This window comes from Myotis myotis, unplaced genomic scaffold (assembly GCF_014108235.1).
Source record: "Myotis myotis isolate mMyoMyo1 unplaced genomic scaffold, mMyoMyo1.p scaffold_m19_p_8, whole genome shotgun sequence".
In the NCBI taxonomy this organism is placed as follows: domain Eukaryota; kingdom Metazoa; phylum Chordata; class Mammalia; order Chiroptera; family Vespertilionidae; genus Myotis; species Myotis myotis.
The window spans coordinates 2,939,606-2,995,391 of record NW_023416390.1 but is presented as its reverse complement, the minus strand read 5'-3'; the positions used below and the strand labels follow the sequence as shown (position 1 = coordinate 2,995,391).

The 55,786-nt window shown below is 55.2% G+C and overlaps 2 protein-coding genes across 8 annotated transcripts in view; both read right to left on the bottom strand.

Moving 5' to 3' along the window:
* Window positions 1-4,812: 4,812 nt before the first annotated feature.
* Window positions 4,813-43,091, bottom strand: MFSD6 (major facilitator superfamily domain containing 6). Of its 4 annotated transcripts, XM_036318882.1 has the most exons (9): window positions 42,743-43,091; window positions 30,237-31,844; window positions 19,692-19,789; window positions 13,449-13,562; window positions 11,459-11,620; window positions 10,347-10,445; window positions 8,543-8,823; window positions 6,615-6,639; window positions 6,339-6,471 (listed from the first exon to the last, which is right to left on the bottom strand). In XM_036318882.1, the coding sequence occupies exons 2-8, from the start codon at window positions 31,793-31,795 to the stop codon at window positions 6,616-6,618; spliced, it is 2,337 nt and encodes a 778-aa protein (XP_036174775.1). In that variant the 5' UTR covers window positions 31,796-31,844; window positions 42,743-43,091; the 3' UTR covers window positions 6,339-6,471; window position 6,615. The 4 variants fall into 4 exon arrangements, with proteins under 4 accessions (XP_036174772.1, XP_036174773.1, XP_036174774.1 ...); XM_036318879.1 differs by lacking the exon at window positions 6,615-6,639 and having other exon boundaries at window positions 4,813-6,471; XM_036318880.1 differs by lacking the exons at window positions 6,615-6,639; window positions 42,743-43,091 and adding an exon at window positions 32,798-32,943 and having other exon boundaries at window positions 4,813-6,471.
* Window positions 43,092-51,179: 8,088 nt separating this feature from the next.
* INPP1 (inositol polyphosphate-1-phosphatase) overlaps window positions 51,180-55,786 on the bottom strand; it is a 19,095-nt gene continuing 14,488 nt past the window's right edge. For 3 of the 4 annotated variants that reach the window (XM_036319559.1, XM_036319557.1, XM_036319558.1), the window contains one exon: window positions 54,290-55,040. In XM_036319559.1, coding sequence (XP_036175452.1) covers window positions 54,467-55,040 — 574 coding nt within the window. In that variant the 3' untranslated portion in view covers window positions 54,290-54,466. Of the gene's footprint in view, window positions 51,323-52,015; window positions 52,291-54,289; window positions 55,041-55,786 lie in introns of those variants that run through there. The other variant, XM_036319560.1, reaches the window with a different exon arrangement.

The following is a 55,786-nucleotide window of genomic DNA, read 5'->3' as shown; positions in this document are numbered from 1 at the left end:
TTTATAGGTAGAGTCAGATTAGCATCACTTTTGTGTTTCCGTGTGTTGAAGCTGGAGGCATTTGCCCTCTCGTGACATTTTGCATCGACGGTTCATTTCTAAAACCGCCGAGCTCTCTATTCGGTAACAGTTCCCTGCAGGACAGATCTGTGATCTTCCTCACGGAGAGCAGGCCTTGTCCTGGACGCCTCCTGTTAAGACTCCAGGGGAAGGAGGGACTGACTGTGAGTGCCGCGTGGACCGAGCCCAGGAGGCCCACGCGGAGGACTAAGACGTGGATCCGACGTGGCACAGCGGCCCGGGGGCGACGGTGTCGCCGAGTGGGTTCTGAGACCCTGAGGCATCGAGCGAGCGGCCTTCCACTGGAGAGGAGAGGTCGTGGGGGTGGGGGGTGGGGGGGGTGGGGGCGCGTGCGAGAGCTGAGGACGCTCTCCCGAGCCAGGTCTCGTGGCCTCGTTCTCACTTGTTGCGTAGCCTGGCTACCCGTGTGGGACTTTCTAGATTGATCTTCCAATGCTCTTGCCCCTCCAGGCAGCATTTACAGGCCTGCGGTGTTGCCAGACACCAGTTCATGTGAGGAGCTCTGTTCTTTCTGTAAAATGCACTAAATTCAATCTGTGCTTTCACACAGCCTCTGATTTTACTTATTTTTAATGTTTTTATTGATTTTTTTAGAGAGAGAGGTAGGGAGAGAAACAGAGAGATAGAAACATGGACGAGAAAGAGAATCATTGATCAGCTGCCTCCTGCACGTCCCACACTGGGGATCAAGCCCTAAACCCAGGCATGTTCACCGGGCATCAAACCGTGACCTATTGGCTAATGGGTCTCCGCTCGACCACTGAGCCACACCAGCCGGGCAGTAGCCTCTGATTTTAAAAATCAAAGTGTCTCCCGTTCAGATTTATGATGAGGTTTCATAGGTGGTGTTACAGTTCAGGCTGATGTTTTGTAATTGTATTTGCTGGTGACACGTGACACATGCACACGTCAGATGCGTCAGTATTTGTCTCCCTGCACTCCTCTCCCCAGAGGCAGCTGGTGTCCCACCACACGCGTGTGACTAAGGGGGCCCCAGGCCTTGCCTGTGCCGGGCACGGAGGTGCTGACCAGCCGGGGTAACCGTCACCATAGAAACAGCTGGCGTTGGCTTCAGTTATGCCGTAGAGGACGCCGTGGATTGTCCGTGTCTGTTATGAGGACTGTGGAAGGCTGAGCCATTAAAGCGTCACTTGTGATGTGGGGTGCCTTTCCCTGGGGTTCGTTTGATTTGGGGTTCGTTGTGGTGCTGCTCACAGTTCTGATCCCCATCAAGTACTATGTGGCTAGCTCCCCTGAGATTCTCTCCCCCTTCCTTCCTCCTTCCCCATCTCCCTCTCCCTCCCCCGCCTTCCTTCCTTTGCCTAAAGGCCTGTACCGGGTAGATGAGCACTCTGTGAAGCAGCTCTGTCCCTCAGGAGGTGAGCTTCGTGCCTCCGGCCGCCAGAGGTGCAGCCGGGGCCGGCCAAGAGGCCTCCCCGAGCCCTTGGCCGGCCGCTGCTTGCGCCGGTGCCTCACCAAGCTCACTGTCCTTAGCAGGTGGGAGGGGCTCTGACACCAGCAGTGCCGGTGAGACTCCCGGAGGTGGCCAGGCCTGCACAGTCGTGCCATTCAAACGCCGTGTTTAAAAGGTTTTAGGGCACATTTTACACATCTCAGGAAACGCGTTGTGAATTGGGTGTGTCGTTTGCCAGTACTACTGAGGGGTGGACTAGAGGGCAGTGCCCATCTGACACTGAGGAGGATGTTTGAATGTGTGACTTTTTAAAAAAATCCAGAAACTGAACAGATTTGAGATTTTAGGAGGTTTAGGATAGATGATGGGTTACATCAACATGTGTAAACATGTGGATGAATTAAACCCCGGAAATGATGTCCAGAAGAGGAGGAGGATCTTATGTGATTCTGCATGTGATTGTCCCCGAGTTAGAGTGCAGGTTGTTAAACCGCTTTCTGGTCCAGTGGGTGGAAGGGGCTGGGCGCTCTGGCCTGATGGGCGTGGGGTCTGGAGAAGCCCGCAGTGAGGTGTTCAGGCGACGCCAGGAGCCAGCTGCCTTCTGAGCCAGCCCACTGGGTATGACACTGATGAGCTAACGGGTGGCTGTGCCCCTGGGCGTTGACCCAGGACCCCCACTTGGCCATCACCCCTAAGAAGACCTTGCTCACAGCAGCCAGCCGTGTGGTCTGCCAGGCACGGTCCACAGCAGCCGTGTAAGGGCGTGAGGACAGACCGTGGAACCCATAGGACCAGCAGATCCCCCTCGGAAGGCAGCCCCACCGGCGTCAGGCGTAGTAAGAGCCCTGCCCGGTGGGCAGAAAGGACAAGGTTGCTGTGTTGCCCACGTCAGTGTCATCAAACCCACACGTGATGCACCCCCCGCCCCCGGGCCTAACCTCACCGAAGTGACAGCATGCCCGGTGTCGGCCACGACCGCCCCTTCCTGGACGCAGGCCCGAGCGCCTTTTCCTCTCGGCGACTCCTTTTCTCATCTTCGGTTCTCGACCGGAAGCCCCTTCGGGAGGGCGTGCTCTGCACTGAGATGTGAGAGGCTGCAGCCTTCCTGTGGCCCAGGAGTCCAGTTGTCTTGAGGTAAATGCGTATTTTTGCTCTGACCCCTGAATGTGCTACCTAACGCGTCACCAGAGATTAGGGATGAGGATGCACTCACCAGGAGAGATCAGGAGGTGCCTTCCATGGGGCAGCTGCTCTTCTTGTTTTAATTGGGGGGGGCGGGGGGAGGGGAGGAGGCTGGCTGGCTGGTGTGGCTCAGTGGATAGAGCGTTGGCCTGCGGACTGAAGGGTCCCTGGTTCGATTCCCGCTCAGGGCACATGTCCGGGTTGCAGGCTCGATCCCCAGTAGGGGGTGTGCAGGAGGCAGCCAATCAATGATTCTCTCTCATCATGGATGTTTCTATCTCTCCCTCTCCCTTCCTCTCTGAAATCAATAAAAATATATTTTTAAAAAAATAATTGGGGGGATGTTTGTTTTGGTTTTGGTCCACTTTCCAGAAAAGCAGTGATGAAGCGGGGAGAGGGGAGTCGGGGTTTACTGGAGGCCCGTCAGGCACTGTACTAGGCACTCGAGGTGCCTCCTCTTGAACCTCGTCGCCGTCTGTCCTGTTTGGTGTTGCATCAAAGAAAGAGTCTGAGGTGCCTAAGCTGCTGAAGACCATTCAGAGCTGAAGGGTCAGCATAGAACTTGAGCCCCAGGGTGTCGATGCCCGCTACTTCCTTTACTGGTTTTATAAACAGCCAAGGAAGCGGCCCCCAGCCCATCCGTTCTGTCAGTGCTGTGCACCCACCATCACATGTGCCTTGTAGGTGCGTGTCCACACGGTGCTTCTAAACTACCTGGGGTGATGGACCGCCCCCCCCCCCCCATCCACCACAAACAATACTTCTGTAAAGTTAGAAAAATTAAATATTTTTTAACAAGGACACACCAAGTACAAGCCCCTCCCGGCTCCGGTGGCACTGGTCTTCAGAGTCCCTCCAGCCTGAGTTTTCTCTGCCAAACCCAGTCCCCACCAAGTGTGCGGGGTCTGCACTCCCCGCCGACAGAGCTGAGCGGGAGGTGCTGGCTCCCTCGGGGTCTGCGAATGTCCGAAATGGAAACACAGCCACACGCACCTGTCCCCGGCCTCGGCGAGGGAGGGTTCAGCCAGGGGCTTTCTGGCTTGTTCTAAACGAAGCCAGTGTGGGCCCCCTGCATCCTGGGGGGAGGGGGTGCTGGGCACCTGCCCGCTGGCATCCGCTTGGAGCTAGAATCCTGGCCTTGACCCCATGTCTGAGCTGTGTTCGCCCCAGAGACCTCCTAGTGAAAGGGGGTGGCGACAAGGATGAGCCGATCATGTCAGCACATCACAAGCATGTGGGGCTACGGGTGTGGGTCCCCTTTTCCTTTAAATTCTCTTTAAAAAAATTTTTCTATTGCTTTCAGAGAGGAAGGGAGAGGGAGAGAGAAACATCAATGATGAGAATCATGGGTCGGCTGCCTCCTGCACACCCCCTCCTGAGCATTGAGCCCCAACCCGGGCATATGCCCTGGCCAGGAATCAAACTGTGACTTCCAAGTTCAGGGGTCAATGTTCAACCCCTGAGCCAGGCTGGCCGGGCTGGTTCCCCTTTCCCGGGAGCCCCTGCTTCACCCCGGATTGGCTGCAGGAGACACTGCTAGGTAACAGCCCGCACCTGCAGCGCCCACCCCAGCAGCGGAAATGCAAATCCGAGGGGAGCCCCAGCCAGCGGCCACTTCGCGTGGCCAGCGAGGGCTCACCGGCGGGTGGAGCTCCGTGCGGGGTAGTCGTCTGTTCTGCTTACGGCTTTGAGGAACGCTCACCTCTGCAGCCACATACGCAGCACCGTGGCTCGTCCCCTTTCCCGCCATCAGAGGAAACCGTCCGAGTCAGTCATGGAGGCGGCGATTACCAGCCGGGGCTGGGAGGCACCTGGGCATGTGCAGGAAACCCCGGGAGGGTTACACAGTCCTCAAGTCAGAGTTCACTGGAATTCACTTCCATCTGCTTTAAATGGCACCTGGGGGGCAGGACGCACAGGGGCCTCCCCGAGGGGCTCCGCTCACGGCTCCCACAGGCGGGGACCTGCTGGGACTCATTCCAGGGGAAGCGCTTCCGTGGGGGTGGCCCCTTCGTTATCATTAGGAAACGGTTGGACATGGTGTTTATTTTTATCTCGGCGTAGCAACTGCATTCCCCAAACGGCGGCTTTTCCAGTGAAGACGTCAGGACTGTAAACACGAGAGACACCGTGAGTCAGTTCACACGTCCACCTGCCGTACGTCACCCTCACGGCGAGGGCCGCCTGCGCGCGTGTCTTTATTTCTGAAGTCACATAAGCACAATAAATACATCGGATTTGGAAAGGTCACTTAAGATGAGTCATGATGATCTACGGTACAGTACGTCTCAGTTCAAGTGCAAAAATAACTGCTTAATTCCACTTCTTTCCCTTATTATTTCTTTTAAAGCTGTGTTTTGTGGAGCCAGATCTCCACGCGTGGGATGTCTCCTCCCCGTGCAGTTTTAGGCGGACGTAGATTCCACGGAGCCGCTCTTACTCGACCACTGACCCGTGGAACGGGGCCAGGGGGTAAGCGAGTGGCTCCTCTTGACCGTCCTTCCCTTTCCTCCTCCTCCGCTCCCCGACAGCGACTATCCACGCGGACTGGCCCTCATTCCCCTGGCGGCTCCCTTTCCCCGGGCTCCCCACTTCCCGGGGACCTCGTCTTCATTGTTAGCAGCGAGCTTTGCACGAGTCACCGGCCGTGGCCCCGACAGTAGTGGTATGTTCACAGCAGCAAGCCCACAGCCACGTCCAGTGTCTGACTGTCCCCACCCAAAGCGAAAACCCACCCCTTACGTAACTTCAAAAGCTGTATCCCTCCCCCAGGCACTTCCATCTTATACTGTTACTTGGGAATAGCACTGCTTCGCTAAAGAAACCCTTAGGAATTCAGCGAGTAAGAAAGACCCGCCAGCAGAGCCGAGCCCGAATCACCAGGAACCGTAAAGCCTGGTCGAGGCGACTCGCAGCATCACCATGGCCAGCGCCCCTCGCCTCTCGCCCGGACACGGAGGCGCGGGCTGCTCTGGAATGTTCCCTGCTCCGGCCCTGCAGCCCGTGGAGAACAAACGGCCGGTGAACGCGCCGCTCGGCTCGCGGGGTCCCCGAGCTCTGCTCAGGGGCGCGGCTGCTTTCCTCGCCTTCCTCGCAGACAAAACGCCCCTGCGGAGCTCGGGACCCCGAGGCCACGCTCCCGAGGACTCTCCTTCCTCTTCTGAAACAAAAGCACAGCCGCTGCTCACTGTCACCCGCCCCCGGGACTCTTTACGCACAACTTCCAAAGGGTTCTCTTCAAGAGAAGCAAAGCGAGAGGCGGCGCCTCCTCCCGTTCGCATGAAGAGCCAGATAACGAATAAATAACGAGAAGGGACCCGCCCTCGGCGCTCACCTCCCTCCACTTAGTGTGACTCTGCACCCCGACCCACCCCAGCCCGCCCGCGAACGGGGGTCCCCGCGAGCCTCCAGCGGGCTGGGGGTGGAACGGCTCCTGCCGCTGTGCACTGTGGCTAGTGTGTGTGTGTCTCCACGCCGACGGGTTCAGATACTCAGAAGCGTGTGGTGCGATGCTCAAGGCGGGCGTGTGCCGGGCGCGGGACGCCTCCCGGTCCGAGGCCCCGTTCCATGCAGGGGTGAGGTGGGCAGGGCCCTCAGGGTCCCCCAGCGGCGGGCAGGGCCTGCGGGTCCCCACGCTTGGCAGGCTGGTTGGAGCTGGGGTGGGCGGAGCTGCTCTGCGTCTGCGATGCTGCTGATGGAGGGGGCGGCTGGCTGCTAGGGCGGGCGGAGGGCTTGTCACTGGGGGTGGGCCGGGCTCCGGCAGCGGGAGAGTCTCCCCGGTTCTCACTGGTCCCCTGGAAGGAGAAGAACGGAAGGAAGGCGGCTGTGGTCCAGCAAAGCACCTTTCCCATAGGCTTCCCCGTGAGATGCAGGCGCGGGAGGGCATCCGGGGACCACTCGGGGGCCAGGAGGAGAGGAGGGGAGGAGAAGGGCTTACCTTACATCTCTTTTCCTGTGTGCAACTGCCAGAGCCGCATGAAAAACACAAACACTGTGAGCAGACAGACCTCGTGGGAAAGGAGCATCCCTGTCCACACGCCTGCCACTACCAGGGCGCCATGGACACCCACAGGTGTCAGAGCCGCCAGCCGCGGCCAGTCCCTGGGCTAACGCGGGACCTGCGGCCTCCTGCTGAGGCCACGTGCTCACCCCTGACCCCTACAACCAGGACACTTGCTTTGAACCAACCACACACGGCTCTCCTCTGAGCCAGTGCAGCCACTTCAAATAGCTGGGCGCCACACAAAACGCTTTATTTCTGCGATTGATTCTAAAATGAAAAAACATCGTAGTAATGGCTTCTTCCTAAGACTGAGCCATACCAGCCAGCTTTTATTAGCATAAAATGTTAACATGCCAGAAAAAAAACTGTGACGGTCCTTAAGCCTCAGAGGCTTTGGTGAAAATGAGGAGTTAAGTACCCAAAGTAATGAAAACTGTCCGCGCAAAAGCCATCCTTTCTAATCCACTCATCTGCTGGTGGGCACTTGGGCTGTTTCCAAATCTTAGCTATGGTGAATCGAGCTGCTATGAACATAGGGGTGCATATATCCTTTCTGATTGGTGTTTCTAGTTTCTGTGGTACATCTACACAATGGAGTACTACGCTACTGTAAAAAGGAAGGAATTCCTACCATCTGCAACAGCATGGAGGGACCTGGAGAGCATTATGCTAAGCAAAATAAGCCAGTCAGAGAAAGATAAATACCACATGATCTCACTCATTTGTGGATTATAATGGACAACATAAACTGATGAACAAAAACAGATCCAGAGACAGAGAAGCATCAGTCAGACCGTCAAACCTCAGAGGGAAGGCAGGGGAGGGTGGGGGTGAGGGGGAGAGATCAACCACAGGACTTGTCTGCATGCACATAAGCATAAGCGATGGACACAGACAACAGGGAGGTGAGGGGGCAAAGGGGGGGGGTAAGGACACATATATAATACCTTAATCAATAAAGAAAAAAATAAATAATGAAGATAAGATGCAGCAAAAAAAAAAAATAATAAAGCCATCCTTTCTTCTGCCTCAAGTCCCGCCCACCGACGTGCTCCTTCCTGACACGCAGGGGACCCGGTGAGCTTGTGACCTTCACAAGGAGGGTCATGCCTAGGCCAGAAGGCATCATGCTTCTCAGTGACGACGAGGCTTGGTTTAAGTTACAGAATGTTATGTTAGTTTACAAGGTCGTGATAAAGACAGTTCCAATCTTCCAAAAAGGAAGTTGCCAAACTGCTCTTTATGTTTCAGTCTTTGCCCTCCTCTTTTCTGATGTGTCCCCTGGGGCTACGCCAGACACGGGGCGGCCGTGACCGACCCACCGAGTGGAAGGCGGTGGGTGAGCCGGCAGGGAGGCGGGCCCATTGCCGTGGCCGGGCTGCCCCCGACGCGCACGCGGCCCCCCCGGCGGCTGGCGCTGTCAGTTACCCAGTTTCCTCCGCCGCAGCGGACTCCGCTCAGGAGAGACCATACCTCTAAGGCAAGAAAATCACACCTTTTCTTTTTCACCTGAGGCCCCAGCAAAACTACACTTCCACCGAGTTAATGTCCTCATCAGCCCGCACAGGCTCAGTGTGACCACTGCCTCACCAGACACCCTCAGGGCCTGTTCCTTAGCCTGTGCCCAGAGAGTCGGAATTACAGACACATCTTACTGCAGCTGCAAGCCATCGATGCTGAGAATTCAACGCAACATCAGATGTATTTCCGCTCCAGCAGGCACAATGCCCTCTCCGGGAGGCTGCGTACACCTCCACTACGCACCTGGCACGGAGCAATGAGACCACCCCACAGACCTCCTGCAAACGGGGCGCACAGCTGATAGAGGGCCTGCCCAGGGCAGGAGGGAGGGAGGGCGCTACCTGCAGAGGCTGGATCTCCGAGGCGTGGCTCTCCCTGGCCAGCAGCAGCATCTCCTTCACCTGGTAGAGGGCGTAGACGAAGGTCACCCAGGGGGAGGCGCTGACGCCCCAGGCGGGCTTGCTGGCGTCCTCCTGCTCCTCCTGGTGCTTGGTCTTCTTGGGTGGGAGGCGCGGCTCGACGCGGGGCAGGACGTCCTCGGGCTGCTGCTGTACCAGGTCGATGGTTGCTATGGGGACAGGGCTGGATGGAACCGGAATCCTCTCCGCCAACATTGTCTTGTCTGGAGAGAAAGTCAGGATCGCATCATTGCTGCTGAGCCGTGGGAGTTCTTTACAGACTTTGGGTGCTGACCCCTCCTGGGCACCCGCATTGCCATTAAGTGGACCGACTAGTACTGGTCTTTCTTTCCGAGTAAGTTTTCATCAAAGAGCAGAGGAGCGTGAGGCTGGTCTTCCAGGGCCCCCTTACGTCTGCTTGCTGATGAAATGCGCTGTTCTCTACCTTGGCTATCACACCTGCGGCACAGGCTGCAGCACGGGTGCCGCGGGCCCACGCACAGGCCGGCCCACGGAAAGACGAGCATCACAGCAGGAAGGCCTCGAGGGAAGGCCTGAGACCAAGGCTGCAGGAGGCGGGAGCCGGTTAAGGGCATGAAAGACCAGCGTGAGAAGAGCAGTATTGTCTCCCTTTCTGAAGGGCTCGTTGACATTAAAATCTGTCCCTGAGTCTCTGCAAGGAGCTGGTTTTCCTAACAAAGCCCCTCAGGTGCCTGAGGCAAAGGCCACCCAAAGGAGAGGACCCCCAAGAAGAGGCTGGATCGGGCCCTGAGGCTGAGCGGGACTGTCTCCCTCTGCTGGGGGCCTTCGTTAAAGAAAAAGGAAAAGAAGTTGGTTTTAAAACGTTGAAAACTGCCTGGCTTGTGTGCTCCGTGGCTGAGCATTGACCCATGAACCAGGAGGTCAGGGTTCGATTCCCAGTCGGGCACATGCCTGGGGTTGCGGGCTCGATCCCCAATGGGGGGCGTGCAGGAGGCAGCCGATCAGTGATTCTCTCATCATTGATGGTTCTCTCCCCTGCTCCCTCTCCCTTCCTCTCTGAAATCAATAAAAACATTTTTTTAAGTTGGAAATTTGTTCTCATCTAAACATTATAGTTGCCGCAACTTTCTGTGTAACAGTTTTAATGAAGCCATACCTAATTGAGGGAAAACTTCGAAGTTAAGGTTTAGACTTTTTTTCAAAGGAAGATAAAATCATAGAGATTAATAGTACGTCTCATCCCTAGTAGGAAAATTGCTGTATATCAGCGATTCTCAACCTGTGGGTCGCGACCCCTTTGGGGGTCGAACGACCCTTTCACAGGGGTCGCCTAAGACCATCGGAAAACACATATAATGACATATATTGTTTTTGTGATTAATCACTATGCTTTAATTATGTTCAATTTGTAACAATGAAATTGGGGGTCACCACAACATGAGGACCTGTATTAAAGGGTCGCGGCATTAGGAAGGTTGAGAACCACTGCTGTAGAGCCTTACATCTACTTGACTTACATTTTACATACCTTTAGAGCACTAGAGAAGTGTAAAACCAATACTTCCAATCAGCAAGGACCCCCCAGGCTACCTGAGTGACCACTATTCTTTTCAGCACCGGAGGTGGCTTCTCCCCCGCAGTCCGCAGGAGCCCCTGGGAGCACCGTCAGCAACCTAGTCCCAGCCGCTCTCCACCCGGGTTCCCGGGCATGTGTGGACTCCCCGTGGCTTCACCCTTCAAACCACAGGAAAGCACGGCCGTCTACCTTCTTCCTCATCCGGCACTGCCAGCCACTGGATCAGGGCGAAGAGCAGGAGGATCACCAGGCAGCCCATGCCGATTCCCCGGAAGGTGGCAGCAGCCCCTGTGGAAACAAGCTGAGCTCTAAGGGAACCCCAGGGGAGGCAGGCAGCCCTCCCCCACACTCAGCGTTTGCAAGTTCAGGGCAAGGTAGCAGAGCGTGGGATGAACAGGTGACAGCAGATGGCCACAGCTTCACAGAGTGGGACACACCGGGGCTGGGCAGGTGTCAGGGGGCCGAGGGGGGTGTCAGGTGGCCCAGAGGGGTGTCAGGGGGCCAAGAGGGGTGTCAGGGGGCCCAGAGGGGTGTCAGGAGGCCCAGGAGGGTGTCAGGAGGCACAGGGGGGTGTCAGGAGGCCCAGGAGGGTGTCAGGAGGCCCAGGAGGGTGTCAGGAGGCACAGGGGGGTGTCAGGAGGCACAAGGGGGTGTCAGGAGGTCCAGGTGCTGGTACTGGGCCTGTCACTGGTCAAATTTTAAAACTGCATTTATGAACGCCTCTGAGAGCCTTTCACCATAAAATTCCATGGTGCTCTCTCCTCCATAGACGCCTCCCTGACTGTACACCGCCCTATTACTCAGTGGCTGGAGCTCAGACAGGCTAAAGCCAGGCACCCTGGGCCCACCGCCCGCAGCGGCCTGAGCGGGTGTGGCCTGGCACAGAGTGGCCTCGTGCTGCCCAGCCCGGCATTCCCGATGGGAGGCCCACAAGGCAGGCACACTGTGCGCACAGCAGGCTTCCTGGCTCAGATGCTCAGGGTGGACAACGATGATGGGTCTCGCCGCTGGGCATTCCCGGCCGCGTTAGGGTCGCTGACTTCAAACCACAGCCTGTGCTCACGCATTCGCTTGGCCCCTCTGGGTGTGTGTGGCCTCTCACTGGCTGTGGCCGGGGGTGTGCCCGGTGATGGCGCTGCCCTCGCCCTCGTGGCAGGCACACGGGTGTGCAGTCAGACCCCACGAGAGCCGGGGAGACTGTGACCGGGGGCTCGCCTCTGCGAGAGTGTCCATGGAGGAGTCGCTGGAAAGTCGTACGTTTTCACCCAAGAAGAAAGGGAGAAAGAGAACGCCGTTCTTACCGAAGTAGTTGACCAGCACGCCTCCGATCATGGCCCCGCAGCCTCGCCCCAGACCCAGGTGCAGGCCCTGCAGGATGCCCTGCGCCGACGTCCGCAGCTCGGGGGGCACCGCGGCGCTCAGGTAGGAGATGCAGGCCGCCCAGATGGCCGCGTGCGTCACGCCTGCGAGGGGGGGGGGGGGGGCACGGTGAGCAGCAGCTCAGGCTCCCTTTCCAGACAGGAGTCCCTCCCTCAAACGCACACACATCTGCCTGTGAGACAGGTTTCATTCGCCTCCGCATAACAGCGTTCCCCATGTTCCCCATTGGTAAGTGCATCGTTCGTGGCATTAGGCACGTTCACACTGTTTGCAGCCCTCACCACCGTCCATCTCCACAACTTCACCCCACCCTGAACCTCTTCCCCATCTAACCGGAGCTTGCCCCAGGCCCTGGGAACCCCATCCTAATTTCTTTTTTAATATTTTTTTAATTGATTTCAGAGAGGAAGAGAGAGGGAGAGAGAGAGAAACATCAATGATGAGAGAGAATCATGGATCGGCTGCCTCCTGCACGCCCCACACTGGGGATGGAGCCCACAACCCATGCATGTGCCCTGACTGGGACTCGAACCATGACCTCCTGGTTCCTAGGTCGACGCTCAACCACTGAGCCACACCGGCCGGGCCCCTATCCAACTTTCCGTCGCTGTGAAGTGAGTGCCTCGGGGCCTCGTGTAAGTGGACCGCACAGTCTGTCCTTCTGTGTTGGGCTCCCTTCCCCTAGCATAATGTCGCCAGAGTCCTCCGCGCTGCAGGGGTCCCGGATTCCTTCCCCCTCAAGGCTAGTACTCCATCGCATGTGGAAAACGCGTTTGTTTGCCCATCTGTCAAGGGACACTGGGTTGTACCCACCTTTTGGCTACTACCGTGAGCAGCGCTGCTCTGAACCAGGGGTGCAGTGTCTGTCTGAGTCCCTGCTGCAGTGCTTGGGGTGTATTCCCACAAGTGGGGTGACTAGGTCCTACGGGTAATAATCTATGTAACCAGCTAACTGCCGCGATATTTTGAATTTAATTGAAAAGGCCCACCGCGTGCGTCTATAGACGCGTATGGCGTACAGATGGTTAAACGTGGAGGCCCTGCCTGCCTGTGTCCACAGCAGCCGCACCCTGTTCCACGCCCAGCAGCGCACAAGAGCTGCGGGTCCTCCTCGCCCTCGCAGCCTTGTTACTGTCCGTGTTTATAACCACAGCAGCCGGGAAGGGGGGGGGGTCTCCCCGGGTTTGGACTTGCATTCCCAGTGGCCTGTGAGCACATTTCCCCTTTCTCCTTTCGGTCACTGGCCACCTGTGTGTCTTCTCTGGAGAAATGACTGCTCAGATCCCCTGCCCGCTCGTTTAAACTGGGTGGTCAGGCTGTTTTCGGGTTTGGGGCTTTTTTGCTGCTGTGTTGTAGGGGCTCTTTATATATTTTGGGTATCGGGCACCTACATTGACATTAAGATTATTTCCAACTTTTTTCCATTATAATTAGCAACGTGATTACCACTGTTGGAGATACAGCTTTTCATGGATCTCAGATTATGTCCGCTGCCTGGCATTCTACAGGTGGGGTTAATCAACAAAGGGCTGTAACAAGTTTTATGCTTTTTCACATATAACTCCCATTTGTTTGCCATTTACAATGCCTCCTCACCAGTTTCATTATATCTTCACCATTTGTTGGGGGGCGGGGGGAATAGAGATAACTGGGGGGGGGTCGTTATTTTACTGTAGAGCAGCTGCACCCTCTTTGGGTTTAAATCTCGAGCAGAGCGCTGCTTTCAATGTAATAAAAAGGTAGTAACACGACAGCCTTCACAATGGAGGGATGAGGAATCGTGCGGGCCTGGGAGGCTAAGTCATGGACTTGCTCCCTGAGAAATAACCCACGTGGAGGCAGTACCATCAGAAGCTCTTAACCTGTGTTTGGAAAACGGAACTAAAGGGTTAATATAAATGTAAGACTTAATCCGACATTCGTCTGCTCCTGGATGGACCCTTCTTCCTGAAACAGCCAAGACCTGGACAAAACACGGGAGTTCATCGTTCCCAGGAGCCTGGACATCAGCAGCAAGGACAGTGCCTGAGAGAAGGGAAACGAGGAGCCCCGCTTACTGCCTGGGGAGGGTCTGAGGGCGTCAGGCAGAGGGGGGGCCCTGGGCTGAGGAGGTGGAGTGGACAGTCTGGGGGACCAAGGTGGCTGGAGGTCCAGAGGTGAGGACCAGGGAGGAGAAAACTGAGGAGAGAGAGGACCAGAAAGGAGATAGAGGACCAGGGGGAGAGAGGACCAGGGAGGAGAGAGAGGACCAGGGAGGAGAAAACTGAGAGGAGAGAGGACCAGAAAGGAGATAGAGGACCAGGGGGAGAGAGGACCAGGGAGGAGAAAACTGAGAGGAGAGAGAGAACTGGGAGGAGAGAGAGCACTGATCAGCAAAGCAGGTGCAGCCACTTGGCAAAGCCAGGAAAGAGCCGCCTGGGAGCCTTTGAGAACCGTGCTCAGACCCAGGCCGGGCCAGGAAGAGGACTGGTCTCACCGGCCAGACCGGAAAAACTCGATTCCTGGGACTGCCGGGTACTCAGAACAGAATCAGCCCTAGTCTAACAGGGCTCCACCTACTGATCTTTAGCAGCGAGACCCTGAGGGTCCCACTGTTTCCAAGTAAGTAGCTGTGTCCCAGAAGGAGGCTCAGGGTAGAAGGACACAGCTTTACCCAGCAGCCAGCAGGGTGACGTTCACAGTGGCCGACGTACGGTCCCTTCCCGGGACCATCCTACTCCCTCGATCCATATGGAGTAAACACCACTCTTCCTGGTCACGTTAGATCACATGCCCCACAGTTAACAGAAAAACAGCACACTAGCTCCCCTTGGGCTTACATGTGTTTCAGGAGTCATTTCAACGAGGTTATTTTTTAACTAGAAATGTGGGCTAGCTGATTAGAGGCCGTATGCACACATTTAATTTCCACAGACGTCAAATAAAATATTTGCTTTGCTTTACCTGGCGGAACAATTTCAGTACCCTAGGTCATGCGGGCTCTCTCAGAACCGAGCAGTGCCTGCCTGGAATCTTAACTATAAAATTTGGCACAGTGGTATTATTAAATACTAGAGGCCTGGTGCACGAATTCGTACATGGGTAGAGTCCGGCTGGCCTGCCCCAAGGGGGGCCCGATTGAGGTAGGGCCGGCAGGTGGGAGGGGCCGCGGGAGGTTGGCCGGTCGGCCCCACCCCCAGTCGTAGTGGTGGGGGCCGGCCAGGGGGCAGGGCCACCCCTTGATTGGGCTGGTTGGCCAGCCGCAGTGCACGACATAGCAACCAGTCATTCCGGCATTCCGTTCGCTGGGCTTTTATATATAGATATTATTAAAGATGCTGTCAATGCCATTTTTTTTCAGATACATGTTTTTATTTTCATTAACAACACTAAGGAAAAAACATGCCAAGAACTAAAATGAATTTATTCAAAATTCATTGAGCTTCAACAGGAACATCCAACATAGGTTTTGGAAATCATTTCTTAAAGATGAATCATTAAAGACCTGAAACCTCACCAAATGGCTGCAAAGAAACTGGGATGGTGCCGCCACCGTGTCCACGTCTGAGCAACCAATCGCAGGGTTTACACTTGAGAAAGATGGGCCCACGCGGTTGCGTGACCCGGAAGTAACGAATACGTGGCTGCTATACTTCAGATCAAATATAATTTTAGCAGCTATTCTCTTACGTGGGAAGGCCTGGGCACACACAGAGTCTCCCAGTAACAGGGTTTCCGTCTTTCTTTTTTAATTCTAAGGGTTTTCCCCAAACTTTGAGTCTTCTGAGGTCACAAGGCCGAGGGATGGCTTCGGTCGGGATGCTCTGAAGCTATTCTCAGGGCTGCTGGCTGGCACTAACTGGCAGCCGTAAAAGGCGTCCATGGTTGGGCTGCTCGGGCTTCCTTATCGCTCTCTGCGGCGGATTAGATAATGGGCACTGTGTCCTGGAAAGCAGCTCGGGGCATTAACTGAAGGGAAGACGGGGAAGCCACAGTAACAGCAGAATGAAAGCCGCTCGGCCTGCCTGCTCCAACACTGTCCGAGGCAGACGTGGGGCGTAGCTTCTCGGAATAGCCCGTTTCACACTGTCATGTAAGTGGGAGAATCCATCATCCCCTTAAAAAGAAACTCGCAACACGGGACAATCCACAGGAGGGGCCTGGCTGGTAACATCCCCTTCGTACACAAAGGACATTGGTAGCCGTGTGGTTCTTGCTCTTAACCTCCTCGTGGTCATGTTAATAATCGGAAACTCTTGCCCATGTTTTTACTCCGGTTCTGTCTGGTCCTCTGATTTTACAAGAATGCAAAAGCCATCCAGAATCTAGAAACCCTCCCCCATTTTCCTATTTGTAAGACAAGCAAGGAAGTCTGGACCATTGTGCTACCTGAAACGACTTTCGTCTAAGACAGCGGTTCTCAACCTGTGGGTCGCGACCCCTTTGGGGTTCGAACGACCCTTTCACAGGGGTCGCCTAAGACCATCGGAAAACACATATATAATTACGTATTTTTTTGTGATTAATCACTATGCTTTAATTATGTTCAATTTGTAACAATGAAAATACATCCTGCAGATCAGATATTTACATGACGATTCATAACAGTAGCAGAATTACAGTTATGAAGTAGCAGCGAAAATAATTTTATGGTTGGGGGTCACCACAACATGAGGAACTGTATTAAAGGGTCGCGGCATTAGGAAGGTTGAGAACCACTGCTCTAAGATCTGGGGGTGAAATAGATCATCAACTTTACTTTTTATGAGAGAACTGGGAAAAGTAGTCGATGATTATTCTTTGATGAAATAAGTGTGCAAATTTAGTCAGTGGCCTGGGTAAATGTGTTTACACCAGAGCTATAATTTTTTAAAAATAAATCCTCAATTGAGGATATTTTTTCCATTGATTTTTAGAAAGAGTGGAAGGGAGGGGGAGAGACAGAGAGAAACACCGATGTGAGAGAGACACAGATTGGTTGCCTTCCACATGCCTCTGACCAGGGCCGGGAGTCTGCAACCGAGGTACATGCCCTTGACAGGAATCGAACCTGGGACCCCTCAGTCCATAGGCCAGTGCTCTATCCACTGAGCCAAAGCAGCTAGGGCAGAGCTACAATTCCTTAAACCCTTTAGTGTGAGATAACTAAGTTGGTGGATAAAACAATAAGAATAAAAAGATGTCACCCCCTCTCCACCCCCCCCCCCCCCACACACACACACTTACAACAGTAGCAAAGGCATCAATCAACTCTCCTTATAATATGTGCCCCCAGCTGTGGGCAAACTACGGCCCGCGGGCTGGATCCGGCCCGTTTGAAATGAATAAAACTAAAAAAAAAAGACCGTACCCTTTTATGTAATGATGTTTACTTTGAATTTATATTAGTTCACACAAACACTCCATCCATGCTTTTGTTCCGGCCCTCCGGTCCAGTTTAAGAGCCCATTGTGGCCCTCGAGTCACAAAGTTTGCCCACCCCTGGGCTAACCCTTCCTTGGCTCCTGTCACAAAGCTACTGACACCTGTGGGTGACCATCCACTACCAACGCATGTAACAGGCGCTTCATAAATAGGTCTGAGTGGCAAGTCAATGAGCGACTCTCAGAGGCCACACAGGCCGCAGAAACTGGACTTCTCAGCCCTGCCTCACCGTCGCTGGGGTCTCCCAGGAGTCTCTTCGACGCCCACGGAAGCAGAGGTGTTTCATGCCACCTGCTGCCAGGACCCTAGCTGTTTGGGGACACACTGGCATCTGAATGACCTGGAACCATTAGAAATAATGATGGTGAACGTTAAGTGTTTTTCACTAATAATATTGCAGCTCTAGCAGGAACCCTGCTGTGCTTTACACAGATTATCCCGTTATTCCTCCCAGTAACAGGGACTATTTTTTCCTTCATTTTCCAACAAGGAAACTAAGGCGAAGAGAGATCAAAGCCAACAGACAGCAGGGTAGTGGAGCAGTATTTCAACCCACAGTGTCCAGGTGTAGGACTCCGGTGCTCAGATCACTGTGACGCTCAGAACAACACTGAAACGGTTCTACAGTAACTGCAGCCTCCGCTCGGAGAGGTTTTGTCGGCGATGTCCAACGTGCCCAACCATCTATTCGTTTGAAAAACTGTATATTCTTATCCCCCCTCTTCCCCTAAGAGCTCACAGCATACATACTATCAAGTTTTCATCTGCACCCAAATAACTTTTCCCAATAGGCAGCCTTGGTATGGACTCCGCCACATGAATTTCAAGAGTGTTCATTCTTGGCCCGCAAACGCGCTCAACTGCAACACAGGGCTCTGCGAGCGAGAGGACGCCCCTTCCCGAGCTGGCAGTGACTCTGTGCGGTTCCGCGTGGCTTGGGCGACGCCACATCACCATGGCTGGGAGGCGCGCACTGCCAGGTGCTGGCGAACGGGAATGTTTTGTTTGGTTGCTGTGTTGGCACTGGCCTGTGCCCCCTGAACAATGTATAACTATCCCTGAGCGCCCCACACGGAGTCCACTGCGACAGACCCTCGCCACCGACGAACCAGACCAACAGCCCAGCTGGCTCGGGGCGCCTGAGAGCTGGGGCAGAGACAGCCTCTGAAGGTCAACCCGGTGAAAACCCTAAAAACAACCAACCACCCACCCACCCACCCAAAAGGCCGCCTGGGCAGGCAGAGAAGGAGTGTGTGTGTGACTCAGGCGACCGCAGCTGCTGGGACAGGCAAACCTTGGGACCCAGCGGTTTCAGGCCTTAGATCAGCGGTTCTCAACCTGTGGGTCGCAACCCCTTTGGGGGTCGAACGACCCTTTCACAGGGGTCGCCTAAGACCATCGGAACACACATATAATGACATATATTGTTTTTGTGATTAATCACTGTGCTTTCATTATGTTCAATTTGAAACAATGAAATTGGGGGTCACCACAACATGAGGAACTGTATTAAAGGGTCGCGGCATTAGGAAGGTTGAGAACCACTGCCTTAGGTATTTCCTTGTATTGCTCAGCATGTCTAAGGGGCAGGGGCCAGGCCGGGGGCAGCTCTGCTCCTACAGCCACTCGGGGGCCAGGCTGCGGACTCACCATTCTCGGCACCTGGTTACCTGGGCACCGATCTCCAGCCGGCTGGGGGAGTGGGGGGGGGGGTGCATGGGGGCTTTCATGGGCCGCAGTTAGAAGCGACACCTCATTTCTGCTCACACTCCATTTCACACAAAGAGCTGAACCTCTTGATCCGCATGGTTTGTGGGGGTTTCTGGGTCAAGTGGATTTTGTGGGGGCTTGAGAGGTCACCTCAGGCCACTCACGGACGAGCTCACGGCGAGTGGTCCATCTTGGACCTCATGACGAGACGTGATGCTGATGGGGCCGCGCTGGCGCCCTCAGGGCCAGTGGCCATGACCACAGCGACCTCCAGCTAAGGAAGCTGCGTAATCGGGGACTGTCAGTACAAGTCCTGGCTCAGGCGCCTGGGCGGCCCCAGAAGACCTCACGCCCACGACCTTGCCCCGAACCTTTCTTCTACGCGTCATGCCAACCACCAAATGGCCTGGCCCAGCTGCTGCCAGAGGTTCTCAGGGTACCGCCTGGGGGCGAGCTAACGGGCAGCGAGCTCAGAGCAGGCGCCTGTGCTCGGTGCTCCAGGCCCACGAGGAAGAGCCTTCGAGGCAGGTTCCAGGGTCTGCTGAGGGAGGAGTGCGTGAGGCTCCGGCAGGGCCAGGCGGCAGGCGGGAGCAGAGGCTGCAGGGAGCCACAGCCCGGCCTGGTGTTAGTCACAGGCCACTGGATGTGGAAAATGACTGAAGCTGTAAAGCGAGTACGACAGCTTTGTCATTACGCGTAGCTGACCCACAAAAACAAAACACCAAAATCTCTACACGACAGACCCATTTAATGTGAAGAACACACCGGATGTCCACGCCCGTCGGTGGTACACGGGAGTTTATTCTCAGCTCCTCTTCCTGTGTTTAATCGCCAGGGTGTGGGCCGCGTCCAGCCCTTTCTGGCTCCACACACACAGGCAGCGTTCGGATAACTGAAGGGCCACGGAGGCCACCTCTTCCTTAGCAACCACCTCAAATCAGACAAAACAGCAGCGCCGCCCTTCCTCTGCGAGGGCCCCCGCCTGCACTCAGGCAGGAAGCAGCCCAATGCGGGGGGGGGGTGGGGGGGGGTGCGACTCACCTTGGAGCACCTCCATGGGCAGCACGGTCCAGGCGTTCTCCAGGTAGGAGATGTAGATGTAGCGCGCCGTGTTGCAGGCCAGGCCGATGTACAGGACCCTGGGGACGCAGAGGAAAGTGAGTCGGGCCCGGGTGTGGGATACAGAACATGCAGGCATCGCTTCTATTTTCCCTGCCCAACCACCCATCACCCAGACAGCCTTCTGGGCTTAGCGGGGGTGGGGGGACGTGGGGGGAAGCGAGGGGTTCTCGGGAGTAAGAGGGTCGCTTCTGACATATCTGCCCTGGCCTCTCCCACGCTGGTCGGTCGGTATAAAGGCGAACATCCCTTCCTGAGCTCCGTCCGTGCAGGAGGAGGGCCCGTAAGCTGGTCCGGGCACCCCGCCGTCTGCAGTGACGGCCGGCTCCCTTCCGGGGCTGGAGGGGGCACCCGCCTGGGAAGAGTGACCAATCCCCCCCCCCCCGCGAGGGGAGGGACAGGATGGGAAGGAGAGCGTGACTGGACGTGGCCTCGCTGGCAATCCCCGAGACACCAAGCCGTCTCACAAGGACACTCTCAAGGTCACCCAAGCCACCAGCCAATGATGGAGAATAACCTTTGGAAACCAAATACTTTTTCCTTTTAGTGCCCTGTTTATGTTTTTAAAGCATGAGGTCATGTGCTGCCTTCCCCCTCGCAATCAGCACCACCAAACCACGACTGCAAACAAAACAGGCAAAGCCACAGCGGTGTGTGTCCAAGCATCTAAGGTCGCGCGCGCTCTGAGCGGGGCGGGCTGCTCTGTACTAACAGCCTGATGGTGGAGATCTCCCTCCTGTTGCTTCCCGGTTCCCGTGGGCTTTCCTAGCCTCAGTGCTCTCCTTGTTTTCTGGGTTCAGGTGGGGAACGCTAGAAGGCAAAAGAAAGAAACCAATCTGGCAGTCAGTGGTACTTTCCTCACCTCTAGCGCTCAACCACACTTTTATGTTGAAATCATTCCTATAAGTACGGCCCTTTTCCAAACGTTGGATCGGGAGGAGATGCTCGGGGCTCCGCTGGTGTTAACTGCAGAGCTAGGACAGGAGGGTGGGAGAAAGAAAACAAAAAAAGAAAGAGAGGTTGAGGGGTGGGGGTGGGATAGGAAGCGGGTGAGGGGCCGAGGAGGTCTCGGTATTGGAAAGGTCTAGGTTACAGTCTGCGGACATGACGTTCTTTGTATGTTTTGAGGGAAAAGTATATGTCTGAGTCCTCTCTGATAGAACATCTGTCCAACACACTTGCTAACGATCCACCAACCGGGGTCCCTCCAGGACATAGACAAGCAAAAAGCCCACGGGAAACTCAATGCAAAATACGCCACACAAGTTACACACGCCCGAGTCTCCTCCTTACGTCCTACGCCAGCCCCGTGCAGGAGCCCGACGTAGCCTGACTCGGACAGCGAACAGTCCCACGCGGGCCACGCGGCCGGCAGGCCAGGGCTCTGGGCCTCCTCGACCACGCGCGCTGCCGGGTGTGAAAGCAGCCACAGACCCTGTCAGCGAACGACCTCGCTGGCTGTGTGTCAACAAAACCTGAGTTATAAACACCGACATGTAAACCTCACCTGACTCTCACGTCACAAAGTATTCTCCTCATGACTTCTTTCAACCCCTTCAAAGTACGGAGACCATTATGGTTCCTGGGCCGGGCCATTCGGAGACAGACCGCAGGCCCGACGTACCCATGGCTGCGGCTTGCCAGCCCCGGCCTGGCTCGTCCCTTCTCCTTGGCTGTCGGTCGGGTTTGCTCAGTAACCGTTAGAGCTACAGGGGTGGAGGCCCAGGCGCCTTCAGCGACGACCTCTGGGCCCCGGGCACCGAGCTTGGGAAAGCTCCGAGACGAGCGGTGCCCAGCGGGGGGACGACCACGGGGTCGCCATCCCAGGCAGCTCGCAGTAATACTTCCCTAGATTCCCAGCATAAAAAAACTGCTAATACACCTTCCCTGTGTCCGCACCGCCTCTCCCCACCGTCCTTCCAGGCCCAATCCTGCGTCAGGGTTACCACGACCACTGCTGTTCAGTCCAGCCCCAAGGCCCCGGCCTGGAGCAGCCGAGTCCGCCAGCCAGGCTAAGGGACAGATTGGGCTTCGCCTCCAGACCCTGCCGCGTGCACTTCAGCCGCTGGGCCTGACTGCTGGGCCCGGGGCCTCCAGGGGCCGCTACCAAGCCCGCGGCTCCGAGTCGATGTGCCCTTCACTCCGTCCCACGTTCTGATCGCGCGGCTGCAGCCCTTCAGGACCCACGCGCCTTAGGGAGCAGACGCCGAGTAAGGAGTATCCGGCTCGTCCCTCCCTCTCTCCCAGCCCCGTTCCTCTGGTCCAGGAGGGACAGCATCTACTCTGCCCACTTGTTCAGATCACTGCTGCCCAGGGAGTTGCCCCAGGTGAGCACTCAGTACATGGCAGCCTCGTCATTGTTGTTCTTATTTTAAAGCAGAGTAACCAAGGACCCTCTTGTTTCCTGGAAACATTTTATTCCAGAATTTCAAAACAGAGAGGAGTCCTCGCATTCCTTCCTCGCCAGCTGTCCTGGGGCAGCCGTGACTCAGGAAGTCGGTCAGATGGGACCATGAGCGGGGAGGGAGGCAGCGTTCTGCCCTGTGACGAGGGAAAGGCGTGGACATGCATTTATTGAGCGGCCACTGAAAAGTATCGCAGCAACCTACGAATCTCTGATATCTGAGCGGAATATTTAAACCGCCATGTTATTCACTGTTCTGGGGTGAATTGTGTGTGCCACCCCCCCCCCCCGCCCCGAATACATTTATATGTTAAAGACCCAAGTCCTAAACCCCAGCACCTGTGAGTACCTGTATCTGGAGAGACGCCTTTAAAGAGGGGTCATGGCAAAATGAGGTCAGGTGGGCAGAGACCCCTGGCTGTCCCTGGAGTGTCCGGGGCACCTCGGATACAAATAACTGGACAACGAGAGGGAAGAGCATGACCGGAGAGGGAACGGACCCAGGTTGACGGTCAAGCCGCAGGGGCGTGAGGGCGGGGTCCTCCCCGGAATGAGGCGAGTCTCCAGCACAGCCACCCCTTCCGGCCATGGCCCTGAAGATGACGCCCTGTGGTTTGCTGCAGAAGGCAGCAGAGTACCTCCCTCCAAGCTCTTTAGAAAGTGATTAAAATATAAGCTTTAAGCCTTTTGAAAGAGTTACATTTTAGTCTAGAAAAGTCCCTCCTTTCTCATACCCACCCCCTCCCCCAACCAGCCCCCACGATGCCATGTGACTGCAAAGGTCCCGCGGGTGTCCCTGCCCCTCCAGCAGAACAGGCTGCAACGCTCCACAGTCGCTTGTCCCACCCCCCTTGTGTCCCCTCGTGGTGGCATCTCCTGCCATCCTGTGCCCCACTCCCAGGCCTGGCTGGTTTAAAAGGAGCATCGCTGCCCGGCCGGCGTGGCTCAGTGGTTGAGCGTTGACCTGTGAACCAAGAGGTCATGGTTCGATTCCCAGTCAAGGCACATGCCCGGGTGGCGGGCTCGATCCCAGGAGGCAGTCGATCCAAGATTCTCCCTCATCACTGATGTTTCTATTTCTCTCTCCCTCTCCCCTGCTCTCTGAAATCAATAAAAAAAAAATATCTTTTTTTTTTTTTTTTTTTAAAGAACACAGCTGGCATTGTCTCAGCTGCCGTCACGGCACCCTCTCCTACCTCAATGGTAGCAAAGCAGCCAGTCGGAGGGAGACGTGGCCACAGGGCCAGCGACCGAGCACCGAGGGGCTGGGACGGCCACGCCTCATGCCCAGAGCGGATGCCTCGCTAGACGTGGCCGAGCCGAGGGCCTACTTCTCCCTTTTCCCAAGACACGCCCTCTGCCCGGCACCTCTCCCTGTGCGAGTCCCCGTGTCAGGAGCCATCCCTCCAGGGGACCTCCCAGGGCTCCCAGCGTCACCGGCTGCCTCCCGTCCCTCTGTCCCCGTTTCCATCGGTGCTGGTCACAGCTGCACTCGCACGCAGGGGCTGAGTGCCCGGGGGACAAGGCTGTGTCGTCTTTATCTCGGCACTTAGAGGAGCCTGCCTTGCTCCAGTACGCCGTGAGAATACAGCAACATCGCGTCACATAATCTCAACCAGGCTGATAAACGATGATGACGGCAAAGAGAAGGACTGTTCTCTTGAAAAGGGCATTTCTCACGTGGCCACCAGGATTTTGGACGGGATGACTCTTTCCCATGGGGGCCCCATTCACTGCAGGGTGTTAGGGTCCCTGACCCCTGCGTGCTGAATGCCAGTCTCTGAAACAACGGGAAATGCCCCCGTCCATTCTGCACACCTGCTGCTGAGAACCTCTGGGTAATCTCTGAAAACAGTGTCTTCCTGGTCGTAGTATCATCGTGTGTGTGTGTGTGTGTGTGTGTGTGTGTGTGTGTGTTTCCATATTCTAGTTACGTTAGCATATAAACAAACCTAGAAGGAGATAGAAACCAAACCATGATCGATGGCTATCTTGGAAATTTCTGATTACAGCGCCCTTCATTGTCTAGAGAATATATTTCTGTAGATTTTGAGTTTGTATAGTGAATTATGTACTTTTTCCCCCATACGTATTTTTATTGATTTCAGGGAGGAAGGGAGAGGGTCAGAGAGATAGAAACATGAATGATGAGAGAGAATAACTGATCGGCTGCCTCCTGCACAGCCCCTACTGGAATGGAGCCCACAACCTGAGCATGACCGGGAATCGAACCGTGACCTCCTGGCTCATAGGTCGACGCTCAGCCACTGAGCCACGCTGTGAGATGGTGAGATGGGTGGTCCACAGCCACAGAAGCCACATCCACTGGGAGTCAGCCCTGTGCTCTTTAATCGGTGAGAGCCTCGGGCCACCGAGCAGAGGAGAAAACCAGCCAGTATGACACTGATCACTGCATTCCCCCGACCTACTCACTTGCAGCTCCTGCCAACAACGGCCTTTTGTTCTAAACTATGAATAGCTCAAGGAACAGTAAGGCTGTATTCTCCACTCAGCCTAGCAGCCATGACATCATACGGAAACACATTTCTCTGCAAAGATGTTCTTTCCAACGGGCTGCAAAAAACAAATCGCACCCTTTCGGCTCTTGATCAGAACATCTATTTTTGAGACTCGGCAGCTTATGGTTTAATAATGAGAATCTACACTTGCAGTAGCTCTAAGCGGCTTTTCCTATACAAAGGAATATCAACGTCACTGCAGGCAAAGTGGGAAAGGCACAGAAAAATAGAAATCTACCCACGTCCAAGTAACGACAGCTGTCATTACCGTCACCTGTGCGCCAACGACTGCAGAGACGGCAGCTCACTGCCACGGAGCCCTCAGCAGCGGCACCATGGAGGACATGAACGATCGACAGCGTCATAAATTATCGGGGAGGAAATCCTAACTGACCAAGGTGTTTTTTGAGGGGGATGTTAGTTACTTTGAAATCCACAAACATCTTAACTCGGCAGCCTTAACTATTATACAGAGTCACTGTATTTTCATCAAATTCCATGGGTCTATAGTCATGATCAACATAATATATCGGAAGACTGACAAAGTAATAGCAAAAAAGAAAAGAAAAAAGGAACTGCACCTACTATACGCCAGGCACTGTTCTGAACAGCTGCTATGCTTTCTCTCACTCGGACCTCATAAAAAACTAGGGGGTAGGCACTGTGACGCTCCCTGTTTACAGATGACAAAACAGGCTGGTGTGACGTGTCCCGGCCTCAGGCTCGCGTGCAGAGCCAGGAGCTGGCCAGGCAGCCTGACGCCACGCCCCGCGGTACCCACTGCGTACACGGCCTTTCAGGACAGCCCTTCCTCTTCCCACGTTTCCTTCTCCCCGTCTGTTCCTCTCCCTCCTCTTCCCTTTGCTTCCCTCTCTCCCTTGCTGTGTCTTCAGCCCACGGACACGCCCAGAGGCCTGGCTAAGTGGCGGCATCAGAGCGAGACGTGGGCCCAGGTACAGGAAACAGCGTGAGCACGATCCCTCGTAACACAGAGTATTCTTCCTAGTACGTCTGAGGGAACGCACTCCAAGCAAGAAAGCACAGGCCACCATTTCACTAAGACCAGGAATGTGAGAAACAACCGTAACCGGCCTTCTTCAGCCCGTTTCTCTTCCTCCGCGGTACCTGCTCGTCATCTTATCCGTGTTCCTCGGGGAGACCCGTGCCCCCAACCCTCACCTCTCCATTAAGCTCCAGGCTTATGACCGTCAACTGTGCTAGACATTCCCGTCTGGACGGACCAACTTCGAGCTAAACAGCCCCAGCGCCGCCTGCAGAGGGCTCCCCAGTTCTGAATCTCCCGAACTTTCTCTTGGATCCAGTGGAGCCCACGCTGAAGGGTGGAGGGCTCTACCTCGCTTTCTGCGTCCAACCCGCCCTGCCAGCTTCACCTCCAAACCCCTCCCTTCCCTCGGCTTCCGCTGCCCCCGCGGCAGCTCAGGCCCTGTCGCCTTCACCCGGCGGGCTCCCACTCACTGCCACTGAGTGCAAACAGTGAGGTCCGTGCCCTCCCCTACTCTGCGCCTTGCTAGGGTCCCTCCTGCCCCAGGATGAAGTGCCTGTTCCTCCTCCCAGCACCCACTTGGCCTCGGGCCCCTGGTTTTCCAACCCCCTCTCCTAGTGCTCATCTCCGCGTCCTATCACTGGGGTCCTCTCAGCCTAAATTCTGCAAGCCTGCCTTGAACAAACAGACAGGGTTTGATTTTTCAGCAGCACGGAGTAACCCTGGCTCCTTGAGAGCACGTGTAACTAATAATTTCAAATTCACTATGAGAACGAAGTCTTTACACTGTTTTATTGTGGTGAGAGTTGTGTGTAAGGAAGAAATCACATTCCCTTAAGAAATGAGGAGGAAAAAGGGCTGGTTCAGGCCACCATCTTTCTGTCTCTTAATCGGGAACGGCGCTCGGCAGCCTGGCCACACAGGGAGCCACTGGGGGTCCTTGAAGTCTGAGCGCCTGGCGCACCCACGGGGGTTGGTGGGAGGGTCCGGGTGCCGGGAGCTGTGAGCTCCTGGTGGGCCCGCTGGGCAGCACCGGCCTGAGGGAGCCCAGGCGGAGGCCCGAGCGGCAGGGTGCTGCCCGGCCCGGCGAGGAGAGGGCCTGAGAGCGGGTGAGTCCGGGAGACAAATGGCACCAAGAGGGGGTAGAAACAGGGCGAGAGGACGAGAAACGAAACAAGAAGACATTCTAACCAGGGCCTCTCAGACCCGTCAGGCAGCGCAAACCCCGCCTTCTCCACGCACCTCCCCCTCCCCGCCCCCCCAGCCCAGCTGCGCTTCCTCCTTTGTGGTCTGACTGCCCTTCCTCGGGGAACACACGTGCACCCCTGTCCGCTATCGGGGCTCCTGCAGGCCCCAGAAAGCCGGCGTGCTCCTCCCTGCCGGATGCATCCTGTGTTTCCTCCTGCCCAGCCGCCGGCTAGCTCACGTGGGTCCGTGGCTCCTCTTAAGTATAACTAACGGCGAGTCATGGTTACCATGTCACCCTCCCGCAGGACCGGGCCTGGCCACGCTGACTGCAGTGCAAGGACCTCCAGGCGAGGTCAGAGCTGACTGAGTAGGTTCGAGTGTGTCCCCTGAGATGCAAACAAAGTTAAATCAGAAACCGCAGGTGGTGGCCTAACACTGGCCGGCAAGGATTGACGAATTTACCAGTGATTCCTTGCCATGTGTCTTGATCACCACTCACAGCTGCTGAGACATCCGGCAAGGTGTTGCGTGTGCCCTTACGATGCGTTTACGTTTCTAGCGAAAGGTGTCCAGTTATCATCTTTACAGGGAGTAGCCCGGAAATATACCTGCTGTAAATCCCAAAGCCTTGTGATTTCAAGTCAAAAGAAGTTACGTCTTTTAGTGGAAATACTAAGCATTTCCTGTTTGCCTGAGAAAGCCACGTCCCAGAGGACAAAATCCAAGGTCAAAATCAAAGAAATAATTTACTCTGTGCGTGTGTGCATGTGTGTGTGTGTGTGTGTGTGTGTGTGTGTGTGTGTTTACACAGATAGACAGGCTACTCCCTGAAAAACTGGGCCCAACAGTAAGAGCTGTTCAAATACTAAGTGGATCAAAAGTGGGCATCATATTTTCAAAAATTATTCTGGTATGAACTGTAATTTGTGGAAATTAGGATAGTTACAATTTTTCTGGTGGTGCTGACCCCTAAACACAAACTCCCAATGAGACCGGCACAGAATGCTGAAAACCATCTGCATCGGTAAGAGCCACAGAGAGCTCCCTCCTTATGCTCCATCCAGGGAAACATAAAGTCCATGAATTCGCAGAAAGATAACTTCTCTTCACCGATTATTTAATGTCGGATGTTTTTCCAAGGAAAAGTTTAAACTGTCACCACCACATTTTCAAACCCCCAAAGTCAACCACCACCAACTGACGGGGCGCCCAAAATTCTCACCAGAAAAAAACACCCATATGCATTCCACCTGAGCACAGGGGCAGAATCTCACTACGCTATCAGAATCCTTCAAAACGTAGTTAAGATAATACATCCTAATGGACGGAATTAAAATGCCAAAGAGGTGAGTGATCACAAATTGATGAATCCCAGCAGGCCCCTGGGAGCAGCAGGTGACCACGGAGCCTTCTCCCCCACATCGCTAAGGAACGGAAGATGCCTGCTGTACATAAAACCAGAAAAGTTAAGGGAGCCGTAGGCTTCTAACTGGTGAGTAACTCCGAATGCTTAGGAAAGAAAAACACGTGGGTAAGCTCACACAATTACCAAAATTACAGTAAACCTGCTAGAGTTTTATCGTGAAGAAAATGGACCTCCGACCACAGGCAAGGGCAGGGACGAAGCTTCTGTTAGCACGGGAGAACCTACACACACACCCTACACTGAGTCAACACGCAGGTAATCCTACTGACGGATGAAATGAGGGCACCTGGGAGCTCCTGTCGCTGCTGAGACCGCGCCGGGTCGCTGTCTGGACATGAACGACTGGTTTTAACAGCGAAAGCAGATGGCACTCAGGCACCCGGGCTGAGGAGAACTGTCTAGTTCATCTCTGCGACTCGGAGAACGTACGCATGACCCGGACGAGGCCAAGGTCATCCCACCTCCTTAATATTACAGCACCGTCTGCAGCTTGGCCCCCCGGAGTGTGCCCGGGGACTCTGGGTCTGGGAACCACCCACACGGGGCCTGGCTTTGTTCAGTGGCCACGAGGGGGTCAAAGGTTTGAGAAAGAAGGGATAGGGCACAGCCTCCCAAAGCGAAACCAAACCAAACATGGGAAAAATGTACAGTTGTTTGGGGAAAAGAATGGCTCTAGGTTGAAACTTTAAATGATAACATATTCTCTTCAGTGAGTAAAAGGGACATGAACAGAAGAGATCAGGGTTTCTCAAGTCTTGTCCGTGTCTGTTTCTCCTTCCTGATTTCTCACAGGAACAGCAGGTGCGGAGACTGCCCTGCACACGCGGACGCACACAGTCGCCTCTTCTGTTACGGCAACTCCCAACGTTAGGAGCAGCCGTGCCAGACTTGCCTGTGAGGTCAGAGCGCCTGGCGTGGGGCTGGCTCCTCCTTGCAGAGCCAGTGACGAAGCAGGACTCAGAAGGCAAGCGCTGCCCCCTCCACTCCAGACCGACACCAGGGGGAGAAACACCACACAGAGGAGAGCCAGGCATTTCGTTTTTTCGGCTAAAAGGGTTCCATAGAGCATTTAGGGAGGAGGAGGATGTGTAAATGCCCCATGTGTTCGTGGCAGATAAAAACACAGAAACTCATGTCATAATCAGGAAGCTCTGATAGAAGCGTTTTCCTCCACGAACTCGCAGGAAGTGGGGGTTCTGGGGGCCACACCACAGCCGACTGAACGGAGCAGACATCTATACCCCAGGTCAGTGGTCGGCAAACTCATTAGTCAACAGAGCCAAATATCAACAGCACAACGATTGAAATTTCTTTTGAGAGCCAAATTGTTTAAACTTAAACTATATAGATAAGTACATTGTTATTCACTTAAGTAGGGTACTCCTAAGGCTTAGGAAGAGCCACACTCAAGGGGCCAAAGAGCCGCATGTGGCTCGCGAGCCACAGTTTGCCGACCACAGCCCCAGGTGGTCGAGGTCTGTGTGTGAGCAAGTGGCCAAGAATCACCGAAGGCTGAGAAAACAGAACCCTCTTCATCCCCTCCCGCCCCCTCCGCTGGTGCCCGCGATGGGTGGGCCCTGGAGGCCCAGGGTGGCACGCTCCTGCAGCTGGTGCTCCCACAGCTGGTGCTCCCACGCCTCAGAGCACTCACTCCCAGGCTCCTTGCTGAGAGCACGCAGCATGTTCTGCTTGTTTGTTTTAGATAATCCAGGGAGGCTCCCTCCTTCCTTCCTTTCGTTTCTCTCTTAAAGAAAAAGCAACAGAAAGCCCTGTTCTCACCCCAACACACATGATCATATCCACCCATGTGACCACAGGAGCTATAAGACCATGAAAAGGGAAGGTCCGATGCCCCAGGAGCTATAGGCCATGGAAAGGGAAGGTCTGATGCCCCAGGAGCTGTAAGACCATGCAGCAAGGTTCCTACCTGATGTGGCCGATCAACTCAATGAGCTTGTGACTGAAAAAATAAGCCGTCAGCTCGGACACGTGACTCAGCACGGAGCACACCCCGAAGAGGGTGGTGGTCCCGTTCAGGTCCTCCAGGTGCCAGTAGAGGAAGGTGAACACGAAGCCGTAGCCAAAGCCCATGAACCAGGCCACGAAGAGCACGGAGCCGTACTGCACGCTGCACAGCAGGCGGATCAGGTCCCAGAAGCTGGCGGCCTGCGCGTGGCTCGCGGCGGGCACCTCCTCGGCGGACTCGGTGGGGCTGCCTCTCTCCACCGGGGCAACCTCCACTTCCTTGCCTCGACCCTCGTCACTTTTGAAGTGGTTGTAGCGGAACCGGAACTGAGTGGCCACGATCAAGGCCATGGTCATGAGGACCCCGAAGACGATGAAGACGATCTGGTAGTTGCGGTACTCGGGGGGCCGGCACCCCTTCCCGTGGACGAGCACCTCGATGTGGGTGTAGTCGATCCCGATGCCCACGGACAGCATGGCCAGGCCCCAGCCCAGGGACCCCCACATGCGCTGCAGCCCATAGCGGTCCCTGTGTTTGCCCAGGTACTGGAGCGTCACCGTGTCCACAATGGTGACAGAGGAGGCACTGAAGAACTCTCCGATGATGACCACCACCAGGATCACCAGGAAGATGGCTTCTACTTCTTGCTGGTCGTAAAGCAGAGTGACCTGGTCAGAAGGTAAAGACCTGGTGGTAGTGACGACGGTAGTGGTGGGCTCTCTGGTGACAATCCCCGGGGGGACAGGGGCTACTGTGCTTGGGATCAAGGTCAGGTCCTTGCTGAGGTCTGTCACGTCCTCGGTCTGCGGCGGCAGCGTGCGCACGCTGGTCCTGTCGGTGGCTGTTGGGAAGGTGAGAGGCTCCGTGACGTTGGGCCCGGGGTCTCCCGCCGCCGTGGGCCCGCTGGCAAGGAGCAGGCCTCTCCTCTCCCGCGGCCTCGGGGGCGGCGTCGCCGAAGAAATGAAGGAGGAATTCGCTGGCAGGAGGGTTAGCAGGTGACTCGCGTTGGCGGGGCGGGCCGTTGGGGGCGTCTTTGGTACACACCTCAAGGTCGCGGGTTTGACAAAGCCGATGCCCAGGTTGAATAAAACCCAGCACAGAAGGGAAAAGAGGAGGACGATTTTGCCCTTCTTAAAGCGATCCGCAACCACGCCCCAAAAGGGGGCGCTGCAGAACTCAATGAAGTAGCGGATGCCCACCAGCAGCCCGCTCTGGCTGGGGGACATGCCCAGCTGCTTATAGTACACGGGCAGCAGGGGGTACAGAGAGCCGTACGCGGCGTAGAAGAAGAAGTAGAAGACCTTGGAGATGAGCAGGTCGTTGTTGATCTTCACGCAGTGTCTCTCGATCCAGTCCACCTCCTCCTCAGGGGCGGCCTCCGTGGCTGTGGACGAGGGGGTCTCGTGAGGCGGCAGCTCCTGCTCCCTGGAAATGCCATTGAAAGGATCGGCGAGCACGTACTTCCGCTTCTGCTCCTCCTCGTCATCCGTGAGGATGGCCACTTTATCATCGGCCGCCATGGCTCGTCACCACCATCGGAAGTGCCACTTCACAGTGTTGGCTGCTGGCCTGTTAGAGTAAAAGGCAAAGGATGGCTTAGTGACGACACCAATAACATGTGAGCACAAAGCTTCATCTTGCAGGACGCAGAGGCGTTTCAAACGACAGCTAAGAATAACTGTGGGAGTGAATCCTCACCACGGGTCACCTGCCGCCATACAACACTGGCTCTGAAAACCTTTCGAAACATCAAATATTCTTTCTGGCCACTGACTGACTCATTGCATCTCCCAGTGACAGGTTGACAGCTCAGGCTCATTCGAATCTTTTCACGGATTCCTACCAAAAACGCCCAAAGGATAGGGATTAGGTCTAAACCACATAGGGAACTGAAAATAAATAGTATTTCTAGTTTCTGGGTTTTTCTGCTCAAACATAGCCACTGAACTAGGAAGTCTAGAATATTTAGGAAATCAAGGTAGCCCAGCCCATTCTGTTTCCAGAGAAAAACAGAAAGCAGCTCCTGATTCCAACCAAATGAACGAGAAACACTGGCCTGACCAGGCCTTGGTGCTGCAGCCATGAGAGGACACAGTGGTGAGGAAGCAGCCTCCGGTGGCTGATGTTACATACGATTCTCCAGGTGTGCTTTCAGGGATTGCAGTTTAAGAAAACGAAAACCAAAGATGAATCATGAAAGCAGCGAAACAGGCATTACAACTTACCAACAGGGGAAAAACAACTCCAAACCCATGGTTTCTAATCAGAAACCACGGGTGCCAGACGGAAGGGGCCAATAGTGTTTAAGTGCTGAAAGAACTGCCCACCCAGAACCCTACATTCAGAAAAAAGTCCAACAACCAGAAAACTACAGAACCGTATTCCTTATGAATATAGGTTCAAAAATCCCTAGCAAAATACTAGAAAAGGAAGTTTAGAAATATATAAAAAAGAATTGTACACGATGACCAAGATGGGTCTATTCAAGGTGCAATATTGGAAAATCAATCGACGTAACCCACCATATCAAGATGCCAAGAAGAAGAAAATAGGGTCCCATCACCCGTCTGACAAAATGAAGAAGTCATTCATGAAAAGTCTCAGAAAAACAGGAACGGAGGCGAGCATCACCGTGGTGGAACCTGCAGAGAGCATGACACCTGATGGTTAAAGGCAGAGAGCGCTTTCTCTCTATGGGAACAAAGCAAGACTGTCTGTTCTCACCACCCTCAGGCAACGTGGAGCTGGAAGCCCTAGCCAGCGCTATGAGGAAAGAGAAGGCAACAGGAGTCACGCAGGTCCAAAGGGAAGACAGAAACTGTCTTTATTGGAAATGACTGTCCAGGGAGGAAATCCCAAGAAATCTCCAAAACCTTCTAGAACCAGGAAGTGAGTTCAACAAGTTCACAGGATACAAGACAAACACACAAAAAAATCCACTTGTGTGTCTGTAGACCAGCAATGGCCCCCAGACACCAACCTTTAAAATATAATCCCACTTACAACTGCTAAAAGATTGAGGTTAGCAAAACCTACAGGGCTGTATGTTGAAAACTGCAAAATGCTGGTGAAAGAAACACAGGTCTAAGTCAATGGAGAGACATGACATGTTCCATTCTCCTCAAATTTGTCTACAGGTTTAACACCATCCCTATCACAATCTCAGACTTTGTCAAAATTTAAACTTTTGCTCTGCAGACGACCCTGCTAAGAGGATGGACCTACAGGTGGGAAACTATTTGAAAGCCGCATATTCCACAAAGAATTATTACCCACAATATATAAAGCGCTCTCAAAACTCGACAATAAAAAAGCCAATTAGAAAACGGACCCAAGACACGAAGAGACATTTCACCAAGAGGACACACAGGATATACAGATGAAAATGTTCAGCATCATTAAGGAAATGTAAACTAAAAATATGACGTGTCGCCGCACACCGGTGCGGACGGCGAAAGTAAAAATCGTGACAATGCCAAATTCCGACACGGATGCCGAGGATCAAGCTCCCTGCTCATTGCTGGTGGGGCTATAAAGTGGGGCCGTTTCTTATAAATCTAAGCCCGTGGCTACCACAGGACCCAGCAATATTTATCCCAGAGAAAGGGTCACTTACTTCATATAAAAACACACACGTTTATAGCACCTGTATTCCTAACATAGCCCCAAAATCAGAGGTCCTCAAACTTTTTAAACAGGGGGCCAGTTCCCTGTCCCTCAGACATTCCACACATGCGCACTGCGGGCCCGGGACGAGTCGGCTGCTAAGCAGGACAGGCAGCGGCGGCAAAAACACCCGGCGGGCCGCATGTGGCCCGCGGGCCGTAGTTTGAGGACCCCTGCCCAAAATGGAAACAACCCAGGTGTCCTCCAATGGATGAATGGTTAAACAAACTGTGGTGCAGCCACACCATGGAATATTCCGCAGCAATAGAAAGGAACCAACGACTGCCCCATACAATGACCCGAATGAATCTCAAAAGAATCATGGACAAAGTCTCAAAGCATCACGTACGGCCTGGTCCCATCACATAGCATTTTGGGGTGACACAGTGACCGAGCTGGAGAGAAGACAGGTGATCGCAGGGAGTGGAGGGGCACCGTCATCGTTGCCCTCGGGGAGGTCCTGCTCAGCACAGCGCCTGGCAGACACTGAAAACGTGTGGGCACCATTTCTTTTTGGCCCAATGGAAGCCACTGAGGAGACTTACACAGCAAAGCGTAAGGGTCACGTTTGTGTTTCACGAAGATGATTCTGACTCAGTGTGGGGACGGATGGGCAGGTTTAGCGGCCGCATCCCCCTAAGGATTCCCGGACATTTGGCCGTTTTCTTGGTGTAGAGTCTTAACACGAACTGTCCACGCTAACGTCCTGTGATAAACCCCGACAGGGCTTTGCTCTTACACAATCCTCCCAACACCTAGCGAGCACGGACTGCGATGTGCCCCTGACTCCTCCCTCTCCTTCCGCAGGTGCCCTCCGCCCGAGCTGTTGTGGGGCTGAAGGGAATTTATTGCTCTTTTTATAGTTACTTCCTGTCTGCCCAGCTGGATCATACGCCCCTTCCGGGAGGATCTAGCACTTAGGATACTGCTCTCTGCTCGTATAAGCTCCCGAGAAATACTGACCAGCACTGATGGCGACATACATGTAAGGAGTCACTCGAGGTTAATGTGCCCAGAGGCGAACTGACTTTCAGAAGCACAGAGAGAAGTTCCCGTTGCTCTCTTGGCTCTGACAAACCAGTGCCTCTCTGAGCCTCTTTTTTTTTTGTAAAACGGGGATAAAACACAAACCCAAGGGGACTGACTCGCAGAGGGGTCCAGGTCTTCTCTAACGCAGGAGTTTGCTCACGGATGAACGTCTGCTGTTGGTGGTGGTCGTGGTCTTAGACTTTTTCATGAACACCCTGGGCCTCCTTCTGCCAGTGTTCTAGGGCGTTCTTCCCTGCCTGTGTCCTGGGGCTCCCTGGCACCCCCCGAGTTTACCCAGTGATGCGCGTGGATTCACGTCCACGTCCACATCCACATCCATGTCCACGTCCATGTCCACAGTGCAGGGCCATGGACTGGAAGGCGCACCTCCAGGCAGGGAATGACTATTCATCCAATACAGTCCCTGCGGGAACACTGTGTGGATTTTACTTGTAACATAATAAACGTGAATAAAAAGGGCTGAGATCCTCTCTAACGCACTTCCCTTCAACCCGCTCAGAGGGCAAAAGGAGCAAGTTACTTTCATCTCTTTGACCCTGAACATGGCTCCCGTAATAAAAGCCAAGTGGCCTTCACTTTCACTTTGTGAAATTAAATGTCAATAAAAAATTGTGCAATTTAGGCCCTGAGCCCTTGGCGACCCACATGGAAATAGGTTCCTAGGTATCCGTGTGGGGCTCCTGATGAAACACTGCCGACAGCTGACGCACACGCGGGAGGCAGCCCGGAACCTCACACGCTTCTCTCTCTCCGACTGATTTCCTGTCGCAGAGCGAGCTCCGGCCAGCGGCCGTGGCAGCTCACAGGGCAGCGCGGAAAGAGGAGTCACAGATTCCATCTCGTGGGGTTTCTCCACAAAATCCAGGAGATGCTCAGAACAGGGAGAGGATGAGCTGGCGGCGCTGCCGGCGCTCTGCGTTTATCTGTGCAGAAGGGACAGGATGGAGGGGCTTAGAGAGGCCGCGGGGGGCTGCCCAGGAGAACCAGGGCCCAGTCCCCGCTCCCAGCGACGGCCAGCAACAGACAGGGCGACGGGACTGCTCAGACACATCCCCTGTGAGTTTACCATTTACGTCAAAATACAGACCTCGGGTTAAAACACACCTTTCCTACAGATCTGTAGCGACGACCGATTGCTTTTACTTATGCCCCGCAAATACACTACAGCTTCCAACAATGTACAGCCTACGCACATGCCAGTATACATAGCCTAGCATTGTTTCCTATCATCTCAGGAGCTCTAATAAACCGAGAGTTACCGTGTGCTATCAATTTCTTTCAGAAAAATATTCATTACCGAGCTCACTGAAGACAAAAGATTTCCTATGAACGCCATCCCAATGAAATGAAAGCAGCAGTGCTGGCTGGTGGGGAAGGCTGACAGGTGCTCTCATTCCCTGAGAGCAGTACCACCTTTCTAGACGGCAGAGACTTAAGTGCAAGGATGTTTATTTCAGGAGTTTTCGTAACAGCCACAACTAAAAGGAAGCAATCAGTAATAGCGGCGCCTAAATCACGTTCTACCTGTATGAGAGAACCTTAACGCATGGGACAGAAAAACCGAGCTGAGCGAATAGAACTTGGGAGCGTAAACGAATTGACAGAATAGGGGGAAGTCCTCATGCTCTTTGTACCCCATTCAGTGAAAACAAGCAGGGCACAGACTTCTAGGCAACGTAAGCGTTTACGTGTGTAAATCTATGTCCTTCATACCAGATACACTTTTTCAAAAGACTTGAAGAAAATAACACCAAAATGTTACTAGGGGTTCTCTCTGAGAAGTAAGTGTAGGAGTTACTTCAATTTTTTCCTGCTACTTTCCTGGATAACTTTTCAGTGAACACTGATCACTGTTAAAATACATACAGGCCTGCCTCCTGTTACTGCGCTTCCATCTCTTGTGCCTATGACACTGCCTTTTTTTTTTTTTACAAATTGAAGGCAAGACCCTCCACCAGCAAACAACCTGAGACGTGCTTTATGGTGATACTCGCCTGGCTGCAGAGGCCTCGGGCCAGCCCGCAGCACCTCCGAGGTCTGCTGTGTAAAGAGCACTGCTGTAGGCACCAGGCATCTGGGTGACCGTCGGGGCGCCCTGGACCCTGAAGTTCCTGAAAGGCCTGGGGTTGCTAAGTTGAAGTCTACCGACCCTGCCCGCCAGTAGAAACAGCTGAAAGAACCTGCTATAAGGGCTTTTCTTTTTTTAATTGTTGACAGTATTACAGATGTCTCCCAATTCCCACCCCCTAGCCGCCTCCTCCCAGCCCCCGCCCACCCAGGCCTTCACCACACCGTTGTCTGTGTCCATGGGCTGTCCATATACGCGTCCAAGCTCTGGTTCACCTCTTCCTGTCTCCCGCCCCTCCCCGCTGAGACCTGTCAGTCTGTGCCATGCCTCCATGCCTCTGGGCCTGTGGTGTTGCTCAGCTTATCATGTTCATTAGAGGCCACATGTGAGTGAGATCATGTGATGCTTGTCTTTCCTGCCTGGCTTATTTCACAATGCTCTCCAGGCCCCTCCATGCTGTCTCAAAGGGTCAGAGAGCCTCCTTTTTCACAGCTGCGTAGTATTCCACGGGTACATGTACCACAGCTTTTTATCCACTCACCATTACACCTTCCAAATACAGGGGAGCCTCATTATATGGGAAAGAAAATTAAAATGTGTCCCTGTCACCCTTTTGAAAGTTTAACAACAAGCTCTTTTATTCCAACTCCCTCCCAAAGGGTTCCACCTGCGCATCAGGGACCAAGTCCACGGACGCTCCCAGCACAGGCAGGAAGGCACCGTAACAGCCCAGGAGCCCGGTCTGCCCCGGGACCGCATTTCTCTAACAGTCGGAGCCGGGGCCACGTCCCTGTGAGCTGCTGCTCTGTGTTCAACGTGGGCTGTGGGCTTTGCTCCGCTGAGAGAGGCCTGTTGATCCCGGGCCCTGGTGTGTCCACCCTCACCTGGTCCCTACACGTCCCCGAGCAGCTGTGAGGGGTGAGTCCTCCACAGACTGGGGGACCTGCCCCCCGCGTGCCGGGCTCGGAGTCCTCCGGGAGCCCCGGCCGCTGGCCTGGGACTGCTCAGCACTGACCGCAGGGAGGTGCTCCGGCCCAGCCCTCGCCGCTTTCCCTCGGCACAGTGACCCACAAATCAGGCCGATGCGGCATCGGTTCCTCTTTCCAGTTCCCCTTTTATTCCCCAGGAGCCACCCTGGGCTCCTCCGGCCACAATGACTCACTCCCCGTCTCCTTCTCACCCTCAGCCCCCCTCGGCCTCAGATCACACGTGTCCTCAGTCACTCCAGGTTGGCCTTCCCTGGGTCCCAGGGGCAGGGTGCTTCCTGACTGTCTCTCTCCTCAGTGCAGCCAGAACGGATGCCACAGAGGAGGCAGCCCCTGTCGCACCTCTGGAGGACAGCTGGTCTTTTCAATGATTTTGGAGAGAGGAAGGGGGAGAGGGAGGCGGAGGGAGAGACGGAGAGCATCGTTGTTCCGCTGGTGTATGCATCACTGGTCGATTCCTGCCTGTGCCCCAACCGGGGACCGAACCTGAAACCTGGATGACACTCTAACCGACCGAGCGGCCAGCCAGGGCTGGGACACGGTTTTCCTGAGAGCCTGGATTTCTTGTCACCCGCGCATGACCTTTCACCCCACCCCACATCCTACACGCAGAAGCACGCCGGGCACCGGGCACACCAGCTTCTCATCCGCATTTCCAAGTCTTAACAGCCCTCAGCCCACCATCAGCACCCCACAGCGCAGAGGGCGATGCTTAGAAGACAACACCGGCAGGTCTGTGGGTGCTGAGCAGGGGGGTGTGTGCTGTTTAGAGCCGAGAACTAACCACCAAAGCTGCAACCTCCACAACTGACCGATGTTCAGACACAGGCTCTAGGTCCATGCGTTTCACATTTGTTTTCTTTTTTGTTTGGGTTTGGCCGGGTTTTGTTTCGGGCTCGGCACCAATAAATCATCGTCTCAGCAAATGCCTCTGATGGCTTCCAAAAGCTGCCTGGCCAACTGACTTAATTTAGACGCTGCCATTCCCCCAACAGTAAACAACAATCTGTCACACGGAGCGCAGAACACAGCTACAGAGCAAACGTCGCCGAAATCCCGGCCAGGCTGTCTCGGACGAGCTGCCATTCGGGGCGCAGGGCCCCACATCAGGCCGACACCGGCCTTCGCACCTCCACGTGCGGGAAAAGGCCACGCGTGGCCCCCGCCCGCTGATGCTGATGACACTGAGAACCACGCCCAGACGGACTGTTCTGGATGCGGGCGTGAGGGTGTGTCCATCGCCGCACACATACTCCCCATCAGAGGCACCTGCCTGCCTTTCCCAGGAACCCAGGTGCTGTGCCCGGGAGATGCCACGCTCGCCCTGCTCTGAACCGGCTCTGTGCCAGGGAGGGCTGTGCCCTTGATCTCGGGGTTTCCGGAGAAGCTGGTGAGCACAGAGCTGCTTCAGTCAAGAGCCTGACACTGCCCTCAGCCCAAACTAGCAGGACCTGACACGTAATGCTGGACGGCACCCAGAACGGTCAGAACCGCTCTTCTGGAGAAAACGCTTACCTTCCCCAGCTCCTCAGGACTCTCCATCAGATTCAAAGGAAACTAAACCAAACCCGCTTCCTTCCGTGCACAAAACACGAGAGTGTCTTCTTGATTCCGAAAGGTCTGACTGTGTTTGGCTCTAGATTTCTAAGTCTCAGCAGGGAATGTATTAACTTTTCAGGATCCTAAGCAATCGTTATTGTTCATCTTATAGAAAACTGAGCAGCACTGCGGGGTTGTAGGTCATAAATAGGGAAGATGTCCCCCCAAAATGCAGACACACTTTTGAATAATTATTCATTCCAATGGGTTAAATCTGAAAGGGAGGAAACACCGATTGAGCCGCCAGGAGAAAAGTGTGTTTACATTTTGGGGGGACACCGTCTGTGCATCAGACGAGATGAGCTCGATGACAGCTTGCTGCTCCTGAATGATGTCACCACATTAATGACACCCGAGTCACGCAAAGGCCAGCATGTCATGAGATGACCGGCAGGTGGATTTCCTCCTCCTCCCCCCGCCTCTGCAGAACGGACACCCTCCATATTTATGCCTCCATGGCGGCCAGCACTCACCCGCGAGACCAGCGGGCAATGCCGACCGCTCAGCCTCGCAGACACACTGTGTGTGCATCAGCGCCTCCTGACTGAGGAGGGAAAGGGGGTGCTGTGGGGAACGGTCACGGGGACTCTCCACCTTTCCTTCCCACCCCCAGATGCCTAGACCACCGCCCCCCGGCTCTCTGATCTGAGCCCCATTTCGCTGTCCCGACATTACGGAGTTCAGGCACATGCGTTTTCCTTCTTATTTTGGATTTCTGTGAAGCGAATCCATTCCACTCTGCATGTTTCTCTTTTCAGTTTAGATAATAAAAGAACACGTGCCTGTTGCAAAGTTTCTAAAAAGCCCGAATATAACTTTGAAAGGTGCGAAGTGAGAGCTCCCTCCGCTCGCCACCCCGCCCGCCCCCTCCAGGCGGCCCCGGGCAGCTGCGGGGACAGTGAGGTGCAGGGGTGCCCTGTGCAGGTGTCAGAGTGGCGTGCACGAGTCTCTCCTGCAGTCTCCTTTCCCAGTGACCGCACCTTGCTTTCGCCCCAGACACTACTCCAGCGGATCGCAGGCACCGGCACATGGCTGCTTCTCCTTCTCCCTACCTGAGGTTGCAAAACAACATGCACTATCAAAACAAGCCTGATTCCACCTCTACCTTTGGTTGCATTAGTTTCCACACTCGCCTTCGACCTAAGAAATGGTGAGATCACACGGGGAAACACCTGTGTGCATGAACAGAGATGCACTTTCAATATGTCGAATCTAACAGAGATAAGTGTCACCTTATGCAACACATGGACGTTGCAGTGAAGTTGATTTTCAAAGACAAGAAGCACAGGGTGGCACCTGAGTAGGTGGCGAGGCTCACGGGCCCTGAGTCGCGAGGGCAGCAGGTGGAACCCTCCTGGGCTCTGGCACCAGAACCGCGGGCTCCAATCAAACCCCACCTCTCACTGATTGTGAGGTTTGTGTAAGTTCCTTCCTGCTGAGCTTCCCGGTCGGCGCCCACAGAACAGAGGCTGAGAAGTCGCGTGTTGAAGAAGGTGCCGCCCACAGAGCAGGGGCTCACACAAGTGCCTGGTGACCATGACTAATCCCTACACTGAGACAGACGGTGACCGTACCCGGACCCGCCAACCTCTCTCTCTTGTTTACCTTCGTGTTTTTATATTCACCTTATTTGTATAGACACATAAAGGGCTTAAAAGTAATTGCTGTAAACATGCTTTACTGCTTTAATTACCGAGCTGCGACCCTCCCACTCCGATTCCCCTCCCACTTGCCACGCAGCCTGCACCTTACAGCGTGTGATGCGCACAAACCGTCTGGTGCCCGAATAGCTGAAAGTATCTCCATGTCCGCTATGACCGGCCGCTGCAGCGTCACAGCTGACCCTCCCCACGAGGAGGCCTCCTGCCCCCTTTCCCTGGCCAGCGGCCTCAGTGATGCCCCCCTAACTGGCCAGCGGCCCTCGGCGATGTGCCCCTCCAGCTGGCCAGGTGCCCTGTCCTGGGAGGGAATGCTCTGCAGACAGGATCTACCAAAGGCGCGTCTGCTCTCGTCACATGTTGTCGGTCAATCGCACGGTCACCCCCCTGGACATTCATCTATCCTGAAGACTAAGATCCGATGGGGTTTGATTTCCACAGCAGCCTAAACTTCCAGAACAGCGAGGGGGGAACTGAGGCAGGCACGGGCCAGGCGGGGCCCTGGGCAGACCACTGTTGACCAACTGGGATCCAACCTCTGCTCTTGAATCCTGGCTTCTCTCCGCCCGCAGACAGGCGAGGCTCACCTGTCCCAGCAGCTCTGTGAGGTTCTAGTGAACATTTTGGGTGAAAGGAAATGCTGTGGTTGCCAGTGTGTGTGGGCGAGGCGGAGCGCACCGAGTGCGGCCCTCGGGCATGGATGCACCTGTGCCCATGAGGGGCCGTAGCTGTGGGGAGCTGCGCTCCGATGCCCCACCACCTGCTTGGGTGCAGGGGCCCGTCACCTTCTCAGGGCTCTGAGGACGCGAGACCAGCTGGAGCACAGGTGGGCACTGCTGCCAGGGCGGCATCCGGCCGGGGAGAGGTATTATTATTGTTATTATTATTATTATCATCATCATCATCATGATCGTTTTGCAGGTATGCACCCGGGAAGCAGACGCTGTCAGGTCCCTCCCCTGACGCACAGGGGGCCCGGATCCCTGGGCCCTGGCTGCCTCCCGCTCCCTCGGGTGTTCACCGGGCAGCGGGCCGCCCGCCCAGGGCCTGGATCCCGGGGCCCAGCTGCTCCACCGCCGCCCTCCCCTCCCGGCCGCCCGCCACCAGGCCCCGCGCTGCGCCTTTGTTTTCCCGGCTCCGGTTACGTTTGCGGAAGTGCCGCCCGCGCCCAGCGCCGGGGGGTGCGGGCCGAGCCCCCCAGCACCCCGCAAAGGTGACAGCCCACCGAGGCCGAGGCCGGGAGGGAGGGAGCGGCGGCCGGGGGCGGTAGAGGAGACGCCCGCCCGCTCCGCGCTGGGCCCCCCTCCCCCGGCAGCAGGTGCGCGCCGCGGGGCGGGGGGGTGGGGAGTCCCGGGGCCGCGCGGCTGGTCCCCGCGGGGAGGCCTGGGTGCGGCGCCCGCGCCCCCCGAGCGCGTCCCTCCCGCGCGGGCCCGGACTCACCTGCTGCGGGCGGAGCGGCGGCGCTCAGCTGCGGGGGGCGCGGGGCGGCGAGGGGCCCCGGGGCGGCGACCGTCGGGGCGGCGCGCACCATCTCCTGCGGTCGCGACTCCGCGGGGGCGACAGGGGCGGGGCGGGCGCGGCGCGGATGCGGGGCGGGAGCGGCGAGCCCTGTGCTGCCCGGCGCCGTCCCCTCCTCCCGGGCCTCCTCCTCCTCCCGCCGCCGCCGCACCGCTCAGGCCCCGCCCGGCCCGCCAGGTGCGCGCTCCGCCTCCTGCGGCGGGTGCGTCGGCGCCGCGCCTCCCGCCTCCCCCCCTGCGCCCGGGACTCGGGACCCGCTGCGGGGATGCGCCGGGGAGCGGCGGGCGGAGGGGCGGTGTCCCGGCCCCGGGGAAGGAGGCGGGCGGGCTCCCGGGGACAGGGGGAGTAGGTGGGGGGACAGGGGGACGGGGGGCGGGGGCCCGGCTGGGAGTCGCAGCCGCGATGACAGCCACGGTCCCGGCGCTGGCGCAGGGCCGGGCGCAGCGCTCACTCCACGGACGCGCTCCCCGCGTCTGTCCCGGCCTCGCGGGCGCCCTCGCCGCCGGGCCCAGGAGAGGGCACCGGGGCGGGGCCGGGGGACGCGGGGCTGGCGGGCTCCCCGGAGGCGGGGCCGGGCCGGCCCCTCTCCAGGGGGAAGGCGCTGCCCGCCGCATCTGCCTGGCGCCTGGCGGGGGCGGCGGCCTGGAGCTGCGCCCAGAACCTAATGAGGTTGTGTTTCTGGTCCGACGCGGAGTGCGGATGGGAAGGTGCCCTCCCTTCAGCAGGCGAGAGAGAGAGAGAGAGAGAGAGAGAGAGAGAGAGAGAGAGAGAGAGAGAGAGAGAGAGAGAGAGGTGGGCTGCGGGCGATGGCCCCGGGCAGGCTGGGCGGGCTGCAGTGACAGCAGCAATAGGCAGAGGCGCAGGAGCAGGTCTGGGTGGGACGCGGTGACGGTGCTCACAGCCCCAAGGGCAGAGGCAGTGGTCTCCTCTGTCCCGGGGAAAGCAGGCTGACCCTTAACGGAACCATCCCGGTGCCTGCGGGCAGAGGGCAGAGCCTTCCCTTATCTCGGGCTGAGCTCCTCGCCTGAGAGCTTCAGGGCTTGGGGTCTCTCTTTAGAAAGGAGGAAAGGAGGAAACGAAGGACAAGGTGGCCCGAGGAGGGCCCCGAAGCCAGCGCTGACCCAGCGAAGCCGGGAAGGGGCGAGGGCCACAGTTCCTCACGGAGGCGCTGGGTGGTTGTGGGACTCGGACTGGCCGGTTGGGGCTGGGCTGGCCTCCGGCGCTTCCAGCTGCATAAGTTGAAGCTGAACAGACCCGGTCAGTAGCCGTCACAATAGAATTATCTTCCTTCTCATCTATCCGGACCTTAGCCAGGCACCTTGTTTAAACGAAAGGCAAAGGGAGGCAAGACTGAGCCCACTGCAGGTCTGGCACGCTCCCTCTGTCCTGCAGGTGGAGGGTGGGGCAGGGAGCTGGAAGGATTGGGAGTGAGGTTTTTTTGGGGGGGTCGTTAAGCTCCCTGCTGGGAAGGGAACCAGACCTGCCCAGCGTGGAGCTGGCGATGGTTTCGAATAGGACAGGAAAGCCTCCAGGCCACACCGTAGGCCTGTTCTAATGGGCCTTGCTGGTTCCCCGCAGGCTCTCCTCCCAGTGAAACTAAGAGAAGACGCAGACAGACAGACAGACAGGCAAGGCAACCTGCCACGCCCCGGGTCTCCCCGCCCACCGTGAGGTCACTGGTGGGTGTGGTGTGGGAATGAGCTTCTAAGTTGCCGGGCTGCTGAAGGTCCCAGAGGTCATCACCCAGAAAGGCTCAAAGGCAAAACTAAGCTGCTGAAAGCACAGGGCAAATTGAGTCCAGTTAAAATGAAGAGGCCAACGCTGGGGGGGAGGGGGGGCGGGAGGAGGAGTAGATGCACACACTTAGGGTAGCTAAGCACCGCAGGTGGGGTAGTTCGTGAAAAATGCAGAGGCCTGTGCCTTTCTCCTTCCCTTCTTCCTCCCTCTCTCCTCTCTCTCTCTCTCCCTCTCTCTCTCCCCCCTGCATCCCCTTCCCTGAGCTGATGGTGTGGCTGCAAGGACCAGAGTTGAGGCTGCACGAGGGGGCTCGGCAGATGAGGGCGCCTGGTGCCACAGCCCACGTGAGCTTTGGTTCTGGGAGACAGGGCGTGGGCTTGCCCACAGTTCTGGGTCCCCAGGTCACCTCGAGTGCTAGGGCCTCCGTCTGCACTTCTCAGCCAAGGACAGCGTGCCGTGTAGGTGTGTGGCCAGGGCGTGTAGGTGTGTGGCCAGGGCGGGTGTGGCCAGGGCGGGCCACTTGGCCGGATGTGCTTCCTGCATCCCTCCTGGGCGGAGACTCTGGTGCCCTTGGACCTGCCAGCCTTCCTGTAGCTCAGGAACCCCTTGCTTCTTTAGCTTCATTTCTCCTCCTAATGTTCGTTATCTTATCTCCTTTGGCAGAATCGATTCTTCTTTTCTTTAATCCTCACCCAAGGACACGCTTAGAGAGAGGAAGGGAGAAAGGGAAGTGCCAGTGAGAGAGAGAAACAGGTCATCGGTAGCTCCTCAACGAGGGATCAAGCCCACAACCCAGGTGTGTGCCCTGACGGGGAATCGAACCGGCAACCCTGCGATGCCCGGGAGGATTCTCAGCTACCTGAGCCCCTCCGGGCTGCCGGCTGAATCGATCCTTGTTAAATACCAAGGCAAACACATTGCCGTCGGCCATGATAACAGCAGCTCACACTTACATAGGACTTCCCTGTGCCAGGTGCTGTCACACACCTTCCAGACAGTTATTCATTGAACCCTTTTAAGAAGTCACATGCAGGCACATACTGTCACCCCCTGTTATGCAGGAGGAACCTGACCTGTGTAAACGTGAAGGGACCACCAGGTTCCTCGGACCTGTCAGTGATGGAGCCGCCTGCGCTCCCGGCTGGCCCCGCCCCCGGGCCCTGGCTCCTGGCCCGCTGGCCACTCCAGGGGAAACCCTAGCCTTGCCCCCTCTGCCCATTCACCCCTCCGACTGGAACAGCCATGGCCCTACATGGATGGGGAGCTGAGCCCGTCCTCAGCCGAGGCTGCGTGCCAGCTGCGTCCTCTCCCCACAGAGGCAGGAGGACGGAGGCGGGAAGCAGTCAGCCCTGTCCACAGGGCAGGACCCGGTGCTCCAACCCGGTTCCCATCGGAGGCTGGGAGGCCCCTGAGGAAGGAGCAGGAGACCCTGAGGCGGGAGCAGAGGCCAGGGAAGGCTCGGGGAGGCCTTCCCACCACAGAGCAGCCCGGGTGGCAGCAAGGGGCCGAGTGAGGAGCTGGCGAAGGGGGAGGCGGGGAGGAGGTTGGAGAGGAGGCAGGAGCAGCCAGACAGATACCTGTGCTCCGTGGCAGCATGGAGTGTGGCCTCGCCCCCGTGCGGCCCGTGGGAGGGTGTGCGGGAGGGCTGTGTGCCTTTGTGGCTGCAGCGTGGAGAGCACGTGGCGAGGGCGCGAGTGGGAGTGGGAGGGGCCGTGTAGGAAGGAGAGAGGTGAGGCTCGGGCTGGGGGGGGCCCTGGAGCAGGGACAGAGGACACAGGATGGAGAGGACGGGGATGGAGAGCGCTGTGGGGAGCGTGCCACACCCCGGGTGGTATCCTGGGTGCCAGGCTGGGAAGGAGGCGGGAGAATGACTCACAAGGTCCTGGCTCCACACGGGTGGATGGGTGGTAGCCTTTGCGAGAGGGAGAGGACCGTGGGAGGAGGCCTGGGGGGAGGAAGGGAGCCCGCGTTTGGCCCAGTGTCTTCGAGGCCTGTGAGACTTGCAGGTGGGGCTGGGAGAGGCTCAGCAGAGAGGGCGGGGCTTGGCAGCCGTCGCCATGAGGCTGTTTCCAACCTGGAGGCGAAGGGCCTCGCCTGGACAGGTGGGGGACCTTTCTCTGCCAAGGCCCGCCTGGCTCTTCACCACATCATCTCAGGCCGCACAGAGTTAGCCACTTAGAAATGAGCCTGCTCTGTGCGGGGAAACAGTCCGTCAGCTCGCCCCCGACGCCTGGGCGGGGCCAGGCCAAGTGAGTTCTTGGGCCTGATGCGGCCCGCAGGCCGGACATTCCCCACCCCTGGCCCAGAGAGAGCTGGGCTGAGGGGCTCTGAGCAAGGCCGCGTTTACCCGCTGGTCTAGGGGCAGGAGCGAGGCAGGACCCGCCACAGAAGCAGGAGGAGACCCGGGAGAAGATCGTCTCAGAGCCTGGAGAGTAGAGGTAGAAAGAGTATAACGTCAGCCCCGGTCGGTGTGGCTCAGTGGATGGAGCGTCGGCTTGCGGACTGAAGGGTTTCGGGTCCGATTCTGGTCAAGGGCACGCACCTCGGCTGCAGGCTCTTCCCCAGCCTGGGCCCTGGTCGGGGCTCGTGCAGGAGGCAACCAATGGATGTGTTTCTCCCACATCGATGTTTCTCTCTGTCTCTCCCTCTCTCTTCCACTCTCCCTAAAAATCAATGGAAGAATATCCTCGGGTGAGGATTACAAAAAAGAAGAGTATGAAATCAGGGCCCTTCCATCGAGAGGCTGGTAATTCACCAGCAAGCACACGGCTCTAAGTAGGTTGACCACATAGAAGGTAGTGTATGCTATCAGGGGAACACAAGTTAACTTTTAAAAAACATCACTTTTCATTATGCTCCTCTCCTCCTAAGAAAAATTCATCTGATCCTTATGGCCTAATGCAGTGGTCGGCCAACCGCGGCTCGCGAGCCACATGCGGCTCTTTGGCCCCTTGAGTGTGGCTCTTCCACAAAATACCACGTGCGGGCGCACGTACAGTGCGATTGAAACTTCGTGGCCCATGCGCAGAAGTCGGTTTTCGGCCTGGGCGAGTCTGTTTTGAAGAAGTGGCGTTAGAAGAAGTGGGGGGTGTGGGTCGGTCGGGCAACAGGAGACGCAGTGCGGGGGAGGCACGCGCGATTCATGCTCGAGGTGAGTGAGCCAGTCGGTCCGCAGTCTCATGTGCAGTGGTTAGTGCTAGTCGCGTCCGCAAATTGAGCGCGGGTGACAAAAGTACCTACTCGAAGCATAAAGTTACCTGTATTTTTCCAACCAGCTGCAAATCCTACAGGTATTTTTGTCATCAAGTTAAGAATTGTAATTCTTTTATGTTGGTGCCTTTATTATTATAAAATGAAACATTTTTTAGGTGCCCTGTTTGAGATGGCTACAAAGAAGAAACAAAGAAAAACGGAAGACGAAAACCATGAATTTAAAGTTGAATTTAAAGTTGAATGTACCTACCTATATAGCTTAAGTTTAAAAAATTTGGCTCGCAAAAGAAATTTCAATCATTGTACTGTTGATATTTGGCTCTGTTGACTAATGAGTTTGCCAACTACTGGCCTAATGCATAGTTTCAGGTCGTTAACCACCTTCCACTGAGCCCTGAAGTCTTGCCAGTGTTAGCTCCTGGGTGTCTCTCTAATGCGCTCCGCCCGGCCCATCCCTCCGCACGCTCCTCTAAGGCCCATGCAGCAGCCTCCATGATGGCTTCCCTCTTTGCACATGCATCCAATACAAACCAAGGCACTGGGGATGGAACCCAGTTACACGATTTTTTAAATACACTTGTTTTCTAATTTATAAAATGTTTATAGAGTATAAATACATTCAGAAAACTGTATAAGTCATAAGGGTAAAATCAATGAGTTATAATAAATACTTAAAAAACTGTATGTATTAAACTCTAATACCAAGAAAATTGAGCATTAGAGCACCCCAAAAAGTCCCTTTGGGACCCTGACAAATTACGGCTCCTCCCCTCTACCCAGAGGTAAATTTCATTCTGACTTCTAACCCCTCAGCATAGTTTTGCCTGTGTTTGAACTTTAATTGGAATCAAACGGTATATTGTGTTTGATTTCTTTTGCTAAAAATGACGTTGCTGTTGTAGTTATTTCATTTCCAATACGTATTTTTTTTAATTCTTCTGTTGATGGGCATTTGGATGATTTATATTCTCTGGCTCACACACGTATGAGTTTCTGTCGCGTGTACTTAGGAGCGAGTGTCATTGCTAAATCACAGGCTATACACGCTTTCACCTTTATTAGTTGATGCCAAACAGTTTTCCAAAGTGGCTGCAAGAATTTATACACTCCTGTCAGTTCTCTTGTTTCATCTCCTTGCCCTCACGTGGTATTGTCAGTCTTCTTTTTTTTTCCAATCCTTTACTTAGAAATAATTTCATACTTAGAGAGAAGTTACAAAGGTAGAACAGAGAGTCCCCACCCCAGCTTCCTCTGATGTTAACGTCCTACGCAGCCATAGTACAATGGTCAAAAGCGAGAAGTTGGCATCGCTGTCAGTACCTCACTGAACCCTCACACAGACCTGACTTAGATCTCACCCGTCTCCCGCCCCCGTCTTTCTATTCCAGGATCTAATCCAGGCCTCCTTGTGACACGTGTCTCCTGAACTCCCGCCAACCTCTGACAGGCCTTCAGCCTTTTCTTGTCTTCATGACCTTAACACTTTTACAGGATGCAAGTCAGGCAGTTGGTAGAATGACCTTCAGTTTAGTATGTTGTTGTTTTTTAATCTAAACTGCCAATAGTGGTCTTTCTCTTAAAAATATGTTTTTATTGATTTCAGAGAGGAAGGGAGAGGGATAGAGAGAAACATCCATGAGAGAGAGAATCATCTATTGGCTGCCTCCGGCACGCCCCCTGCTGGGGATGGAGCCCACAACCCGGACATGTGCCCTGACTGGGACTCGTGTTCAAGACCATGTTCAACCAACTGAGCCACACCGGCCAGGGTGTATTGTAAATGTTTTCATTAAAGTAGAACATACCAACAGTAAGTAAACAAAATGAACTATTACACAGTACACACACTTATGTGTCTGCCGTCAAGATATAGAACATTATACTGGCACCCCTGAAAGTTCTCTTCTGCCCTTTTCCACTCACTACCTCCCCAAAAGCATGACTACTCTGACTTGGAAGAGGAGGTTCCCACAGAAGCTGACTCCAGGGTTACCAGGCAGCTGGGACCCATCCATGGGGGAGAGGAGAGAAGAGGAGGGAAGGCGAAGGGAGGGGAGAAGACGGAGTAAAGAAACTTGATTGGGCAGAGGCTGAAGCTGGGCTGAACTGCCGTCTCCACCTATCCCTATGGTGAGCTCGGACGCTAGCATGACCCTTCAGAGTTCCCCCGCGTTGGGGCGAGGGCTCCAATACCCAGCCCGGGATTAGGGGTGTCACCTTGGGCCAGGCAGCTCTCTTCAGCTGAGACACTTCCTAAGCAGCACATTTCTGAAGGGGACCTCGGTGGCTCATTCCATTAGTTCGGCTTGGTTCTGAGCATCGTGTACGCGGAAGCACACAGTATGGGTGGTGCGTTGCTTCTTTCACTCACCATCATGCATGGGAGGTGAACCCACGTGGTTTCCTTCCTTTTCCATGGACCGTGACACACCTGCTCACCCCGCTGCAGCTGAGCCTTTGCTTGGTGTTTAGGTTTTGTCTATTGTGAACAGTGTTGCTGTGGACAGTCTTGTGCATGTCTTTTGATGGATACATACATGCATTTCTGTTGGGTACATACCTAGAAAAGGGTCGTAGAATAAGCATATTCAGCTTTATGAAATATTGCCAGATGTTTCCTAAATGATATAAACTTACGCTTTCATCAGTATTGTAAGAGACTGTTTGTTGCTCCAAATTTTCACCAAGATGATATTGATTGGATCTGAGCTATTCTGGGGGGTGGGGGAGGGGCAGTGGTACCCTCAGGTCCGTGGTCAGCAAACTGTGGCTCGAGAGCCACATGCGGCTCTTTGGCCCCTTGAGTGTGGCTCTTCCTAAGCCTTAGGAGTACCCTAATTAAGTTAATAACAATGTACCTACCTATATAGTTTAAGTTTAAAAAATTTGGCTCTCAAAAGAAACTTCAATCGTTGTACTGTTGATATTTGGCTCTGTTGACTAACGAGTTTGCCGACCACTGCCCTAGGTGGTTTTAATGCATTTCCCCAATGACTAGTGATGTTGACCACCTTCCCATTTAAATACTCTCGTTTGTAAGGAGTCTTTGGCCGTTTTTCAGTTGGGCTTTCTGTCTTTTTCTTGTTGACTTGAAGAAGTCTTTTGTATCTTCTGGATGCAGGTCCTTTGCCAGACTATAAGCATTTCCTCCCACTCCGTGGCTCACATTTCATTCTGTTATGCTTAGAGGAAAGACAATTTTAGGGACATTGACTGAATATCAACAGCAGTGGTGTTTGGATGGTGGGTTTTCCTCCTGTTTACTTCCCCATGTTTTCCAGTAAAAAGCAGGTCATGAAAGTTTAAAACACAATAAAAGGAATGAGTTATTTAAGGGAAATGGTGTGTTTAAAATGCGATGATGTAGTTTAAAAGTGACCCATTGCAAGAAGTTAGCCAAGACAAGAACTTGGCCGTAGTTTGCCTTTAATGACTGCTAGGTGACTGCAAATTTGCTAGGGACACCTGGTGGAGACTTGGAAGTTTACAGGAGAGAGCATTGGCCATCTTCCTTGCTCCCCGGCATAGTCATCAGTTTGCCTCCAATAACTCCTGTAAAAATTAAAAAGTAAAATTAGCCGGCCTGTGTTGCTCAGTGGTTGGGTGTCGACCTATGAACCAGTAGGTCATGGTTTGATTCCCTGTCAGGGCACATGCCCGGGTTGTAGGCTCGATCCCCAGTGGGGGTGTGCAGGAGGCAGCCGATCCATGATTTTCTCTCATCATTGAAATTTCTCTCTCTCCCTCTCCCTTCCTGTCTAAAATCAATACACACACACACACACACACACACACACACACACACACACACACACATATATCATGATTAAACAATTACTGGAGTATAAGGCAATTGTAAAAACAGAGGGAAAATTTTTTAAATCCAGAATGATTATGCTCTCAGATTACTTTGCAAATATTTTTCTAAAGAAATGAAAGTTAGAGCTCACACGCACGCTGGCGTGGGTCATGCAAGAGAATCGATGCAGGCCTCCCTGCAGCTGCACTTAAAGGCAGCCCTGGCCTCCCTGCAGAGGCCGACAGTGTGTGAGAGATGCTCACAGAGTATATCTGAGTCTCTGTTCTATCCAGCTCCCCATCCTCCCCCCACATCCCAGTAAGTTAACAAACTGCCTGTTTATATCGCACCGAAGATGACTGTTTTCACTGCATTTTATCGATAATTTACATATTCTAAAATGTTCATATGGACAAGAGCTTTTTCTTAAACTTTTACTGACTGACTTGCAAGAGGGAGACAGAGAAACATCCGTTTGTTGTTCCAATATTGATGCATCCATGGGTTGGCTCTTGTCTGTGCCCTGACCTGAGCTCGAACCCGCAGCCTTGGTGCACCAGGAGGATGATCTAACCAGCTGAGCTGCCCGGCCAGGCACCAAAGGCTTTTTCCTAAGCCGCGTTCCAGTTCTCCATTCTGGTGCGTATGAAGGAGCGTGACCCGTTTCTGCTCCTTCATCGTGTGTTTTGTGAGGCATGAACTCAGTGACTTAAAAACCAACCTGTAAAATTCAACATTAAATGGTGAGAACACACAGAGCGGGGGAAAGTAGATTTGCAGTTGTAATTTGAATAAATCAAACAATAATTAATAAATAATACAAGAATAAATTCTGTTTTGCACACTCACAACTGTAAACCTACTTTTACCCATCCTGTACAGCGGAAGAGTCCACAGTCAACCACAGAGCACAATTCGGGCTCTAGAAACGATAGCCCTGTCACTAAATAAATTGCTGTGTGCAACAACGTACTGTTAGAAAGAGGTGGTTCTTCTCATTGGTTTGTGTTGTAAAAGAAAATGCTGCAGAAATCGACTTTGGCCGCCAGGGGGCGCAGGGTGGCAGGAGCGCGGGCTGAGATGGAGGCCTGTGGAGGGCAGCTCTGCCTCCTCTCCAGGCTGCTGGAGACCAGGGCGAGCCTGGGACTGCAGTGGGGGGTGCCAGCTCACCAAGGACCATGTGTATTTGGTTTTTAGGCGGGAAAAGGCTGTCTGTTTTGTTTTTTTAAAGATCCATGTCCATTTTTGCTTAAGAAAAGATCCCTTGTCATTGGGGGGGTGGGGGGGGGCGCTGTCCAGAGCTGAGCAGAGGGCTGAGGAGGTCACCAGGCGTGTGGCGGGCGAGCAGAGGCTGGCCTCCCACGTGCTCCAGGACCATGCTCTGTTGTCAGATGTGTGTGGGGTGCGGGGTGGGGGGCGCAGGCTCGGGTCCCAGGACAGGGTTCCGCGGGCACTGAGGGCCCAGAAGCAGCTGGTGCTGTGTCTCCCTCTGGCTCAAAGTGTGGCACAGGGATCATGGCAGAAACCGCTGCTCCGTCCCTCCTGCCTCACCTGCCGAACAGAGTGTGCAAGGAGAGGAGTGGAGAGAGAGGAGTGGAGAGAGGGACGGTGTGTGGGTACGAGTATTAGAGTGTGTGTGTGAGTGTGTGTGTGTGTGTGTGAGTGTGTGTGAGAGTGTGTGTGAGTGTGTGTGTGAGTGTGTGAATGAGTGTGTGTGTGAGAGTGTGTGTGCATGTGTGTGCACGTGAGTGTGTGTGAGTGTGAGAGTGTGTGTGTGTGAGTGTGTGAGAGTGTGTGTGTGTGTGTGAGAGTGTGTGTGAGTGTGTGTGTGTGTGTGTGAATGAGTGTGTGTGAGTGTGTGTGTGCATGTGTGTGCATGTGAGTGTGTGTGAGAGTGTGTGTGTGTGAGTATGTGTGAGTGTGTGTGTGAGAGTGTGTGTGAGTGTGTGTGTGTGTGAATGAGTGTGTGTGTGAGAGTGTGTGTGTGCATGTGTGTGCATGTGTGTGTGAGAGTGTGAGAGAGTGTGTGTGCGTGCGAGTGTGTGAGTGTGTGTGAGTGTGTGTGTGTGAGAGTGTGAGAGAGTGTGTGAGTGTGTGTGTGAGTGTGTGTGCGTGCGAGTGTGTGAGTGTGTGTGAGTGTGTGTGTGTGAGAGTGTGTGAGTGTGTGTGTGAGTGTGTGAATGTGTGAGTGTGTGAGAGAGTGTGTGTGTGAGTGTGTGTGAGTGTGTGAGTGTGAGTGTGAGTGTATGAGTGTGTGTGAGTGTGTGTGAGTGTGGGTGAGAGTGTGTGAGTGTGTGTGTGAGTGTGAGTGTGGGTGAGTGTGTGTGTGTGTGAGTGAGTGTGTGTGTGAGTGTGTGTGTGTGTGAGTGTGTGTGAGTGTGTGTGTGAGTGTGAGTGTGGGTGAGTGTGGGTGAGTGTGAGTGTGGGTGTGGGTGAGTGTGTGTGAGTGAGTGTGTGTGTGAGTGTGTGAGAGTGTGTGTGTGTGGAGGTGCGGAGAGGAGGCTCCGGCTCTCATTCTAAGACAGGGATGCTGTAGAAAGCACATGCATCATTTCCAGGTCTGAGTGCCCCAGCGACTCCCGGGAGAAGCCGCCGCGCAGCCCCTCCTGCGCCGAGAGCCGCTGGCTGAGATGTCAGTGCCACTAGCGGCGGGTTCCCTCCGCCTCTTCATTCGGCGCCTGACTGACAGGCTGCAGGCAGCACCGACAGCGCAATCCCACTGCAGGCGTCCACATGTCCACGTTTATTTACAGAAATTAACATCATATGAACGCAGAACGGAAAATACTCCTCCGGAGAGGGAGATGAACGCTGACCACCCACAGGACAAAGCTATCTTCCGCGACAGGCGCGGGGCCCAGGGTCACAGTTTGGTTCCATGGGCGGGAGAAGGCTGTCTATGCGCGCGCGTCCGCAGGCGCCAGGTGCGGGGCGAGGAGGCTCAGGAACGTCTCCAGCTGCTGGCGCGACCTGTACGCGATGAGCCCCCCCCTGTTGGCCCAGCGATCCACGCCACTGGCGCCTTCGTGGCCCACGTGGTACAGCAGCTGCGGCCACTCCCGGCCCGCGGCGGGGCCCCTGGCCAGGCAGCCCTGGAAGTCCACCATGCCGCCGCCCATGGCCCGCAGGATGGCGTGGGGCGCGCACGAGTCCCACTTGAAGGTGGTGTCGTAGGAGAAGACGTACAGGTCCACGAGGCCCTGGACCACGCACAGGCCCTTGTACCCGGCCCCCGCGGCGCGGAACACGCGGCCCCCGCAGACGCGCGCCAGCGCCGCCCGGACCGGCTCCTGTTCGCTGGCGCTGATGACGGCGGAGAACCGGTGGGCGCCCTGGGCCTGGGCGCCCGTGTCCGCGGCCTCGGCGCCGGGGTGGCCAGTCCGCGCGCCCTGCGGCTCGGAGACCGGGGGCGGCAGGGAGTGGATGTTGGTGCCCATGTAGGAGAGGCCCCAGTAGCGCCGTCCTTCCCACCTGCGGGAGAGAGGTGTCCGTGAGCGCAGGCGGAGATCCCACTCGCTTTTTAAATGTGTAAATGTGTGTATTGATCTCAGAGAGGGAGGGAGAGGGAGGGAGAAACGGCCATGATGAGAGAGCATCTTGGGCCGGCTGCCTCCTGCCCGCTCCCCACTGGGGATGAGCCCACAACCCGGCATGCGCCCCGACCAGGACCGAACCCGACCTCGGGGTTCACAGGGCCACGCTCAACCACTGAGCCACGCAGGCCGGACTCACATTTGCTTTTCAGTATTCGTGTTGCCTTCAACCCCACGATGTGAAAAAAGTATATTTAACGTAACGAGTCTCCGTGCCTTCAGCCCAGAAACAGACCCCACGCGGCTCATTCATTTCTGAAAGTCACCTCTCCGCCCAGCTGCCTGCGCGGCTGCTGATGGGGCGGCTCTGTCTCGGGCCTCAGCACGGCGACCCGGGCGATGCGAACATATCTGTGGGGTTCGGGGTCCCTAGGAACACGGCAGAGCTTTACTGCCGCGTGGGCATCTCAAGTTTAAGAGGGAAAGACGAACAAACAGGCCGTCTGTCTTTCCACCTGCATCTCGTTTACGATCCTTACACATGGTCCTTCCCTTGGAAACTCCTTCTCATTGTTTCACCCTCTTCTCTGGCTTACTCGAAAGCTCACCTCGACTTCAACGCCAAGAAAGATGGACGCGTTATTTTTGGCAACAGAAACAATCACAGCGCCTGTCCTTCCTCGA

What these genes read in the sequence shown, in the direction of transcription:
- MFSD6 (XM_036318879.1), bottom strand. Translation starts at nt 31,795, where the DNA reads ATGGCGGCCGATGATAAAGTGGCCATCCTCACGGATGACGAGGAGGAG. An exon ending in GCCCATGGAGGTGCTCCAAG is followed by an intron (nt 13,563 to 19,691) that starts GTGAGTCGCACC and finishes CCCTTCTCTCAG; the next exon opens with GCACTGTCCTTGCTGCTGAT. An exon ending in AGGAGCAGACGAATGTCGGA is followed by an intron (nt 11,621 to 13,448) that starts TTAAGTCTTACA and finishes CCCCCCTCGCAG; the next exon opens with GCGTGACGCACGCGGCCATC.